General features: G+C 44.0%; 2 protein-coding genes across 2 annotated transcripts; both read right to left on the bottom strand.

Annotated features, from left to right (window-relative positions):
• Positions 1 to 21,799: 21,799 nt before the first annotated feature.
• LOC133908090 (thaumatin-like protein 1) lies at positions 21,800 to 24,127 on the bottom strand. Its single transcript, XM_062350216.1, has 3 exons — positions 23,872 to 24,127; positions 23,081 to 23,771; positions 21,800 to 22,510 (listed from the first exon to the last, which is right to left on the bottom strand). The coding sequence occupies exons 1-3, from the start codon at positions 23,927 to 23,929 to the stop codon at positions 22,135 to 22,137; spliced, it is 1,125 nt and encodes a 374-aa protein (XP_062206200.1). The 5' UTR covers positions 23,930 to 24,127; the 3' UTR covers positions 21,800 to 22,134.
• A 4,905-nt stretch (positions 24,128 to 29,032) lies between these two features.
• On the bottom strand, positions 29,033 to 45,345 carry LOC133907219 (uncharacterized). Its single transcript, XM_062349229.1, has 4 exons — positions 45,148 to 45,345; positions 29,642 to 30,019; positions 29,417 to 29,498; positions 29,033 to 29,332 (listed from the first exon to the last, which is right to left on the bottom strand). The coding sequence occupies exons 1-4, from the start codon at positions 45,343 to 45,345 to the stop codon at positions 29,325 to 29,327; spliced, it is 666 nt and encodes a 221-aa protein (XP_062205213.1). The 3' UTR covers positions 29,033 to 29,324.
• Between the last annotated feature and the right edge of the window lie 26,744 nt (positions 45,346 to 72,089).

Raw genomic sequence — 72,089 nt, 5'->3', positions numbered from 1 at the left:
CCCCGAGGCTTCAGCCTCCCGCTACCCGGGCCATCTTCCTGGAGGCTACTCAGTGAGTCATCAGGCCTCAGGAAAAATCTGCCAAAAGGGAAGAACCAGTTGTACTTTGCCTGCAAGAAAGTGACCGGTATTAAATGACTAGGCTAGTGGACGCTGCTCTGACACCCTAGGTGGTGCGGCGCTGGGCCGCAATTGGCGACCTGCTCGCCCCCTTGAGGGGGCAGGCACCATGACAATTACCATGGTGGATATTTATCTCCCGTCAGGATAGAAGGTAGTCATCCGAGATAAGGCTCAGTAGTTTGGCCGAATCTCGAATATTTGTACATTATGATAACACCAAGCTACGCATGACCCTATAAATAAGAGGCCATGGTCCTCTTGACAGCGAACAGACACAGAACACGTATCACAGCGAACCCGTGATACTCCCCCAAATCGATCCATTTTTTCTACCATCAATATATTTATGGTGTTTCTTTTTCTTAAACTTCGTCTTCAAATTTGAGTCTCTATATATTTTGTTTTGTTCAAGTTATGGTCCATAAATATAATAGTGGTATATGCATATTGTAGAATAGATAAATCAACATTTATTAGATGTAGAACCACTCCACTAAATTGCCCAACATACTTTGCTCTTAATCAATATAGCAAGCATATCTATCCACTATATTAAATAAGATAGGAACAAAGGGTTGTTTAGCCGTAAACCTTTTTTCATCTCAAAAGTAGTGGCCAATGTCGCTATTGACCTTCATGCTAACACTTCCGTAGTGACGAAATTCTCAATCCATTTACACTAGGTGAGTGAAAACCCTTTCATTCACAAGGTTTAATATTGAAAAGACTATTTAACAGTATTATCGACCTTCTCAAAGTCGATCTTTAAAATTATCCTATTTAATTATTTTTTATATATAACACATGGATGTTCCGTGCAGAATTTCCACCCCTTCCCCGAGAACAAGCTGGTAAATTAACTAGAAAAATCCACCAAAGTTATTTACAGGAATCAGTACGTTCACCAAGATTTCGGCCGGTGGGTACCCAGACTAAAAGAAAACAAAAGGCACGTGAAATACCATTTTGGTACCAGTACTGCACAACGTAAGTTGTACGGCGGACTGTACCCAAAGATACAGAGAGCAGTAACTCCACAGTAATTTACGAGAGAGGGACGTCCCCGCGTAAGGACCTGGTAGGGTAGCACAGCGGGTCGTGGCCGAATACAGATATTAATATCGTAATTATGGAAAAAAATTATCTATTATATTAAATACGCTCATGTATAATATACAAATTCGTATTTTTGTCTGGATCCCCGTATTGGGACCTGGGTAGGGCAGTGAATCTGACGGTTCAGGTTCACTGCAAAATTACAGGAAACTTACTGAAAGTGGGTCCGGGGGTAAGCCGACGCAGGGAGTCAAGGTCCCGTGATGACGTTGAACCACCAGGTGGGCAGGGCTCGCGCTCTGGTAACAGTACGATTGGTACCCTACATTAATTGTGCACGAAACATGAATGGGGCCCAACCGTCAGCCAACATGGACCATATCGTTCTCTTTATGCAAAGTGCACAAAAATATAGTACATGTGCGTTTATACGAAAGCTTTGTTGCAATTGTTGTAATGTTTTTTTTCGGGTTACAAGTACTACTCACACGTACGCATCATTACACACATATTACACTTGCACAACCGCGAGTGCACGTCTTAGTCCTATTACGTATGTTCAAATAAACTATTAAAAACACTTATATATGTAAATTATGGACACTAAATTAATCGTATGTACCATCATGCCTCTATCACCTCACCAAGAGATAATTCGTGATGTATTGTTTTGGGTGAATGGATACCAGCAGGCTTACCTTGCAATTTACTTAGGTCGTGATCGACTTGCAGGTAAATTGCAATCCTAGTTGGTAGGATTGTACAACCCTACGATCCCACCTACAACAACATGGATTTTTTAAATAATATTATTTTATTGAGAAATTTTAAAAATATTATTTAAAATAGAAAATTTGTATAAATAGGTGCCAATCGGCACCCCAATTACCAACTAGCCAGCTATCGGCAATCACAGTGCTGACATCCTATTTGGTACACGCGTGGAAGTATGTTGGCACTCCAATTGCTGACAGGTCTTGTGTCCCGCAGACGGTATTCAAAGAGCAAATCGTAACTTTTACATACAATGTCGGATGGAGATGATCTTTTTATTAAAATTGTACATATCAAAGATATCTATAACTTTGTAGTTGAACACTTTTCGATTTGAATCCGTTAAATGCCAAAAAGCGGCTAGAAATTCCAGATCTAGTTTTTCAGATTTAAAATTTATAACAACTTTTTGGGCATTTAAATGGATTCAAATGAAAAAGCATTCAAGTACAAAGTTATAGATATTATTTATAGATATAATTTTCATAAAAATATCATCTCCATCATAAATCATATGAAAACATTATAAAAAAATTTTAAATATCATCTGCGGGACACATAACTTACCGGTAATTGGAGTGCTGACAAGTCCCTAGAGAATTACACGTTGGCTATCTGGTTGCCAATAAGAGACTAATCAGCACTCCAATTGTCAATAAGTAGTTAGTCGGCAATTAGAGTGCTGACTAACACATATTTCTACGACTTTTCTATTTCAAATATTATTTTTACAATTTTTTAATAAAATAATATTATTTCAATCATATCACGAGCCGTATCTAAGTAGGAGTGTGGTATAGAATGTTGGTCATTAGTCATAGATTCTGCAATATCCAGTAAAATTGTGGTAGGATAATGGTAGAACAAGAGTTAATTTTACGAATCCACCATTTTGTTGTCTTAATCATCATAAATCCACTATTTTTCTGGATCATTTCACAAACCTACCAATACTTGCTTCTCACAAACCAACCACTTTTGCGGTTTCGGCCACTGTTCATGAGTACTGTTTATAAAGAGTGGTAGTTTTCTGTTTCTTCAAAAATCAGTGGTCATTTGTTTCTCTAAAAATAGTAGAATTTTTTTACACGTTTTATAATCTATGTGCAACCTATTTTAATTAGATTAAAAAAAACATATGTATAAGTTAAACTAAAATTCTTCAAAAAAGCTATTTTTATAAATTCTAACAATTGTTAGGGCCTCAACTAAAATCCTAAAAATCTAGAAAAATTCACTAATATTCTTATTATGTGATGGAATAATTTCTAAAATTATTTCCAGTCCTTGGTTATATTGTGAAAAAGTGAGTTTCTTTGTAATACTCTATTTATATACAATAATTTTAAAAATACATATAAATGGAGCATTACAAAGAAACTCACTTTTTAACCATATAACATATGGATAGAAACAATTTTAGAAATTATTCCATCACATAATAAGAATATTAGTAAATTTTTCTAGATATTTGAGATTTTATATAAGGCACTAACAATTGTTAGAAGTTATAAAAGTAGCTTTTTGGAGAATTTTAGTTTAAATTCTATACATGCTTTTTGGTGAATCTAATTAAAATGAGTTGCACATAGATTATGGAACACATACGAAAATGTCTAGGATATTTGGAGAAACAGAGGACCAATTATTTTTTAAAACAAAAAACCACAGCGCTCATGAACAGAACCCGTAAACAGTGACTGAAAACACAAAAATAGTGGGTTAGTGAGACACTGCCCTGAGTATTAGTGAGTTTGTGAAATGACTTAGAAAAGTGGTGCGTTTGTGATGATTAAGATGACAAAATGACGAGTCTGTGAAATTAACTCGTAGAACAATGAACATTCTACAATTATGAAAGACCACTAGCTAAGTGTTTTGTTATGCACAATCCCTCAGTCCAAGTTCTTTGGTGAGTCCAAGGTAGTAACCATTTTATATATTCGTTGGTGCCAGTGTAGTTGGGCCATTGGTAGCCCTGCACTCTTCTTTCTTTTTTCTTTTTCCCTTTTTCTCCATGTAAATATTTGTTGAACTTCTTTCTATGAAAAAATCAGTAAGGCTCATGTTATCTTTAAAAAAAATATTTAGATCTTGGCTTTTGAAATAAAAAATATTATAATTATTTATTAATTTTAAATAATTTTTTATACAGTACAAAATGAATTATAAATTGCTACTGTAGTCGTTCGATTGTTCAAATGATAGGGAATTAGAAAAATTATTATATCCTAGAATAGGATAGATATTTATTGATCAAATTTGGTTCCAGAGACAAATAAACAAGCATACCGCTGTTGGAATACACACAAAAGTTGAAAAAATGGATGAATATTGTAGAATCAGGTAGGATCTTAGATTCTATGATTATAGTCATAAAATGGGATCCTATTGGAGCGTCTCCGACCCGATTCAGAATTATGATTTTTGACAACTTGGTTTGAGACTACCAACCAGAGGAAAAAGATATGCACCCCTCGTGGCAATGTGGTGTGCAACTTCTCCCCGGTTCTCTCAATCAGCTACGTACGTACGTACCTTTCATAGTATATATATGAAATCTCGCATGCATCTTCGCCTTTGCACGCTGGGATGCAGGTGTAGTGCGCCCGCTTTCCGTCGGCAGCAGGGGCTAAAAAGGTCGTCATGCATGCATAAAAAGCTAGCAGCATTATTCTGCGGGATCGGTCGGCTGCATCTCGTGTGACTGATCCAAACCAAATGTACGTTTCAACGATATCATTGGACATTGGATGCTATGTGTGTGCCTATGCACATGCATGGTGATGTTGGCATGGATGTGTCATATGCATGTGTGGATACAGATGAAAGTGGCAACGAAGTTGCGTGTTAACCTTCGCGGGCGCGCACATATGTACAAAGAATGTCTAACATGGGAGTAGATTCATTAGATATTTAAAATAATATTATTTTATTGGAAAATTGTAAAAATAATAGTTAAATTCAAAAAATTGTAAGAATAGATATTTGTCTGCACGTGAAATACCGGCAAGAAACCTGTCGGTATTCTACATGCCGACAGGCTACGTGGCAATAGATCGGGGGCCTGTCGGCACGCTAAATACGGACCAAAGGCCTGTCGGCATTCCACGTGCCGATAGGTATTTGGGTAGACACCGACAAGGATGTCGTGATAGCGAATAGCCGACAGGACTGTTGGCAAACGGAATGCTGACAGGCCTATCGGTACTATATTTGCCAACAGCTCGATAACTATCATTTTTAATTGATTTTTATTAATAATTAGGAGAATATCATGTATTTAATGAGACACTACGAGAACTCAATGTAGATCCTATAAAAGAAGTTAAAAGAGTTGTCCAAACGATATCATGGAGTGGTTCATTTTTTGCTAATATTGATTCGATGTAATTTTATTGATATTTTTTTATTTAGTTTATGTAAAATTATGTGAGTAATTTTTTTAGTGAGTAACGTTGGGAGGATACAAAATCTATTTTTTCGAACAATAGTAGTTATGAAGCACAATTATCATAGTACCTGGTATAGAGGTTACATACGCTAGTAAATATTATATGGGACATGAGGTTTATCGTCACTGCACGAATGGACCATAAATATAAAGAAATGACGACAACAAATATTGGCAAGTACGGTACGCCTAAAGACTAACCTAATAGTGTGACACCGTTAAATCTAACATGCCTTAAGGAATGAAAATAAGCTGGGTTACAAAAGTGATCTTTACTGAGTGCACCTAGGAATATTTGTCTTTTTTCAAGGCATCGCCCCCCTCCCCTTGCCTTAGCGCACCGAGCCCTCTCTCACTTCCTTTCCCTCTCTGCTTCGCATGCTTGAGCTATGGAGCGCTCCTTCGTGGCGTTCCTGATGCGCTCCTGCTCATATTTCTTCATCCGTAGTTCCTCCTGATATCGCTCATACTCACATCGTCAGTAAGCTTCCCTCCTCCACCGCATCTCCATGTCCACCCACCGCTTCTGGTGCTCATTTTGTTCCATATCGATCCATTGCTTGAAGTCACAGATAGGTGGAGGAGACTGAACAAAAGAAACAAGAGAGGAGATTAGTAAGAGAGTGCATGATATCATATGGAAAGACCCATATGAGTGATCTATGTCGCTATACCAGGGGCACTCGTATGGTCCCTATCGAAGCTTATCGTACTGGTAGTTGGCATATATGAAGAAGCGTAGATCATAGGTGTAGGAGATATCCTGGGACTCGCGAAGCCTAAAGGGTCACCACAGAAGCATATCGGCGGTTCAACACCTTGTGGGATAAAAATCCCCAAATATTTCTTGAGTGGGCTTGATGGAGCTGAGAAATGAGTGATCTATCTATGGATGAGGGTGGGGTTATTTATAGTGGCTGGGGACTGGTGCATGTACTGAGTGCACGGGCTTGGATGGGGCTGGAGCATAGGATCCCCTATGAAAGCTGGAAAAGTTATGGTATTTATGCTTGGCAGAGATTTTCTATGAAAGTTGTTGCTTAGTGTGGTCATTTTATTTTGCAATAGTTCAAGAAGGAGTTATTGTTGTCTCTGCATAGAAGACAGAGAATCCTATGAAAGCATTGGGCTTAGAAAAAACGTATTGGTAGAATGATAAATTCTGGTCATTTTATTGATGAAAGTAAAGTACATCACATATAATGATCATCGTTAGCATTCATTGTCTATCTATGGCTACAGTACTTAAGTTAATATGCACCGATTTTTACCCTAGTCATACACATTCTATGATAAGTTATAGTGGCATGTAGTACTCCATCGTTAAATGAAGCATGCCTTATGAAAAGATAGATTGTCGGATGCAAGAAAATATCTACTGGGTTGGTGGAAAAGATGGAGACTTCTCATTCAGATATTTCTAGCGGATCTCTTGGAAGTTGCATTCATGGGGTAGGGCTTGCTGCACACGTACCCTTGTGCCATTCCATGTGCCACAGGCCCTGGCACAACCGGTAGGGCGTATACGCTTTGTTGAGGAACCTATATGTTACCGCATGTAGTGAGGTACTTATCCCACCACTCTTCATTGAGCTCTTGTAGCCTCATCTTTGGCTGCTCAACATCTGCATTCGGTTGTGCCATGTTACTATACCAACATCGTCCTTCCCGTCATCTTGAGTTCGGTTGTGCCATGTTACTGTACCAACATCATCTGGTTGTTAGATATTATTTGGAGTTTGGGCTAGAGAGGAAGCTTACAAGGGGGTTTTTTCACATGGCACCAGAGATATACGATCACTAATAAGCATTTTTCTTAGGACATCTAAGCTTGCTGCTAGCTAAAACTGGTCAGTGCCCCTCTTCATGCTTGCGAGAAACTTCTTTGTTTGTTCCTTGACTCCTGTTTCATCCACTTTTTGCTTTATAGCATAGTGATGTTTTTGTATGTTATCCAGGAGGTACAGGGCTTCATGGAGCCCATGTAATCAACTAATTATCTAGTCTGGTAGCATAGAGGAATTGTTTTTGGTCCCTGATAATATCTTTTTTATATGTAGACCATGGTCAAGTTTGGTGAATGTTATTTCCTGAAGCCTTGTTTGTTATTCAGGAATGGGCATTCTGTTCATTTTTAGCAATGCTAAAGATAGTATTGAGTTCTCATAATTGTTTCTAAACTATGCGATGTTGTGATGAAGATTGTATCTACCAACTTTGTTTGACAATTAAGATTTTTGGTCGTGCCGAGGTTTTTTGCTTTCTGTATAGCCAATGCTTGGTTTGCAGCTATTTTTTGGAAGAGATGCTAAACTTACAGGACAAAGGTCAAGGTCAATATTTGTGTTGGCATGTGTACCTTTTTGTTTCTTCGCACAAAGATTTGTTCAGTTTCCAGAGAATGCACGGTAACACCCTAATTTTCAATTTTTGCCAATTTATAAAATTTGCTAGAATTTATTTTGAGATTAAAAAATTTCAAAAGGTTAAATCCTATTTTATAAAAAAGAGATCTAATTTTACATATGAAATATTTTTATATTTTGCATTCATGTTGTTCTTAGGCATATAGGCTCTCCTCTGTTTTATTGGTTTTTATTTGGTGGCTTTGGGTTTGAATTTGAGTGCTTGGTTTAAATTCAAAAGCATTCAGAAATTGAAATCAAATAGAAAAAATGAAAAGATTAAAACCTTATGGGCTTCCATCTCTCTCTCTCTCCCGGCCTGCCTTCAGCCCAACCCGCGCCAACCCCCACGCGAACGCGCCTGGTCGCGTTTCCATTTTCTTTTGTGTCGCTGACAGGTGGACCCCGCGTGTCAAGTCTTCGTCTCCAAAGCGAACTTCGCAGCCACTGCATCGTGCGAATCCAATTTTGCCGCCAATCTAGAGTCCCTGGCCTCCCCGTCTCCCCCGAGCCGCCTATAAATGTGTGCCACCCCTCCCCAATCTGTTTTCATCTAAAGAAGTCGCCTGGTTCCAACCAATTTTGCCGAGAGCTCTTTGCCGCCGCCATTGCGGCCTCTCATAGAATTCAATGATTCCATCGCACCGTTGCAGTTGAGCCACCGCCAAGTCACCAAGAAGCTTCGAACGAGTCCGAAGAAGCTTCCCAGTGCCTCTTCGTCGTCGTTCGTGCGTTGGAGAGCCCCCTCCATCGAGCTCCGAGATTCGCCGCTGCTAGAGCATGTTGCCTGGCCATACCTTCCCCTCTCCAGATCATCTTGTGCCCGAGGTAAGCTCAGCATGCCTCGTCGATGATTTTCCACCGCTCGTCGTCACAATCCAAGGCCAGCGACGAGGTTTCTGCCCTGCTCCAGCGAGTTCGCCGCCGTATTCTCCTTCCACCGGTTGCCCAACTCCTCTAAGCCATCGGATCCAATCCGAATGGTTCAGATTAGATCCTTACATAGCCTTTCAGCCATCAATCACAAACTGCAACGTGTCCACTTTAATCCCAATCAGCATGTCAGCCATGTCAGCTTTGCCACATCATCATCCATGTGAGCAAAGTAGTTGATGTCTCATCCTTGTCACCTTGTCACATCTGCAGAGTCAGCCTAGTCAGCCTTAGATTTTCATATAGGTCCCTGGATAGTTTAAATCTTAATTTTAGGTCCTATCATTTTACAGAAAACTCCCTGGACTTTATAAATTAGATTTTAGCCCTAACTTTTTTTACAGAAAAGTCCCTGGAACTTCAAACCTTCGTATCTTTTTCGTTTTAGCTCCGATTTAAGTGATTCTTATGCTCAAATTTTTCTAAAAACATGATCTATCCAATTATACCAATTTTAGGTGTCAATTCTCATATCTTTGTAGTAGTTTTCCCTTAGTAACATCTAGATCTCTACAACCTTATCTTTCCCCATAACAACATCTGTCAAATTATGTTCTCCTGGTCCAGTCCAATCAAAGATCTCAGTCTACCATTCTATTCCTTTTTGTGTTTGCAACTTAGAGTTTATTTGTTGTTTATTCGATGTTGCTTTTATTTGTCGATAGAATCTGTGATTAGTAGACAACGCTTCACATCTGGTCGAGGGATTTCAAGACCAAGATTTCGGCAACACTGAGCAGTATTGGGTAAAAGGCAAGTACTCCTTGATCATCTTAAGCCTATATTTTTTAAAATGTTTTGTTTTATAAATTGTATGCAGTGTCTGTTAATATGATAGGTAGTCACTTATGTTAGGGTTTACATAGTTTTTCCCTTATCATCTATTGAAGCCTAAGTGGGTTATGGTTGGGTGTCATTCATGGGTAGATTTGCTTAGCCATGCTGTCAAGATGCTAGGAAGTGTCTTATACATGATTAGTGGACATATGCAATAATGATGGTGAACTTGATATAGTAACATGAAAACTTAGGACTTGGGCAAAGAATGGTAGGATGGTAATGGTAAGTGTATTCAATGGTAAATGCGGTGGGCTTGTGGATATGTTCCAGGCAGGTAGTTTCTTTTGGTTAGGTTGGCTGTGATATTTGTTTTCCCTCACCCTTGCTTTACGATGGTTACCTCCCTATTGAGTAGTCTTTGCCCAAGTGTCACATGTAAGGACCGGTTTGTGGAGTGACAACCCAAGAAATACCGTACCAAATATGAGGCCGATATGGGTAAGGCTTAACATATCAATTAGACAGATGGCTGGCATTCGTTGGAGTACCAGGGCCTAATTAATGGACCATACTTTGTAGTGATTCTCCTAGCGGCACACCACTGACGTGTATTAAGTGTCTTGCAAACATGACAACAAGAATATCATGACTCGTGGCTAAAAGTTAGACAACCTCTGCAGAGTGTAAAAATATTATAACAGTCGTGCCCACCGTTATGGGAGACTTGAATCCTCACATGATTAGTTGGTTATGGATGTGAGTTTGGTTATGGTTTTGGTGATACTGGATGGTTGTGTTTAGCAGGGTAGCTAACCCGGGTTTTGGTAAATGGTTGGAATAATTGGGTTATTTACACTAAATAATTGTTTAATGCTTTTGAGTCCAAATATCTTTTCAATTACTCGTATTTATACAAATAAACCCTTGAGTTAGCCTATCTTAGATTCAAGCCTACATATCATTATGAAGGTGATATCCCTAGAGGCAATCATAGAGATGATTGTATCACACGTCTGTGTTCATGTACTACTGAATAATATGTTATTCGAAGAGTGACTATCATTTACATTGATTGGCAAGTATGTGACTTGTTCATGAAATTCTTTGTTTATATCATTGTTGGGGTGATCTCCCGCCCCCCCCCCCCCCCACCCCACTTCGAAGGGACCCGTGAAGTCTACTGGAGATGCCGCGTGATAGCCTGTGGTTTTGTTACAGGGAGCTCATTTGTTAGTGGAAAAGATCGTGGAGCTGTGATTGGTCGAAGGCTGCGGGCGTGCACGCATCTTCAACTTCTCGGACCGGCGAAGACAATGGATTCCTTCGCCTGAAGAGTGAAGCCCGGGTCCGCAGTCTGTATCGTTCGCAGCAGGCGAAGACGCAAGCTGACCCTCGTTGGGGGACGAAGGCAATCCGACGGGCATCCGAGCGAAGGAGGCTTCGACGCCCTTCGGAGAGATGGATCACCTCGATACAGTGGGCCCGATTTCGATCGCCCTACTTCTGTAATTATGCGATTATGCTTATTTGTACCATAATGCCTCCAGATATTCCGAGAATGTAGCAGGTAAGGGGGTAGGATTTGTAAACAGCACCTGTGGCTGCCGGGTATGGGCTATAAATAGAGCCACAGTGCAACCGGAAAGATAATCAAGAAAAATTGTTCCGCCTCCAACACGTGTCGCTCTGAGTGCCCTTCGATATCTCTGTATTCGAAGGCTCTCCCTGTCTGAGAACCCAGTCCCAACAATCATGATGTTATTTTTAGGCGATCCCTGATCGCATATCATTGTGATGATACATAAGACCAGCACATGTATTGATTGATGATCATATTTCATGGATCATAGGTATAGAGATACCAGGTCAATAATGTAGACATTTATGTTAGAGAACATGATGTTGATAGACTCACCTTGAGATACTGTTGAGATTGTTATTTATGATGTGCCATCAGTTATTATCTCAAATGGTGTACCTGCAGGATCCTTAGACCTAAGATAGTCATTGATTCTTAGAATGTGTAGTGGCATACTTTGAGGCTGCCAAACGCTATTCCGTAACTGGGTAGTCATAAAGGTAATTTTCGGGTTTGTCATGAAATATGTCATGGGGTATGAGCGGTCAAGATCGAATTTGCCCCTCCTTGATAATAGGAGAGATATCTCTGGGCCCCTCGAGATAGTTGGATTGAGAAAGTGCATGGCCATGCCAATATGATTAAAGAGTTAATCATGATAAATCTACTATTTGATCGAGTGAATAGTCGGGCTATCATATGGGTGGCATGTATCTTGCCTTAAGCTTGACTGATATCATGAGACGCAAGGATCGGTGCATGTGTATATCAAGTTTTAACCGATATGATCTTTTATGTATACTCGAGAGTCAACATGTCCTGGTAGGGACCGCTATTGATTTCGATTTGGAAAGGGTTTCCGAGTCGTAGTCATTTGTACATGAACCTAATGGGTCACACACTTAATGGGTTGGAACAAAACATGCGAATTGGATTCGTATATGGGTTTTGATTGGATTGTAATCTATGAGAAGTTAGAATCCTAAAGAGCTTCCAATGTGGGAGCCCATTGGCGAGCTCTATATAAGAAGAGGCGTTGGTAGGGCGTGCCAAGGTTGAGCCACTCTAAAACGCTAGCCGCAACCTTCCACACGATCTCTCAAAACTCTAGCCGCACGTGCGATGCTAGCACATCGACGCTCGGCGTTTCTACCTAGTACGTGTGGATACTGTAGAGGCGTTGCTGCTATTGTGGCGCTAATCTTCTTAGCGAGTCGAACGTGAGTTGGTCGAGGAGCACGACCATCTGCTCAGAGTTGGTCAAGGAGCACGACCATCTCTCGGAGTTAGTCGAGGAGCACGACCACCTACTCGGAGTTGGTCGAGGAGTGTGACCACCTGCGTGGGACTAGTCTCGGATCTGATCGAGAAGCTGCTCGAGGAGTTTGACGCGCACGGTGTTGGATCGGTCTACTCTAACTCTTCTTTCACTGCACTGCGCGTCGAGTGGTAACAATCTATGATCTCCTACTAGCATGATTTTCTGGGTGAATACAGTAGAAAATTTTTATTTTAGGCTAGCATAGTCTACCCGTTCCCCGACATATTATTCTCCTATACACTTGTTGAGCGCATCATGTACTTATATTTACTATTTTCCCTATGTCATGTGACATGTATGGTGCTTCTCAGTGAGTGAAGGTGTTGATGACTATCAAGACAAGGTTGTGACGTTCTAGGCGTATGTCTCTCGATCGGTTGCCTGCGGTGTCGTTGGGCACCAATGTTTCTATTCCACTGCAGATATTTACATAGAAGATAATATATGCAATTGTTGTAAGAGTTAACATTTATTTAATAAAAGTATTATTTTTGTTACTTCACTTGTGATGTCCTTATGTGTGTTGAACATCCTAGGTACATATAAGCTGTATCTGGTTTTGTCCATTAAAACCGGGTGTGACATGCACTCATGATAGTTGTTACAGCTGCTGCAGGTATCCTCCATGCATTGTGCCTTGAGCTCCTCCAGAGTAGATGCATTAATTCAATATGGATGGCTTTAATGTCCTTAACACATAAAATCAGCCTAGGTGCTTGTTTTGTTGGAGGATTTGATTTGGCTTTGGTATGAGGTGAGATTTGGTTCTACTTTTTTTTTTTTGTTTCTTTTGGTTAGATTCTTTCATCTGAGATTATGCTGGTGCAATTGATGTATGAATGTATAATTTGTTTTGGGAAACTAATAGGGCTTCAATATGGTATGATTCACCTGAACATGTTGGTTGAATTTGGATTTTGATTCAGCGGTGTGCCAATTACTCCTCCTCTCCCAGCCACCCTGGCTTTATCAGTTGTCTTGCATCAATGCCGCCATGATTCTCCACCAACGTGATAGCTAATTCCAATCGATTTGTGCTATATTCTTTTTCCAGATATGTGTGCTACGTCCCTATTCTTTTAAGTTGTTAGACCATTTCCTATTTATCTTTGCAAAACATCTTTCAAAGGAATTGCCATATATTGTTGGGCCATTTACAGTTGCCTATTTACAAGGGGTTAATATTGAAGATATTGAACTGAATAATTGAACTATAAGATCATCAAAGTATCAATATCATGTATATGCTCTTTGTCCAGTATATCTTAATACATTTACAATCTATGCCGATAAAAATACATATACATGAACTCAGAGTGACTCCTCTGACGGGCAATATAATGGTGTACATGTTCGTGCCAAGCAGCGTGGTTACTACATACTACTATACTCCTTCCTCCAGTATAAATGTTTCTCGGCTTGTGAGTTGGGATGTATATATCCATGACAACATATCTGCCGATCGACAAGCTGACAAGCGCTTGAAGAAATTATCGTAACGTACGTACGAACGTTCCAAGAGGATTTGAGTCCACTGACTACTGATCACAAGTGAAGATGTTCAAACGGTCATATCTACTGGATCGATTCGAGCATGATCTAGGTACAATACGGTTCAAGTCGAGATAGGTCGAGCCGGTACAGCACGAGATCATGAGTCGTGTCTGGATCGAGCGCGCGGTACGACCCAGCTGAGTCGGATCGGCACGAGCACGATCCAGCTAGATACGATCCGATCCGGTACGTATAAGCCGGCTATTTTCTATTTTCTATATTTTTTAATTTTATAGCTATTTTTCTATCTATTTTCTATATATTTTTTAATTTTATATCTATTTTTTATTTTATCAGGCCGCCTGTATGCCGTTGGGTCACTCATGCCTGTCGTGCCCGTCATAGCTGTCGGATCGACCGGATCATCGAACCGCAATCGTGCCTGAACCAATCCGATACAGCATGTTGACCGACAAATCATGCCGTAAACTAAGATGAGATATGCGAATCGACACGATACGATCTGATATAATAGTTAGACTGTTCGAACCATACCGAGTAGCCTATTTAGCCTTCTCTGATCACAAGTAACCCATCGTGGTGTGGCTCCCCACGATTCGTCTCCCTGGCACGCACAACGTGTCGCCTTCAAGGTGGATCCAGAGGATCAGGCTGTTCACCGCTTCGGTTTATTTCACCGTCGGCAACGGAGACCGGACACGGTTCCGGACCGACAACTGGCTCCATGGATGCTCTATCACCACTCGTACGTGCACCTGACCTGACCAACTTGATTGGGCCACGAATCAAGAATCGCGGACGGTGGATCAGACACATCAATTGGGCTCTGTCAGTTCAGGCCCTCATGGAGTACGTTCACCTATGAGATTCAACTAGAGACTGACTCTGAGGATGTCTTCATATGGCGTTGGACGTCGGATGGTCAGTATACGGCCAAGCCAGCGTACCTGATGCTTCACCAGGGTTCTACCCCGTTTCGTGTTTCGTGGCATCAGCTCCTCGATTGCTCTTTAGAAATATAGTTAAAAGATAATAGGATAAAAATAATGAGCTAGTTTAATTTTGTTTTAATTCAAATTAAATTAAATGAAGAATATCACATAAAATAATAAAAATGCATATAAATAGAACATTACAAAATAACTCATTTTTCATTATATAACCTATGGTTAGAAATAATTTTAGAAATTAGTCCATCACATAAGAAGAATATTAGTGAGTTTTTTCAAAAAATTTAAATTTATTTAGGGCACTAACAATTATTACAAGTTATAAAAGTAGTTTTTTTAGAATTTTAATTTAAAATATATAAAAATATTTAGGTGAATCCAATTAAAATGGGTTTGCATATGGATTATGGAACATATATAAAAAGTTTTAAAAATTTTGGAGCAACAGAAGACCATCATTTTGAAGGAGAGTGGAAACACAATTTAATCAACATGGCTACTGTTCATGGCAACGGGAGTTGACTGAGGGCTGACTGTATTCAGCATCTTAGATGCCGAATATGGCACAGTTCATAATTTTTGAAAAATAAAGTATCCAATATATATGTTAAATTTGTAGATACAGTGATATATTATTTATTTCGATAAATATGACTGAGTATGTTATCTACTTTTGGATTTTGTTTCCACGCAATTACAACCCACCCATTGTTGCATGAGTGCCCTATCGCGCCGCGTCGTTGGACGAAGATTATTCATTTCCTTCTCTAATACAAAGATCCACAGTGCTTCCACGTATTCAAGAAAAAGAAGGAAGTAGCTAGAGGAAACAAGTTATTATATTTTTTTGCGATGGAAACAAGTTATTATAGTGCTAACACAGAACTCAATTAAACAATTATGGCCGTTGAGTGAAAGAGAAAGAAGAGCACCGTACCTGAAAATATTTTAGGGACGTATTATCTGTCAGTCAACTGAAATCTAAAGATTACAGTCGATCATTTATACTCGGAACAGATTATCATAGAAGATTTGATCTCCGTCTCTTAAAAGAAGTATCGGTAATATCAAATTTATCATAAGCGGATAACACTCTATCTGTAACATAAGTATATATCGACGGGTTTTTTTTAATATCCATCTGTATCTTATTACATATTACAGACAGTTTTTGTTAATATTCGTTTGTATCTTTACATCACAGACAATTCTTCTTAATGTCCATTAGTGAGGATCTATCCAAATTATATTTGAATTAATCAAATTAAGCTATCGTTTAATAAGATGAGAGATAGTAAACGTCACGTGCTATCCTGCATCTCACCATAGCAATCATAGCCACTAAATAATTAAAACGAATAAAATCCCGACAATCCCGATATGTGTTTTGATAATTCCCAAGTAAATTATTATCCACACATCTCTCTACCAATATGTACATCATAACATCAAGATAATACAAAATCTCAAATGATTACATGTTGACGAATTAAATAAAAGACAAGTATCATCTAGTATAATTATATATGAATCGCAGCGGAATAAACACCTAAAAGCAATCAAAGATCGGTGACGCCATTTGTCTACAAGGCAACCGGTTGGGGTTAGTGGTAGTATAGTAACTACTCATCATCACATCATTCTCGGTGGGGCACAAGTAGACCTTTCCTGTAAAACAATCAACAAAACATGGTTAGTGCGAAGGTACTCACAATCTTATTCGTAGGGGTGTATATATTCCTAACTCTAAAAATAATATATTTAGATGAATTAGCAAGGAATATGCTACAAGGTTAAATCGAATTATGCTAAAGTCAATTTAACTTACGACTTAAACATGTGAGCACCTGCATATCCTAACTCTTGAACTATCCTAGGCTAATCATAACTGACATACGAATATGATTATCTCAATATAGAACATAACCAAACAATCTCATCTCATCCCACACAACCACAAAACTAATTGGAACTCTACATTGACGTCTAATGAACATTAGACTTGCTCATAACCGAGAGCACTTCAATTTAAATTAATTTTACATTCTTTAGGGGAGTACATCTTTAACCACACGACATGAGAAAAACCTTCATACAACCTATCGGTTACAAGCGATGATTTACGTGACAACGTTTCACGTACTCAACCCGAACCTTTGTTCATATGCCCGAGTATGTGGAGGCCACCTAGATCTACTCTCGGAGCAATCTCAAGTGCATGTACAAGCCCTCTCGCTCACATCCCAGGCGTATGAGTCAAATAACATGGCGAATTACGATACTTAGTTCATCCTTATTCTATTTGGATATGTGGTAGTACAGAGAGGTGCTTAAGTCAACAGCGTCAACAGACGGTGATTAAACGATTCAAGCGGTTTATGTCATCTGGGTTCCTCTCCTAACCTACCCTAGCATCGCCCACATCTTATCTCATTCTCACCAACTCTTCATCCCAACATCGTTATTATCATGAAAGTAATTAAGCCTATAGCTCATGAATGATGGAATATTCTACCGCTCGACTTCTACCGATGACTTATGCATTGTTAAGTATTTATATAAATTTTAAGTTAGATATTAACATAGTTATCTCCCAGGTTATAAAGATTGTGATAAACAATAACAATATAGGAATAAATACAACAAAATAGGTTCTACCCGATTCTCTATATTAACTAGCTAAACATACATATACAACACATAGCAATATCTAATAAGTTGACTAATAATTCATTAAAATATAGGATAAATATGCATTGATGCTTACCTTGGTACTCAGAATCACAACACAAGATTAACCGCAATTTCATCTCAAGAAAATCCGTCACTCTCTAGGTCGTCGATCACTAAAAGAGGGAAAGTACATCACAATAAGCATAATGAAATACCATAAAATATATTTTATGATGCATGATCATGAATAGATGTAATACGATATATCATGAAAATATTTTTTCTAGTTATCACATATCATAAGAAGATTAGCAAAATTAGTTTCACCGATTTTAGACCTATAATGAATTAATGAAGCTCTAATATGATTAAATTATCTTAGAAAATTAATTAATTATTTCATGATGGTAGATATTTGTAATAGGTAGAGGGAATTATTATGAAACTAAAAACATTAGTATCATAATTTTTGGAGCTATAAAAAATTTATTAAGAATTTTACAAGTTTCACCGAAATAGTAAACTGTACTAAAATGGTTCTGTTTAAGTTGACCGCTTTCAGATCGCCAATATGGACGATCAAACCACTGGGAGTGACGGTCGGACTATGGAGATGGGTGGTCAGACTCTTGAGGAATGCATCGGTTTGATACCCGGTGGTTAGATCGCAATGCTCGGCCGGTGGCACTTGACGAGCTCGTCAGTGACAATTTCGACGACGCCTTTGGCTAAGGCCGACACCTAAATGCTCTATGTAATTAGGGATCCATTTTATGTGATTTGAGCGACATGCACGGGCCAAAAGCTTAGGCCCTATAGATCGACGTCAATGGATAGGTGGAGCTCGGTTCTATGGCTATAGGAGTTGGGGAATTTGGAGAAAAAGAGGGAAAATGGGTTGAGAAGCTTCACCTTGGTGTGAAGAAGCTTTCTTGTTGGTTGGTCGGCTCCGAGGAAGCCCTGATGTGGAGATCGACTTTAGGGTGCTCTAACCAGACTAGAGGTGGAAGAAAAGCTTGGGGCTTTCTCCGACAAGGGGATACTTAAGGATGAGTTTAGGGACAACGTGAGGAACTCGTGGGTGACTTTCTCCTTCAATCTTTGACTTCTGTTCAGTTTGAGATGGAGGAATGGTGATGGATCACCCCTCTCTAGTCCCTCCTCTCTCGGGTAGGAGAAGGAATGAGCGAGTGATGGAGTGAGAGGTCATTGATTGGGTTTTAAATGGCGTTCTGAGTTCTATTTTTTTCACGTTTCTTCCTATTCTTTTTCTTATCCTTCCTAACTGGTTTGGGGCTTTCTAACCATTTCAAAACAATTTTCCCGCATAAATATATATGGTGGAAACACACATTGATCAATGACATTTTTAAATACTTAAACTAAAAGTAAAATGTATGAAGCATGATGTCATGATGCGCATGCGTGTTTTATGACTAGGTTTGGGTTTTTAGATGTGACATCGTCTATGTCTAATAATACATTACAGACAATTTTTCTTATTGTCTGTCTATGACTTCTAATACACTAAGACGACTACTCATATTACAGATACATCTATTTTAACAATCGCCTCTGAGTAGTTTTTCAGTGATAGATTTTAAGATATAGTATGTAACACTTCGTGTGCTTTAGTTGTTTATATAGTAGTGATTCCTAACCGTCGTATGAGCATCTAAAGGTTAAAAGATCATTTTATTACTCCATCCATCGATTCCTTCTCTCTTCTTCGTGACGACGTTTTGGCTCGCTCCCTTGCACCGCCTCACGTACCTTGTTTCCGGCAGCTCTCGTATCGGCGTTCTCCGTCATGCTAACCTAACGTCTCTTCTCCTCCCGCCTCTGGTACTACCCACCGTTGATCGGAGGAGGCCAGCCTAACTCCCTAGAGCTTCTTCTAAGCCCGTCACAAACGGAACCACGGGGAAGTCCAACCCCACCTATGAACTTCCGTCGATCGAAGCCGAGGAAACGAGATATTTTTAGGGAAAAATGTAAAAACCCCACAAAAGTCACTTGGATTTTGATTCCTCCCCCCCCCCCCCAAAGTTGTTTTGTTGCAAAAAAAAACTCCTAAAAGTTTGACTTTGTTGAAAAAACACCCCAAAAATTCAAAAAAAAAAAACAAAAATCACAAAAAATTCTAAACAAACTAGAGACAATTCTAAGACCTTTTGTGAAATTTATTTTCAAAAATAATATCATTTGCATCATATTTCATGGAGAGGAAGTTTGGAAAAAAAAATGTGCAACTCATTTATTAACTCATGTTATATTAATTTTGTTATGTCTACCATTATTTTTCCTACACAAATAATTATTTAAGTAAACTAATAAAAGTGGTTTCAATAATTTTGGGGGTGTTATGGATTAGTTATGAATTAATCTATCTGCAATACATTTACTTAATCCTGCACGTTACAATAACTATTTCAAGATTTCGTGTATTTTTACAAGATAGAGGATCATGTAAGAAGACTAAAAAAAAATCTGTTTCATGATTTTTGGATTAGTAAATAATTAATTATGCATTTAACTCGAATTAATAAATGAGCTACATGTTTTTCTTTGTTTTTTTCAAACTTACTCTCCATGAAATATGATGCAAAAGATATTATTTTTGAAAACAAATTTCACAAAAGGCTTAGAATTGTCTCTAGTTTTTTAGAATTTTTTATGATTTTTTTAATTTTTTTTTTGAATTTTTGGTGGTGTTTTTTAATAAAATCAAACCTTTGAGAGATTTTTTTGCAACAAAATCATTTTTCGGAGAAAAATCAAATTCCAAGTGATTTTTGGGATTTTTACATTTTTCCCATATTTTTATGTGCCATCAGGGCCATGTGCAGTTCATTTACTACTAATGTATGCATACAGTACAGTCGCAGTAACTCCACTCTGCACCGCAGTGAATCTCGGTCACGTCACCACGCAAGGCCCTCTGGTTGTGGGTCCCGCTATCAGGTCGATACGGCGGGGTCAGATCTGCGTGATGATGGCGTTGCCCCGCCGCCAGATGGGGTTAACAGTGTCGTGTCTCCTGCCCGGATGGACAGTAGAAAGAGGACGTAAAAGGAAGATGCTCTCTGCATGCTGTCTCAAAGCAAATTCTATAGTATTTTAAGACTTATGAGATTTTATATATACTATTTATTTTATGATTTAACGATTAGACTAAAAATAAGAGAGAAAAAATAGATATATGTTATTATAAGAAAGACTATTTTTGTATCAAATTTTATAAAATTTACTTCTGTCTGCCTCTATCTACTTGGATCGTCATATGGTAGTATACCAGGAGAAGGCACACGAGAAAACATCTGCTGTCATTTGACGACGTGTCTGAATCCTTGCATTTTACTACTACAACAAATGCAACCCTAATTCCGGTGGAGGCACGGGAGAACTGAACGTGATTTTCCAAGGTCGCTACCGATTCATGGCCGGAATTGTTCCACTTGCACCGGTGTCTGGTCAGCATGGAATTGCAATCCCTTTTCAGTTTGGGTGGGGAGAGTGAACTCCGACTTCGATGTCTTCAGCTGCTTACCTCTGCTGCAGCAGCGACAAACCCACCTACGGAGATGGCCGTGGTTGAAGAAGAATAATGAGACATGCAAAGTATATCTATGCAGTTTGTTATTTTATCAGAGCTCTATATATAACAGGGATGTACTTATTCACAATTTTAATATAATCCTCACCCTTAGCAAAAAAGAAAAAGCACGGAATTGCAATCCATGTCCATGCCGGCCGGGTACATACGTGAAAGATGACCGGATCCGAGGAGCGCCGGCCGCCATCACCTCCCTCAAAAGCAGTGACTTAGCGGGCCCAACCCTGTCCTTACTGCCTCGATCTCCGTGCCCACGACTCCGTTACATGTACTATACGTAGGGCATAGGTACACGTACAATACGCCGTGTATATTATCTGTTTCGCAGATTTAAAATTTATAGAATAAAATAAACTAATTTAAATAACTATTTTTATTTAAAGATAAGAATAAAATATCTTAACTAAAAATTCTCAAACTTTTTACAGCTCTATCACCAAAAATTTCTAAAGTGAAAAATAACCGGTTCTAATAATTTTAAAACTAAAGCTGTAGCAAACAAATCCTAAATACATTCACTGACTCATCTATATAGTAAACGTAATCGAATCGACCGGTCATGCGAGTAAGCGTGTAACCCGGCAGCCTCGAGCCACGAACAGCCTAAACAACATCACAGCAACAGAGCACAAGAAGGATCGATTTAATCAATCAAATCCCATACATGCATCTCCCCTAAACTACTCCAACCAAAAGCATCTAACCCTGGAATGAACTAATCAACAATCAGTAATCATAATCTACAAAGGCACTACAGACACCAATCATGATGCAACGGTACAGGCTTTTACAGTGTTAATACCATCTCATCTCCCTCCTCCCAGATTGCAAATATTTCTCTCCTAATCCCACCTATCCAATCATATCCCCGTCTAGATTGCAATCCGCTCGCAGTAAATTGTGATCCATCGACCAGCCTTCGAATCCCAGCTTTGTAACAGGAGAATCGCGGCCACTATAGCAGCAGCAGCCGGAAATGGAGGCAGAGCAACGCTGCCACCAATCGAGCAACCAGTTTAGCTGAGCCTACCAGCGGGGCGGCGGACACGTCACCGGTGGCCATGTTGGCGAGCCAAGAAACGCCACCGGCGCCGCTGCTGCCGAGGAGCACGCCACCTTCGTTCCCGCCCTCGACGCCAAGGCCGCCCATCGGCATCGCGTTGTCCGGGGTGGCGTCCGTGAACGTCGTCCCCGGCAGCATGGTCCCCGTGGGCGTCGCCGACGTCGGCGTCGTGCCTGGCACTGCTGTCGTCGCACCCGGCACTGTCGTCGTCGTCCCCGGCATCACCGTCGGCGTCGGCGTCGTGCCCGGCAGGGTCGTCGACTTCTGGCTGCGCTCACGTGACGGACAGAAACAAGATCAGTTCACATGCTCAACACTAAACAAATGCAGGAAAGCGTTGCAAACAAATGGGAAACAATGGCAAAGAAAGCTTGGCATTGAGCTTTTCTTTTCATCTTATCTGCTGCTGGTAAACTAAAGATGAAAAGATCATGCCAAGATCTCATAAATCCAATAGAATTTAATTTGGTTTCTCTTAATCTTAGCCTATTCCCTTTTTAAGCACACAATATAAGTACTAACTTGACGAATGATGACTTATCGAGTAGTTGCTAAACACTTAATTGAAAGTCAGAGTTTCTGACAATCACTCACAAGAGGAGGTAAAGGACAGCAGAGAGAAAGAAAGAAACAAGGCAGCAGGCTGTGTACACAAGCTAGCAGGCAGCGGTAAAAGAGCAGCAGCAGATCAACCCCACTTAACAAGCCAAGAACCAGCATCCAGACCAACTTGGCAGAAAATCAATGCCAAATCTTGGTTCATCTTTCTCTCTCTTCTCTCTGTGAAGAACTTGCAATGCTCATGAACTGTTTGGGCAATGGAGGATAAAGGGTGGACCTTGGGGTGGCGCTGGGGCAGAAGGTGATGGTGTAGTCGGGGCTGCCGCCGCAGGTGAAGGTTGAGGTGGGGTCGTCGAACGCGTAGCTATAGGACCGCGGGCACGCGCTCTTGAACACCTGCGAGTAGGCCGTGGGCTGGCACGCCGCCGGGGACGCGAACGCGCCGCTGCAGCAGTACTCGGGCCGCGCGAATGCGTCGCATGCGCTGCGGCACGCCGCGCCGCCGCCCGCGCGGAGCTCGGCAGGGCACATCGCGTTCAGGTCAGCGGCGCAACCGGCGGCAGCGCACGACGCAGCACCGGAGAAGGGGGCCGACGGCTCCACCAGCACCGGCAGGTTGTAGCCGTCCACGAGGCTAACGTCGTAGAAATCCAGCCCGCCGGTGCCGTCGAGCGTGAACTCGGCCAGCGTTGCCGGCGGCGCGGCGCCGGCGCCCGCGCACTCGGACGCGCCGGAGCCGCAGTCACCCGTGGCGCAGACGAGCCGCCCCGTGGCGCCGTCCTGGGCGCAGCCCGTGCGCGCCCACATGCGGCCGGACCAGCCCGACGGCGCCGGCACCGCGCGCGCCCCGCCCGGCTGGAGCTCGAACCCCGTGGGCTCCAGGGGCGGGCTGCCGGCGTTGGACAGTACCCCCGGCCACACCGTGTCCGTGCACCGGTTCACGAACGTGAACGTCGCCGCCTCCCCTTCTGCAAGAGACACAAATGCATCAGTTTCCTTGCCCGCCATTACTGATCTCGCAAGATCTGGAAGAAGAAAGAAAGCATCAATTTAGCACAAATTTGTTACTTCTCCACAAGACCGAGAACAAGAGCACAAGAACGGTGATGGATCTTGGCAACCCCATTGATGGTTCTTGAGGCAATGCAGTGACGGGTGGTGGGCTGGTGGCTAGCTGCGACTGCAAGCACGAGCAAGAAGCGTGTGCAGTGTCAGAGCAGTGCACCTGTAACGATGGGGTGGTAGTGTGACCGTTCAGTTGACGAGGGAGTGAGGGGAAAAGAGAGAAACAATGACAGGAGCCACAGGGAATCTTTGGGGTAGCACTAAGGCTGTACTTATAGCAGCAAATTACTTTACCTCGCTTTTACCTTTGTTATGATCCCTGTAGACCAGTTTATGGGCAGCCTGGCCCGGTAACAGGTAAGCCCGACCCGGCCCGATAAGCCTGACTAGTGCACAGGTTAGGTTTGGGCTCAACCTTTTAGCGGCAGATTTTTTTGACCGGACTCGGACTTCAGAAATAACCTAAAACTCCAAAAAGATCGAGAAAATCTAGAAAAGTCTAAGCCCGGCCTGAAAAAAAACGTTGTATGATCGGGCTCGAACCAGGTTCAAACTTATATTTTTCCTATCAGGCTTTTCAAAGCCTGGCTTGATCCGACCTTTGAACATGTCTAGATCCATGTTTCCTAGGTAAAAGAGAAAGTATGGGAATGGATCTTTTGACTCTTCTAGTTCTTGGTTGATAGCCTTTTTTATCTAGTAAATTTTTCTATGCAAACTAGTCTCTTGGTGCAAACGAACTTTCTTGACCTTGCGATCCGCATCCAAGGGCACCCAGCAAGCCCAGCATCCCACAACCCACTTTTCGCATATAACCCCCTGCTCCTATTCGTACCGTCGTGACTTTGTCCCCTCCTCCCCACCTAAAATCACATATTCGCGGGTAGGATGATCTCTCGAACCGGCTTGACAGCGTAGATGGATGGTGATCCGGTGACGACCTTGACGAAGACGACCTGGATGACGATGAGCTATACGGCAACGGGCTCAATGGCGACGCCCGGGATGATGGCAGGCTCGATGGCAAGGATGACGACGGGCTTGATGGCTATGGCCTAGACGGCGACGGGCTCGACGGGTGAGGGCTCGACAGAGACAACCTCGATAGGGGACCCAGGACACGGTTGTGCCACTCTGTTAAGCATCGATCGGCCGCGCCCCTTTGTTCTGCGTACACACTACGTCATTGACGAAATCTAGCGACGAACCCGAACACCACCTTGCATTTATGTATTTTCTTTTTTTCGAAAGGACGACAAGAGCATTGCCGATTTTCTTAAAGAAGAAGAGAATTGAACCAGTTTATAAGGGAAACCAGATCCAAAAACCTCACAACTACACGGTTCAGTGAAACCCGTAGACAACCCCGAGATGACAAAACAATCTTGAAACAGAATGGCACCCACACCATAGACGCAAACCCAACAACAGACAACTCTAACCCAACTCAACTCGCGCACTCTCGACCAACTCGGTCGGCGGAGCCCTACTCCCAATACCACCACCACCTCGCCGGCGGAGCCCTGCTCCGACGCCACCACAACATGACTCGATCGACGGAGCCTTGCTCCCATGCCGCACCTCTCTGTCACCATAAGTTGGTAGCGCATCGCTTCGGAGGAGCACGCATTGGAAGAAATCGTTGTCGCGAAGCACCAAATCGGAATGGAGAGCTGCCAAGAAATGAGGACGTAGGGGTTAACCTACAAAAGAACCCGACGGTTCAAGCCAAACCCGACGAAGCTACCATAAAGCCGATGACCATCGTGGCACGAGAAACTGGACCTTCAGAATGATGCCTCCAAGGAGGATGCGACGTCGAGTCGCCGCTGTCGTCCATCCAGTTGCTCGAACAAGATTTTCACCCGGAAGCTCGAGAGGAGGTCGGTGGGTGAACACCGCAAGCGGGGATCCTGAGGGACCCCCTTTGAGATTCGGCCGGGGGGCTGATTCTGGATCTACCTCGTACGTGGATTTAATGCGAATATGTGAGATCTAGGTGAGACGGATGATCGTCGGCTAGTGAGAGTTAATGCTCAAGAGATTTTAGACAGATTTGGGCCGCATAGAGCGTAATACCCTACTCATATGTGTATGCTATTAATGCTCTTAGAATGCCTTTCTCTGGATCTCTGTGTTACAAGGTTTTTTGTCTAAGTCCTGAGCTCCAGTTTTGCTCCTTGCTTCCAGCTTGACTTCTCGAAAAGCTCCTCAGACTTCTCTTCTACCTCTCTAAGACTTGTTCGTCGAGCTCCAGATCTTCAGCTGTGTGCTAGAGCTTCTGACCCCTCTCCCTCTACGGAGTGCACCCCCCCTTTTATCCTGTCGGGGGAGGCTTGGCATGCCCAGAATGGGGGCATGAGTTCCCATGAGCCATAAATAGAAAGCAACCATCATGGGGCTACAGTTTGATGTTACAGGGGTTGAAAAATTGCGTCTCTGGCCGGTCCCATCACCCACTACGCCCAACTTTAGCAGGTGCAGGGTGGCCCACCGGGCAGCCGCCGAAATTGCCCCGCATGCCTGCTCGGTCAGAGCAGATCTGACACAGCAGGGGGGCAGGCGATACGCCTCGAGCCCGGCGGCGATATCTCCAAGCCGTTTCCCTTATGGGCCCCGCAGGGTGACGTGTGATGGGACCCATCGCATTAAATGTCCCCACGCCTTCCTGCCAGGCGGTGGCAAGGACTGACGTACTTAGTACGACAGACGCGGGGGGAGGGGGTGGTTGGAAGTGACAGGCCACACTCCCTCTTAAATGTAGCATCGGGTCTCTTACCAATTGACACCTCACCGTTGAGCTCTTGTGGGGTCCACCGGCAAGGGGCTTCTCAGGTCCTCGGGGACCACTGTTCATGGCCCCGAGCGCCCTCTCCCGGATTTGTCTTTCCTCGGGTCCTCGGGGAACTACGGGTACTCGGGGGACCACTGTTCATGGCCCCGAGCACCCCTCCCGGAATTGGCTCTTCTCGGGTCCTCGGGGAACTACGGGTACTCGGGGACCACTGTTCATGGCCCCGAGCATGCCTCCTGAAACTGGCTCTTCTAGGGTCCTCGGGGAACTACGGGTACTTAGGGACCACTGTTTATGGCCCCGAGCACCTCTCCCGGAACTGGCTCTTCTCGGCCCTCGGGGAGATGGTCCCCGAGGGAAGGCGCCACGTGGCATTCTGCTGTCCTGGCCTCAGGACTCGGGGACCCCCGATTCCTATGTCACCGACAAAGGAATTGGGGAGACACCTTGACAACGCCTCCAAGGAGGAGAACGGTGCCCAAGGACGTCGCCGTCATCGATGCAGCTAAAAACCTGCCAAGGCTTTCGCCAGCAGCTCACCTAGCGCCCCTCGCTCACGGTTAGCCCGTGCAAGAGCCAGGACCAAAACAACAGCAACGCTGCCGCCACGCAACCGCGCCGTCCAACAACCATCCTAGCGTCACAAAAGCTCCCCACGGGCCCAACCTGCAAAAGAGGAGGAGGCCGAGCAAGGGGAGGAGCAATGTAAACGCCAGGAGCCGGACCCGGCACGGTGCCGCCGCTACATCATAGCTGCAACGCCCCACGACCAACCAGTGTCATGAAGCCCCCCACGGGCCCAACCTGCATAAGTGGAGGAGGTCGGGCAAGGGGAGGAGCAAACATAGACGCCAGGTGCCGGGAGCGGCACAGAGCCACCGCCACGGACGCCAGCTGGAGTAGTGGAAGGAGGGGTGGCCCCTGCCAAAGGCAACAGGCCGACTCCACGCAGGTGGCCACAACCAAGGCAGCAACCCACGGGCACACCGCCGCACCACGGCAGCCCACGACGGTGAGCCGCACGATCGCAGTAGCACACGACAGTGAGCGCCACGATGTTACACCACGCATCTCACAACAGCGCCACAGCAGCACGACATGACGCACCACCGACGAACCTGAGCCACCTCATCTTAAAGCAAGGGGGGGGGGGGCAGAAGCAACCCCATGCACCCGGCGGCCCCGGGCGCCACCCAGCACGGTCGCGGCACGACGGACCATCGCACGCCTAGCAGCACCAATCGAAGGATGCTATGGCCAGCACGCAGAGGACAGTGCGCGACGGAAAATAGTGGGGACACGGCATCTAGCACGTGGCGCCCAGCGATGCCAAGCGTGCCCAGAACATGGCGGCTAGTGCAGCAGTGGCAGCAAAAAGCCACTCGAGTGCAGCACAACACCGACGAAGACCCGGGGCACGCGGCCGTGCGGCGTCAAGTCAGCGCAGGTGACACGAACTGGAGCGACTATCGGGGCACCACCAGGGGAGGACGAGACAAGCCCCCACCAGATCCAGCCTCAATGCCAACCGATCCGGTCGGGACAAGCCCGGATTCGGCGAGCCGACAGCAGATTGGCTGGGCACAGCTAAAACACGCTGGAGGGGGGGGGGAGAAGAAGGGGAGGGGAGGGGAGGGGAGGGGAGGGGAGGGGAGGGGAGAGAAGTACGGACGGCGCGCGGAGGACCGACCGTAGTCGATGGCTGCCGCCGCCTGGTCAGCCGCGGCGGCGGCTGCTGAGCGGAGCGTAGGTGGCTCGGGCTTAGGCGGCACGGAGCGGTCGCCCGCCGAGTCGCCCCTGTGGAGCGACACGAGGGTGTTTTTTCTTAGTAACTGTTGTGAAGCTAGTGGGAGAGCTAGTGCCGCGAGGGCATTTATGTATTTTCTCTATTTTCAGACTCGCAGAGAAAGGTTTGCTGCTCTCATGATTTCTCTTTTTGATGTATTTTGAAGCTAGTGGCAACATACAGAGCTACCATAGGATTTCTCTTTTTTTGATGTACTAAGGTACCAACTAGTTATATCAACCTGCTGGATTATGTATATATTTCACAATACGATGTCCAATCTGCTCTATTTCACAATAAAATGTCCAACCTGCTCTATTTACATCAACCTTCTATCAATTATCTATTTCTACTGAATTATGAGAATTCTCAAATTACATCAACTGTCAATTGAACAAGATCTGGCGGTGTTGGCTGTTGTTCTGGATTTAGAGTCACAGTGAATATAGAATACATATCTAGAGACGTTATGTTGTATTGTTCTGGATGTTTGTTCACACAGATGTAGACTCACACAGATGTTCAGACAGAATCTACGTACAGTCACTCAAAATGACGAACACAATTTAAATTGAACACCAATCAGAGTACAACACAATCTATATTGAGTCACTGATATATTGAGCGCAACACAATCTGTACATTCTTTCTTCTCGAGTTTGTGCTAAAGTTTACAAGCCAAATTTACAAACATCTGATACATTCTCTACATTCTTTATGCTTCTGCAGTGTAGCCTTACAAGCCAAATTTACAAGTCAAATTTACAAACATCCTGTACATTCTCTACATTATTTCTGCTTCTGCAGTGTAGCCTTCTTTCAGGGGGCTTGTCTCAGTTTCCTTCTACTGAATTTTCTTGTATCTTCCAGCTCATGTCAGCCACCTTTCATGGAGAATAAGCAGTAAGAGAGGACCAACGAATTCATGTTCCTCACAAGAAGTAGCTCATTGATCTCCAAACCATTACCCTCGGCTATAGAAATTGATTTGTCGTTCATCAGTACAACAAGCTTCACAGACGTATAAAGCCAAGAGCTCCATCCATATTCCTGACAAGAGAATAGAATCAAGAACATCACAAGGACCACTGATGTCAAGAGAACAAAACTGCAATTGTCAAAGCATAAACCTGCAGCCAAGTGTATGGGCAACGAATTCAAAATTGTAAACCATAATCTGGAATCGGCTGTACCTGAGTTCGCCGAAGATGGAGCACCACGCACCGAGCACGTGAACTTGTGGTGGCTGCTGCATCGGTGGAGGGGCCATGCCAGCGGAGGAGGAGGCCGACAGCGGAGCCAGCGAAGGAGGAGGCTAACGGCGCAGACAGCAGAGGTGCTTCACGGCGAAGGAGGCTGACGATGGAGGAGGTCGTCTGGTGGAGGAGGCCGTCGGCGGAGGAGGCCGCGGAGGAGGAGGCTGACGGTAGAGCCCTAGTCAGACGGCCGGGGATTGGGGATTTTGGCTGCTGCTGTGGGCGGGGAAGGAGGGCTTGAGGGGGATGAAGTCTCGACGGTAGGAATGGGAACAGGGGGTTGTGTGAAAAGTGGGCTGCGGGATGGTGGGCTCGCTAGGTGTCATTGGATGCGGATCGCACGGTCGAGAACATTCGTTTGCACATTTGCACCGAGAGAGTCGTTTGCACAGAAATTTTCGCCTTTTTATCTCTGCATTGAGTATTGAAGCTTTGCTGTATTTTCCGTACCACTCGCAGAATTAAAACTTTACTACTCGGGGTGCTCACCGCAATTTATTCTACTAGTGTAGTTTCTTTGAAATTTTCCCGTCAAATGCACTTCTCGAAACAAAAGTGGTGATAACGAAACTTTCCTAGTGGCCAACAGAATTGCGTTCGGAAATTTTTGGTGCTCAAAGTTACAGGTCCAGTGAAATACTCCCTCGAAGTTACAGATCCTGAATACATGTTCGTATAGATTTCTCCCAAAATACACTAAACATAAGTGTATCTTAACTTCAATACAATTGTTTAGCTCATTCTTCTATGTTGATTCCTACTTAATTATACACTAATTAATGTAATACATTTGTCACCCATCTTAACTCTATCAATAATTGATGGCCAATAGAGTCATTGTACCTATTACTTTAATTTTTATGTCCAAGTCCAAATAAACTTATATTTTTTATCAGAGGAAATATAAGTCATCGCTCAGTATTGATCATAGGTAAGATCATTACCATGAAGAATAAATTGATGCTACCAAATCAAATACTCCCTCCGTCTCAAAATAGACGGCATTTTAGGCTCTTTTAAAATATTTAAAATATATGACGTTCTACGATCTCGAGGTAATTTTAATCCATGTTTTTCTGCCTTATCCCTCCATTAAGTAACTTTCTTTTCAATGCAAGATCTATTTCCCATGCAATGAATAGTATTAATAGTGGCAAGATAATAATTTTATTTGTCATCTTAATAGTTGTGTTTAACTCTAAAACATAATCTATTTTGAGATAGAGGGAGTAGTTATAAGCTTGCTTACATCAGATTTGTGCTTATATTAGTAATTTTCGCAATGTCTCTTAATTCTAAGGTTTGCAAATGGGCATTTAAAGTAAAAATTATGTTCATATTGAAATATCAATGATCTTAGCATAGGTTTAGTATGTTTTAGTGATTAATACCAATATAGTCAAGAGGACTAACATGATTAGCTAGTGTGCCAAGATTTAGTCTCATGAATATTGTGTGATGTACTTGGGGTATCAAGCACCTCAAAAGATCATGAAAGTCAGATAAGAGCTTCATGAAGATATAAGTACCTATATTTAGACAAATGATCATAGTATTTGCCGATGATTTATACTCGATTATCGGTAATGTGTAAATGAAAATAGGGATACCTGCGTGTAGTCGTCAAAGTGTATTGCAAAGAGACACATATTTTATATAGGTTCAGGCCTCCGAGTTGGATAATAGCCCTACATCATATCTTCCCTTTATTATTTTTAGAATCACAAAGTACAATGAGGTGTGTAGATAGATCTAACCCTAGGAAGTAGGTGGATATATGTGTATCTACTACTAAAGATTTAGTCAGGTAGGGGATTGCTTCTTACTGTGGATCTTCAATGGATGTTGGTCTTATATCCGATTAGAATTAATGATGGGTTCACGATTTCAGAGATCTAAAGTCGTGAGTTGCTAAGGCTTGTTGGCTTCATTGCTATTATTGTTGTTGGTTTTGCTTTGGCTTGGCCTTGGGCGTACCCCTCTCCCTGCATTATATAGTCGAGGGAACTTAGGGCGTACCTTACTCAGACTCCTTCAAATATATCCTACTCGGATCATTAGTCTTCCGAATATCTAGAAATCCTTCCCAAATAGGGGACAACTTCCTTATCTAGGATGATTAGCTTCCAAGTATGTTATCTCCATATCCTACCACGACAGCTATGTCTAGCCCCGTATCGAGTAAGATACTAACCATCCTCGTGTACCTTTTACAGACATATGATATTTAGGGAATATATAATATTAATCATATATCCTTGTTAGTTATCCCCAACTCTGCTTAGAAGAGGGTCTCTGATTTTCCACTTTAGTCAGGAATTCTATCGAGCTGCATTACTCATAGTCGGGAAACTCTCCAACTACATGGAACATGTCCAATTAGGATAGTCTTTGACAAAATCAAGTTATGATATTTGAACTTTCGTTGGAAACTCCGGAAAATCCTAGGGCTTTCCATCCATATCTGTTGTAACAGATTAGACGCACATGACTTCTGAGGAGAGTTGACATGACTAGACCCCTAGTATACCTCCTTGGAAATTAAATATCATTTATTAGCACACTTAGGCCTCCCACTGTACCATCCATCGTTAATGTTTGAAGGCTCTGTTGCTTTTTCGCAAAATGAATACCAGCAAGGTTGTGAGACTCTATAAATGGAGAGCCCCTGAGTGTTATCTCATAAGCCCATTGTGCGGAACCATCCAAATTGTATTAAGATTAATCATTAGGAGAATCATTTAATAAGATGAGAGGTAGCACACGCCCATCTTTCAACATGCCACGTGCTAACCTATCTCACCATAATGATTGTGACCAATAACGATTAACTAGAATCCAACTCTGGTAGAGCATGTGTTTTATACCCAAGATCGGAACACATGTCATTACAACAAGCTTCATCACATCAAGGAATAATAAAGAGTGCGTAATGTAAATATTTACAAGTCCTTAAGTTATTACAAGTTCAACAATTTACAGAACTGAAAGCTAGGAGAACAAAATACAACAATTTTATCTCCTAGCTAGTTAGAGTTACTACGTGGCGGAAATAAAGTATATAAACAGTAAAAGATAGGTGGCACCATTTGCCCTGAGGCACCACCCAAACCAACATGAGTAGCCCATACTACTCTACCCGTCACCGACATCGACAGGCATGAAGTAACCGTACACTGCTTTTTCCTCACCTAAAAAACTTAACAAAAGCAAGGTGAGTATGAATGTACTTACAAGACTTATTCCATATTAGGTACATATAATAACCCAACTCCAAGAATCATATATTTGGGGATGTGTAGTAAGGAATGAGCCACAAGATCAAATGAATTTATTTGCAAAAGCTATTTGCCGACTCAAGAGTATGAACATCTACACATCTTAACAACTGGTACCCTCCTATCATGAGATCATAACCATAACATATTCATCACCTAATCATACTCCTCTCAACATAACCAACAAAAATCACTTGCCAACATACCACATACATCCCAACATCGAAGCTCTAGGACTGATGCAGATGGACATAAGCATGCTCATAACCGAGATCACAACAATTCAAATTGATCTTACACCCTGCAGTGGGGTGCATCTTTATCCACATGACTCAGGACTATCCTTTTGACCCCTGAGACAACATTTCTCATACCTGGAATTACCCACTTGTATATACCCCTATGGAACCGGGGTTACCGCGAGTGTGTCCCAGACACCTCTAAATCCCCTCCACCTTGCTTCTCCTCATTCTTTTTCTCTTACGCATCATAGGGTTGCAATTAAAGTGCTAGCATGGTGTATGATAATTGGCTCATCCGTACATTTATTGAATATGTGGAAGTACAGAAAATGCTTAAGCCAACGGCAAACAATGGTCGGTGCTTAATCGATGCAGGTGGTCTATGGCATTCAAGCTCCTATCCCGACCCACCCCTAGCACCTCCCAAATCTCGTCTCATTCTCACAACTCATCAACCTCAACTTCATTTCACTGTGAAATAATAATTAAGTCATCTAGCGTGTGAACGATGCTCGAACCACCGCTAGATTTCTACTGATGACCTATGCATTGCTAAGTATCTCAAATAACTTTTAAGTTAAACATTGTTATACCTAGGTTACAAGGATGAGGATTATCAATAATTCAAGGTAGGAACAATGCATCAACATAGGTTCTACCTAGAAATCCTGACATTGATTCGCTAACATGCACATCATATATAAAGTGATAGCTTATCAAATTGGACACCACAAGATCCAAATTAAAAGGTGAAATATGCTTAGATACTTTCCTTATTGCTCCATCGCTTCGCTCATATACAGTTCTAGTTCGATGTCAGCCTCGAGCGCTTGAACCATTGGCACATCACTCTCTAAACAATTTAAGAACGTATCAAATGAACAAACAAATGAATAGAAATGTATGCTTATGATGCATGATCATGAACAAGATGAAATGTGCCATGTTATAAAAGCATTTGTAAAAGAACACCTAAGCAACTGGGTTAACAGAAGTTTGAGCCACGCATGGCACAACCTAAGGTCACATGATACTGAGTAATTAGCAGTCAGACTGGCCCAGGCGACAGTCAGACCGTGGGGGTCGAACAGAGAAGAGAACTGTACTGAGTAGGCCTGACAGTCAGACCGTAGGGTCTGGTGGTTAGATCAGCCCTAGCTGGGCTTGGCCAATGACACCTGGCGGGGGTCATTGGTGAAGGCTTCAGTGATGCCTTCGAACATGAAGGGTACCAAAATACTCTACAAGACTAGGGAAGTGTCTCTTGGGTGATTTGGGCAACATGCGCATGTTGCCCAAATCATTCGGGCGATTTCATTTACTTCCAAGCTCCACCCTAGCCATGGACTTCATCCATGCGGTGAACAAGAGTGGACTTCATCCATGGACTTCACTTATCATAATGAAAAGTTTTCTTATCTAAGTATTAGTGCCTTTGTTCAAGTCAGGTTCCTCCTTATTGAGAATAAAACATTCAATCGAATAGGCCCTTTATCATGACCCCGACTTCAGGTTTCCCTATGCCTCCAATATCAGTCCTTGGATCAAGTAGCTGAAATGCACATAATTCAATATAATAGTATCAAATACATACTTAGAATAAAATAATTATCTGAAAAGGGCGAATGATAGTCTCATGGACTAGGATCCACGATAGGCCATGTAGAAGAGCCCACAACGGAGCAAAGCGAAACAAGCGGAACACAACCTAATGCCATAGGCAACTCAGGTGTGAACGTGACCTTAGACTTCTTCTCTTTAACTTCATCTAGGTTGATGTTGATCTCCATCTCAATAATATGAAATTTGTAAAACTGAGTACGGAAGGTACTCAATAAGTCCTATATTACTTTAAGGGTTTGATAGATGCATAATGGGTAAACCAAGGATAAGACTTTATGATTTATTTTTAAGCGTAAAACAGTTTTATGCAGGTATCCAGTTATAACCTCTTGTAACACCCTGATTTTCAGAATTTACAAATTTTTAAAATTTTCCAAGATTATTGAATAGCTTCAATAGTAGTATAGGTTTAAAACCTATTTTCTTAATCAGTCAATCAATATAGAGTATTATTTTGTGTGTATTGTATGCTGAGTTTTGTTAGGAGTCAGGTAAATGCATTAGAGTTCTTTTTTCTTTTCTTTCTCTTTAGTGTTTTGAGTGAAAAAGATTTTGAAAAGGTTCTTACAAAACTCAGTAATGAATAAGTTAAGGATCTTAATGGTTGGAATTCAAAATCTTTGAATTCATCATCTTTTCAATCCTTGATTATACCTAATCCTTTTCTAGTTCAATTCAAATCTTATCCAAATCCTTGTTTCAAGACAATCTCTCCTCTTTCTCAAATTCTACCCAAATCCAAATTCAAATTCCTTATCTACTCCTATTCTTGTTCAACCTCATTTTTCATTTTTCTTAAATTCACTCCAAACTCAATTCAAATTCAAACCCTATTCAAATTTCTCTGCAAAAGTTTATTTTCTAAATCCTAGATATACCTAAAGTATCTTTGGGCTTAATTTTTCTCAAGTCCTAACCCTTAGCCAAGTCTTCTAGATGGCCCAACAAAGGATCTACGAAATCTGTAAATTTTCGCGGAGTTCTGGATAATCTCATCTTCTCATGATGTTTCAGTGTTCAAAACGGCCTTAAATGCAAATCTTGACAATACCAAAGTTGTAGGTCTCGTCGAGAGCTTCGGTTTGAACCTATGGAAGTCACCTTTTGGATAATGAAGCTAGGAGTTATGACCCCGAAATCAGTGCTGCGCAGAGAAGTTTGAGTTCAAATAGTTTATCCTATGGTGTATTTTTGGAAATCAACATGACATTTTCAGAATTTCCAATGACTACCAAAGTTGTAGATCGTTTTTAGTACTACAATTTAGAATCAAGAAATGTCCAATTTGGAGTCTGGACGATAGAGATATCATCCTCGGAATACAGAGCTATGAAAAAGGAAATCGTAACCGACTCGAACTTGAATCCGATTCGTGTTCGGTTTGGACTCCACCTCAACCAGCCGCCCCTAGTCATATATATATGAGTTGCACGCTCTCTCCTACCCCTATTCCACGCCATCAAACCCTAGAAGTCGTTACTGTCCTATCCGTGCGTCGTCGGAGCACCGCCGTTCACCGTGGCCGCCGTCGTCGCCGTCCGTGATGCGCTACGTCGTCTTCTCCGCGAATCCTCCTTCCTCAACCATCAAAGCAAAGTGAGGACCCCTTCTTATCCTCCCTTACTACTGTTTTAGCATCATACTAAGTCCCTAGCCAAGCTCTAGCCCCGACCAAAGCCCGATCTACACCACCACGTTCGTCACCGTCACGGACAGCCGCGGGACAGCCGCGCTGTAGCTGATTGGCATCAACGTTCCCGACCGACCAGAGGTCAAATCACCAAGTCCTTTCACCGGTGCATGTCCCATGATGTTCCCAACACCCTCACCAACCAGGTCGGCCATTAGAGCAGCCAAACCGTCGAAATCAAGGTTGACATACCCGCTGTCCGGTTTCTGGACGCGTTTTGCGCGCACACCGGATTTTGCATTCACTTTCCCCGTCAATCCGAAAGCCGTATGGATGCACCAACCACGTCACGGCGTGTCCCACGGAGTCTTCTACATTACCCTATGAGCCCATCCCCGTTTGTGCAGCGACACGACCAGGACGCCATTGCTAACCACAGCATGTCGCAGCCATCACCCGTCTCATCTATGCTGATCGTTCTTCCTCTCAGTGGATGATCTACCCAAAAATATGCCGTAGCATTGTGTTCCCGGGATATATGAACATGTTTGTTCAAACGGTTTCTCAAATTTCATATCCAATCTCTGAGAACGCGAGCATCTTCGTTCCTACATCGGTTCGCGGTCACCACCAAACCTAGAAGCAGTCATTGTTGTTTTGCCGCTACCTTGGATAACCCCTTCCAAAACCAACCATACCGCTGAGTTAGTCTTTCCGCGTTTACGCCTTGCTTCCCTCGTTTCACTGAAACACCACTGAAGCCAACATCGATGTTAGTGGCCACGCGCCCGATCGCTGTCTTCGACGAAACCCGAACCACCACCGCTACATAGAGCCATCAATAGTATCCTTAACCTAGAAGCGCAACCTTCGACCTTTTTGATCCATCATACGTGGTCGATACTAGATCTCAGTGTATCCCTTCTTTAATCCAAGATAGTACTTGCATAGTATGCCAAGTCAGCGTCACATCATTCTCCTTAGCCTAGTCAGTGAAGTCCCGTCTGCCCTACACTTCTTGAATCTTGTGCAATGATGTTGTCAAGCCTGACACAGTGATTGTGCGATAAAAACTTTCCCATAGGAAGATAGTTCCGGAACATCAGTATTTCCTTTTTAGTCGAATCCATCTTTCGAAAGCCCGTTCTCTTTTCATCTTAACTCCGATTTAGGCGATTGTTGCGTCTAAATGTTTCTAAAATCTTCCCTATCCAACCATAGTGTTTTAATGATGTTTGGTATGTTATTCTTAGTGTTTTCCTTTGTGTTGTTTGTCGGTAGTTCTCGCGATTAGTCGATAACGTTCTGGAGCAGTTCGAGGGACTTCAAGACCAAGATTTTGAAAACACTGAGCAGCATTGGGTAAAAGGTAAGTGTCCTTGATCATCTTGAACCTATGATTTAAACTGTTTTGTTTTACAAAATTGCATGCACTGTGTGTCAATATGATGGGTAGTCACCTATGTTAGGGTTTTCCCTAGATTTTCTCTTATCATCCCTTGGAACCTAGATGGTTTATGGTTAGGTATTTTTGGTGGGTAGATTGCTTAGCCATGCTTTTAGGGATACTGGGAAGTGTCATAATCTTGACTAATGAACACATACAACAATGGTGGTTAATTTGTTAATGGTGTAGTAACATGGAACCTTAGGCCTTGAGCAAATTGGTTTTGATGGTTGTCATGTCATGATGTTGGTGATAGTGATGATGATTATGTTGTTGGCTTAGTGTTTGCTCAAGTGACCTAAGTAAGGACCGGTTCGTGGAGCGACAACCCAAGAAATACCGTACCAACCACAAGACCTGGTATGGGACAGGCCTAGCCTATTAATTAGTGGATTCCAGTCTTGTGCGTGCCAAACGGAAGAGTGGATGTGTGGGGACGGCAAAGGCCAGAACCATTTGGTTAGTAGTATGAGATGTGTAGTGGAAGGGAAGGGTGAAAACTTTCTAGAGCTACAAGGCACAAAAGGGGGCTTCTGGGTGGTGTGAATGCCACTTTGATGGCGGTGAAACCTAGCGGGCATGCACATACTGGATGAAACTTTGTAACGACTTTGAAGTGACTTTTCGGGCGACACACCACTGGCGTGTGTTTAGTGTCTAGCTAACAAGACAACATGTAAATCACGACTTGTGGGGAAAGCTGAACAACCTCTGCAGAGTGTAAAAAATGTTATAACAGCTGTGCTCACGGTTACATGATTAGTGGATTGTGGTTATGGATTTGGTTATGGTTATGGATTTGGTTGTGGTTATGAGTATGGTTGTGGTTATGGTTCTGGTATAGGGAGTACTAAATGGTTGTGGTTATGGTTCTGGTACAGGGAGTACTAGATGATTATGGTTATGGTACAGGGAGTACTAGATGGTTGTGGTTATGTTTCTGGTACAGGGAGTACTAAATAGTTGTGGTTATGATTTTGGTACAGGGAGTACTAGATGTTTGTGGTTTTGATTATAGTACAGGGAGTACTAGACGTTTATGGTATGCAAGGTGAGGAGCCTTGTATGCTGAGTATTGGACTGTATGGGTTACATTCATTTAATAATTATTTAATGCTTTTTAGTCCAAATATCTTTTCATTACTCGCATTTACGCAAATATACCATATGTTAGCCTATTCTTGATATAAGCCTGCATATCATTATTTTTTTCACACTTACTGAGCGCATCATGTGCTCACACTTGCTATTTTTCCTATACCATACGACATGTGTATTGCTGCTCAGTGAGTGAAGATGTTGAAGACTATCAAGACGAGGTTGTGACGTTCTAGGCGCATGTCTCCCGGTCGGTTGCCTGCGGTGTTGTTGGGCACCCGTGCTTCTATTCCGCTGCAGATATCTTCATAGAAGACAATATTTGTCAATTATTGTAAGAGTTTAACGTTTATTCTATAAAAATATTTCTTTTGTTACTTCACCTGTAACGTCCTTATGTGTGTTGAACATCCTGGGCACACGTAAGCCGCATCTGGTTTTGGCCGTTAAAACTGGGTGTGACACCTCTACTGCTAACTTTAAAAACAGTGTAAACAAGGTATATCTGAGGGGTTTATGGTCCTGGGAGGGGCTACACCTCGCTCTATAGTCCCTATCATTGTGTCTAGTGTACCTCTAGTACCACATACTTCTGATGGATTGATCCAGCAACCTCATCACACGGACATCTAGTCTACACACTCATCAAAACGCACACACCTCTGAATCTAACCAAGTGACGTTAATGCTTTGCATGTTGATGACCACAGGCACGACTATTCAAAAAGTCTTACACTTTGCAGAGGTTGTATAATGTACCCAGGTGATATGCTCAGGCTCCAACCATTGCAATCGGAGGAGCGAATCATACCGAGACACTTCAATCACCTTTCCTGTCGGACTTTTCTATGTGATCCATCAAGTGCTCCAGGTCCGTGTTAGGGATGTCAGGGTACCATTTAGATCTTTGTAAAGAGTCTAGTTCAATAACAGCCTCGCAAGGTACTTGAAGACACTTGGCTCACTGTTGCCTACCAGGCCTCCTAGTATGATGTCAAACTCGGTCAGATAAAGGATAAGTCAAGTCCTGCCCATTCAGGATGTGTGGTTGCACTAGGGTGGCTTAGCATGATAGCCCAAGGTTTGGTGTTTATACGGCCGATGCAGGCATCTTTAATTGGTAATGAATACCACCAAGTAACTCAAGCCCCCCAAGAGCATCCTTCCTAAAAGGAATACCCGCATGAGATAGCCTCCAACTTTCAGAGGACTATCCCGCTTGCCCCCGCCAAAATAATTTTCACCTATTTTACACATCACCCTCCATTTCCCGCATGATTTATCAAGGATTCCACATTCACCAAAGATTCCACATTCACCAAAGATTCATGGTATATGAGTTGAAATGATTATTCAGTGAAGCGACATCTCAGAAGAGATGTATTCCACTAGAAACATGTATCTCACCTTTTTGCCTAAGACTTCCTGGTTGAGGTGGCACTCGCCACTGGTTTTACTTTCAATGCGAGGTCAAGAAGTACCTCAAATACCATAACACCCAGGCAAAGAAGAACCTATGCTGGCACATGAAAGCCCATCGCACGAATGAGATTGAGCCAATCCTCGATAAGATCAAGGATCTGAGGGAGCAAGGATCAACTGCTTTTGATGTGGCACTCGACTTCATCTAGCATTGGATTAGCCCCCTCAAGGCCAAGGACCACCTGGTCTAGGAGTATACCGAATCCTTTGACTTGACTAAGGACACATTGGATGATAAGACATCATCCGAGTATCTTTCGTCTTTATTCTTTGATTATTGTAATTGCTAACATAAATTTTTCATCATACATACAGTTCTCTCAGATGATGTAGTCTTCTTAAGCACTAAATTTCTTTTCTCTAATTAGTACCCAGGGCTATATGAGGATGTCCTATAGGCGTTGTATATTGAGGATTTGTACATGACTTGCCTATTGTTACAATACGGAAAATAGGGATACATGCAAATTCGATGAAGTATATCATGAATAGAGATACAGGGTTATGTAGGTTCATGCCCCCAAGTTTTGTAATAGCCTTATTTCTTGTCTTTCCTTGATTATTCTTGAATTACGTAGTGTAATGTGGATATGGATGAGTCTAATCCTAAGAAATATGCGAATTTTGGTGTGTCTAAGGCTTAAGATCTAATCGACTAGGGGATTTCTTCTGCTATGGATATTCGATATGTCACGGTCTTCTACTCGACTAGTCTTGAGGGATTCACGACTTCGAATATCTGAAGGCGCGACTTGCTTGCGCTTTGGTTGCGATTTGCTATTATGGCCTATGATTGTCTGATTGCTTGATGCCTTTGGATGTATCCCTCTCGCTACCTTATATACTCGGGGGGAACCCAGGGCATGATCCTTCTCAGATATCTTGGACGTGTCATACTCAGATTGTTAGACTCTAATAGATTTAGGAATCCTTCTCGAATAGGGGATAACTTCCATATTCATGATGAGTAGTTTCCAAGTATATCTATTCCATATCTTACTCCATGGCAGCCACAACTAGCCTCGTATCAAGTAAGATGTATTCGATTCTTATATACCTTTTATAGATATTACGAATATATGGAATATATAATATTAATTACATATCCCCATCAGCTAGCCCCCCAACTCTGCTCAAAAGAGGGTCGTTAGTCCTTCGTGACCAGGAACTTCTTCAGGACCCATTCTCCTATTTAGGGAATTCTCCGACTACATGAGTCGAGTTCCCCAAGAACAGTCTTCAACCAACTCGAGTTGTAGCATTGAAAATCCCCAAAGATCTTTGGTTTTCCATCCTTATCCATTGTATTAGAACGGACGTACGTGACTTCTAAGGGGAGTTGATATGATTTGACCCCTAATAATTGTCTTTGGAAATCGAGAATCTTGACTCATCAAACCTATTGTACAATGCCGAGAAATGAAGGGTCGTGCCTATCGTTAGTTGCCTGATGGTTCCTTCACTCTTCACGATGCTCACGAACGTTAGTTTATAATCCTTTAGTCTTCATTTGAGCCAAAAAACCTTTCTTCTTCCTTCAATCTCCTGTACTGATCTTGGGTTCCTTCTTTCCAAATGATTGATGTTAGATCCTATCACGATCTTGGAAATCATCATTGTCTCTTCCGATGATAAGATGTCTTCCTCCTCGAATAGTGACATCCCTTCCTTCAACCAACTCTTCTTGGAGGAAGGGCTGGATAGAGATAAGGTGTACGACGACGAGTGGGACTTGAGTCTTGATGAAGGCGTTGAAGAAGGAGAAGAAGAATTCGAGGAGTTTATCTTTGATAATCTTGCTCGAGGGCAAGGAGCCGATGGTGATGATGTATCCTTGGGGCCACCTTCACCCTTGACCTTTCTTGTTGAGGACATCGACGACAAAGATGAAGATGCCTCCAGCGGTGCCTGGAAGAACCACAGACTTCCCTGAGGAGATAGATCTCTTCCTTTCATCTTTTGTAACGTCATTCCCTTTTCTTCATGCTTCTTAGATTCTCCCGAGTTCAGAACTAGGGTGCCCTCATAGGGCAACAAAGGCCTTTTGATGTGAATCATCTTGAATTGTAGGTGAATTCTTTAAGAAAGAAAACCCTTTATTTGCCTTTTTTAATTCCTCTGAGTTTGAATGGTAAAGGAACTACTCTGCACAAGTTCACTTGTAAACATACAAATACTCTCTTTTTTTGTGTGCATAGATACCTTATAAAAATTTGTCATATTATAAAGATGCACAATTTAGGTGGATAGCAAAAAGAAAACTTAATTAACCATCCCGCGGATAACTCGGATTGGGTTGTATTACTCCAAGTGTTACAAACTCATTGTTTGTGTATACTTAGGGAGGTTTCTTTAGCCTATCATCTAGTCCTTGCAGTCTTAGTTGGTAATATTCTTTGTTAGACTTTCCACTAGTAGGAAAAAATTATAATTTGGCATATCAATTAGGAAGTTAGTAAGGATTAAGTAGTTTGAAAAAGGATCGATTTCATCTAGCCCCCGATTGTGCGACAATTATGACTAACATATTAGTCGTGTAGTCAATGAAAAACTTATCAGGGGAGAAGAAATCGATTTTCCCTAGCTCCCCGACTGTCTGACTATTATGACTAACATATTAATAAGACAGTCAAGGAAAAACTCATTAGGAGTTAAAAATCGACTTCCCCTAGCACTTCACAATTCAGTTGAAGATCCTCCCGGTCAGATAGTCAAAAATCGTAGAAAAGTAATATAATTCAATCGCTCTGAAGGATACTTAAAATGTCAATGTGTCATCAGACTGGTGAAGATCTACCAGACTCGGGAATCAACCATTAAGTGACTCGGGAAAAAAAATCAAATACTAACGTTATTCATTCTTTTAAGTAGGAAAAAAGTTATGTTAGGTATAATTTATTCTAATAGTGCTTATTTTCTTTTGTATGCGTTCTGAAGTTCCTGTGTTCCAAACGGAACAATGATAAATTTGTTTTAGGAAAGACAATGATAATTTTGAAAATCCTTGAAGGTCCCAGCCAACTGCCAGCAACGCCAGCTTGGGCCTCATACCAGAACATTGGGCAGCTGGATGAATGGACTGCACTAGGGAAAGCCCAACTCAATAGTTCTGGGCATATGTTTGTGGTGGCTTGGTTCTAGCATGTTTTTTCCGACAAGCTAAACCGGTCTGCGGTAGTGATGGAGTAAGGCCATCTCTAACAGCTACTTTAAATTTTTATCCTCTAAAACACTATTACAGCATCCGCTATCACTATTACAGTATCTTTTATTTTTTTCATCTCCAGCAGCTACCCTATTTTCTACCTTCTACTCTTCTTTTTCTCTTTCCGGGCCCGCTGTCAGCCTCTATAAACAGTATTGCTACAGTAGTTCCGCAGATTTGCTGATCCATCTTCTACGTTACACCGCAAATCACTGTAGCAACCGGATCTTCGAAATTGCCGATTCCGCTAGAGATGGTCTAATGCTTCAATCCAAACAAGTGGTGGATTATGTTCGGACGTTGGATAACATGATAGTTAATTATCATCTCATTCCACGTATCAAACGCGGAAAATATTTAACCGCATATATCTGCTGGCTCTTTTTAGTGCTGCTTTGAGATTTGTGCAAAAAGTAGGATAGATGTGGAGCGATACGTGGATATTCTTATATCCACTCTACTTTATCTTAATTAACTAATTAGCCATTTTAATTGGTTAATTAAATTAAACTAGAATAGATCTCATACAAGCTCTACCAGCTCATGTAATTACATATACTTCGTAATGATTAATGAGCGTTAAGAATAATTAGCTATGAATTAGTTATAATTTGATGTTATTAGCTATAATTAAGTATTATTGTGGATAATTAGCGATGAATAGTGACATATTAAGTTATAATTAATTGTAATTAGTAAAAATTAGCACTAATTAGAATAATTTGTTGATAATATAATTATAAAATTATCATATTATAAAGAAATTAAGTTATAAATAGATATAGTGCATATCTTTAGTAACTAAACACATTCATATGTGTATCCCATATATCCAATCAAATATTTTTATGTACCGCTTCATACATCAAACTAAACATGCTACTTCTATCATCTCGTCTAGAATCATTCCATCCATCTAAGACGATTCTATCCTATTCAATTTTGTACAACCAACCAAACACTAAGTAAGTTTTGTATGTCTACGATGGCATCTTGAACCATAATATCTTTGATGCGTGTCACGGATGTGGACTGATTGGCCGGACTACGGGCTGGACCAATGGGCCGGTGTTGGCCTACTTGGTAGGGAGAAGGCATTCAAGAACACATAGAACAACTGTCTTCCTCCTCGGCTCCGCTTCGATCCTCTCCCTGCTGCTTCCCTATTCCCATTGCCCTTTCATTCTTCTAGTCTAGCTTAGCTATTTCCCTCAGTGTTTCCTTCCCTGTTGCTTCCCTATTCCCATTGCCCTTCTGTTCTTCTAGTCTAGCTTAGCTATTTCCCTCAGTGTTTACTTCCCTTTCTCTAAATTTATACTCTATAACGTCATTTGGCCTCGACCAGTTATATGGCTCTCGGAGATTGAGTTGATTTGGGTGTCCTGGTGATTGTTTGTGTATTGATTGAGTGGGGGTGGTGACAATTGTTATCAGAGACTTTTCGATCCAGCGGCCTAGACACTCGGATCGATGTGAAGATGGCGATGCAGTTGGCTGAAATTTCTGCAAGCTTGGCGGTGTTGCAGAACTCCACGGTGGCAATTTTGGCATCGACGTGCTCCCTGGCAGCCGCGACGTGGTCTCTGGCATCGCTGGTATCCACGGCCGCTTGGTACTTTGACTCTGCCACCGACATCGTACGTACTCGTGTCCACCACCGCACCTGTGTCCATGACGACTACCGCATCCTCGATCATGATAGTACCAACCCTCTTTAGCGCGACCACCACGGGCTATTCGCGGTTGAGATCCATCTCTGCACCACTCTTCAGCACCGCAACGATCTCGTCCTCCAACAAATCAACGACCACTTCCTTCGTCACACCTTCCTCCACACTTGTGTCCAGTGCGCCATCGACCATCCTAGCATTCAGATCCCAATGTCGACGCCCGCACTTTTTTCAAAAAAAGTGTCATTGACCCAACATTCATTGGAGGCTTTGTGGGAGCCGGGTTCAAGCCCTGGCCGCCGTCTCCTCCCTTGGAGCCTTTACCATTTGCTCTATAGGCAATTCCCATGTCGACGTCCGCACTCAGCATGCCGTCCACCTCCAGGACCTGTCATCGACCCCGACGTTCAGTGCACTGGCCATGACGACCATGACTTTCAGCGTGGCCACGACGACCACGACATTTAGGACACCCTCATTGGTGTTTGGCTCCACTGCAACCACGACCACTCGCCTCCTCAAGCCGACGCCCTCCACCCGACGATGGAATGCCTTAACACCTTCTCCATCGCATCGTGCTTCCACAATGACAACCTTGACAACGCCACCTGGGGCATCGCCTCTACTACTGACCTCGGTTCCGTGCCCCATGTGCGGAATTCCGGCTGCATCCCAACGCTCCGACCGCTCCAGTTTCACCTATGGAATGCACTTTCGCCTGGCACCCATCGGATCATGCTCGGTGACAACCTAGAGCAGGCCAACATGATGAAGTCTGATGCCAACTTCTTCGATTTGCCTATGACTGTGGCTCACAGGTCCACACCGCCATCGTGGCTGCCATGGTTGGGTCATGCAAGGATCAACAGCACTGAACCGGATGATCACTACTGCTGGACTCGGCCGGAGGACATGACGTTCCCTCGCCCTTCCTGTCGATCCCCTTCGCCCTGACCTCGGTGGCGAGATCGCCAAGGCCTGGCGGTTGTCTCCATCATGTTTCGTGACAACACCGCCTACTCCAAGAAGCTTGTCCATGGTGCTGTCACCATGCATAAGTTTTCATGCGACTCGTGCAGCACACACACCACATATTCCAGCAATCGACCGGACATCATGCCCTACTACAACTGCACCATCTACTAGGACGAGTACATGTGACGTGGAGTGCGGCCTGGATGTACTATGCCACTAGCAACAATAGCTGGCTTAGCATCGCCACCGACCCGGGGATACCTAGGAACACTAAGGACTTTACACTCGACCCTGTCAATAACCCTCGCCTGAAGCTGCTGGCATTCCTTGACAAGATCCATGCTGAGGAAAAGAAGTACATTATGCTCATCGACCCTAGTATTGCCGTGAACAACTCATATGTTGTTAACTAGTGTGGCATGGCGCTCAGCGCGGTCATGCAGCACTACGTTGCCGACGGCTTCTACGGCCAGCACTCTATCAAGTTGTGGGTCAACCCCTGCCATGGCGTCTCGATCGTCGGCTTCTACGGCTAGCACTCTATCAACTCGTGGGTCGACCCCTGCCATGGCGTCTCGATCGTCAGCTTCTACGGCTAGCATTCTATCAACTCTTGGGTTGACCCCTGCCATGGCGTCTCGATTGTCAGCTTGCCCATCATCAATCGTACCCTCCTCCACGGCATGCATGGCCAGAGCCAGAGAGCGTCTCTGTTCGGAGCATAGTTCAGTCCAGTCGCCCTACTTGGCCGCGTCGACCTACTGGTCCTTCCTGCATTCCTGCTCATCGATCGTAGAAACTGCTATTTCACCAATCTGAAGCTCAACACTACTCAGGACGCAGTCGTCGATGGCCATACCGTCATGCACCCCAAGTGTTCAACATTGCGCTTCAGCCATGGCATCAATGCTAGCATGCCGGTGGCTGGAGCGCAGGTGTCCAGACCGCCATCATGGCCACCACCTCTTGGAGATGAAATCCTTTCGCTGCTTGGCATGGCTCCGGAACTGCAATGGCCAGAAGCCTTGCCGTTGCTACTGAAAACAATGAACAAGGAAGGGTCTGAACCTCTATCAGAGGGTCAGCTTAGAAATATAGCTGGAGCATATGAGAAGAGACAGACGAGCAGAGATACCATGTGCAAGTTGTTTTTTGTGTGCCGAGCAATATTGGGAGCTTAGCAAGGGCTAGATAATTGATCATGTGATTCATCCTAAAAGGTTTGATCACTTTAGCCTCTTCAGTTAATGGAAATATGCTCCTCTTGCCTTGGTCTAGTGGTAGTGTTAGAAATGGGTTCATGATTTTGCAATGAGATGTCATGTTGCTCAGTTTGCTGTGTGGCAAAAATACTAACCATGTGCTTGCACTTGGGATAGTGGCACTTAAGTACATTTTACATAGCAGCTTGTTGCTAATTGAGCTTTCAGAGGGTATATGTGTAGTGCAAAAGGGCTTTCAAGGTGTCCATGCTTGGAGAGTATGCAGCTGTAGGACCAAGATAGGTGACTAGAGGAGGATGAATAGGCACTTCAACAAATTTTTTCGAAATTGATGGCCTTTCTCTTAGTCTTGAACCTAACACACCTCAAAATCACATGCAGAAGCAAGAGAAATAAGAACAAAATACAAGAACTTCAAAACCACTGCTCCTCTTAGATAAGTGTGAACACTAGGTTTCCGTTAAGACCATATTAAGAGTCATATCGCAAGGAATCAAGCAACTTGACGAAAAACTCTAAAACACAAGAGAACTAGCCGCCGAAAGAAGGGATTCTTCAAGTTGAAGGGTATAGAGGGTTAGGATTGTTCAAGACAAACTCATATGAGATGGTTAACCCTCTAGCAAGAAGAAGAACACCCATTACACGACCCAAAATGACCAGCGCTCTAGGAAAACAAAAATCAACAACAAAACACAAAAAACTTGCACGAAAACAAGAGATCAAAAAGCAAGAGACTAGAAGGAGATGAACTCAAGTATATACAAATGCACTCTTTTCATTAAGCTTAGAGGAAAGCCCTCTTTTGGCAGATTACAAAGTGTTTTTCTCATAAAAGCTCTCACATAAATATAGGTTAAACATTCATCTCTCATATTTAAGCATTCATCTCTCCCTCTCCACACAATACAAATGGAAGGCTCTCAAAACTCTCCAAAAACTCTCAAAGGCTCTAATGTTTCCACCAGCCATACCCCTGTATTTATAGGCCTAGGGGGCTTGCTTAACCCTTAAGCAATCATGTCCCTGAATCGCCCTTTACTTACAATGCACTCCTACCTACTACAGGGGTAGTTTCATCTGAAATTTTCTCCATCCATCGGATGGCTATGGCCCCTTCATGACTTAGCCTTGCCTCTCCGCAAGCTTCGCAAGGATGCCATGTGCACTCTATCCTCCCGTGGTTTTTGCGGCCAAACCGGGAAACTGCCTTGCATGGTTCTTAAAGCGTGACTCACAACCACTTGCATACACCTTATGCAAGCATCTTGATGATGACACGTGTACTCCGTCTTGCGATCTTGACCACTGACAATTCTCGCCTGCTCCCGATTCCTCAGGTCACCTTATCACTTGCACTGACATCCTTTCACTTGACTTTCTCAACACGCCGTCTCCATCCACCTTCACAAACTTTGCTTGAGTTCCACATGAATAGCTAGGATCACCCTTAACTTCACTTGGCTCCCTTGATCGTCCGGCACCAAGCTCCCTTCTTAGCCCCGATCTTCCCGCCATCAGCCGCCAAGTTGCATGCATCACCTACACACCATATGATAAAAAAAATATGTACTTCCAACACCATTTAATTCCATCACAAGTTAGTCGAAATAAAAATCCCTATAGAAATGAAACATCTCCAAAATATTGTGAACACTGGATGATCAAGTGTTCACTCCTCCTGAGCGCCGAACCATCCAGCATGTTCAACTTACCAGACTAGGCTATCTGAAATCCTCTCTGCAAAAAATAGTCCGACGTTTATTCATGCCCAACGCTGGACCATCTGGCATATCCATTCTTGCCAGAACCCGTTTGGCACCCTCTCTGAAAAATTACTATGGCAAAACATCCAGTGTACATATTGCCTAGCGCCAGACCATCCGGCGCATATAAGTCTGCCAAAGACAGTTTGCAACCTTTCTGCAATAAAAGCTTCGACATTCACTGATGCCCAACATCGGACCATCTGGCGTGTACTTTAATTTTTACTTCTTCGTTGAAATGCTCCGGTATGTATTGCATCTGAACACCGAATCATCCGGTGAGTTCATTTTCTTCAACGCCGGATCATCCGCGTGTACAATTTTCTTGGACTCAGAGAAAAATATGCCAACTCTATTTTCTCTGCAACTTTGGTTAGTTATGATCATAATTGCAGCACATAACCATTCCCATGTAATCTCAAAATCATCAAACCTAATCAACACTATTGTCAATCACTAATCACATATAAACCAAGGAATATTACAACTTGGTTTCTCAATCTCCCCCTTGATGAGTGCATTGAAAACATCACAAAGCACAAAGAATTGGTTTGAAGATAATCCAAAAAGCTCATTCAAGTGACAAAAACTCAAGAAAGAGCAAAGGAAGATGTCACTTGGCATAAGAAGATTGCAATGGAAACTCAAATGCTTCCCCCTTGATGAATACATAGGTTCATTATGACATATTTTCTCCCTTTTTCATTTATGCAAGATTCTTTGTGTATAGGATATTTTCTCCCCCTTTGGCAATGCAAACATCAAGGACAAAAGCACTATACAATACATGAACATGCAATCCTAATGAGCTTCACAAGTAGACCACAAAACATTTGCAAGAGCTAAACATTTCAAAGGGCTATGAAGAGTGGAATGAGGAGCTCCCAATTGCACAAATGCTCAAAAAGATACAACTACATAAGAACATGAAGCAAGACAAGCTAAACTAAAGAATTATTGGCTCATTTAGGTTCACATAGCCGAATCATTTTAAATGATATCACCACATAAGTATCAACTCGTGCCGAGGCAATACAAGCAGTAAGAGCTAGCCAACTTCAATCTCAAACTAGACAAACAAGAATTCAGGACAGAAGGCTTTGCAAACACTCACATATGAAACCAATACTTAGTTAGATCAAGTGATTAAAAGAGAGTTGGTCATTTTGGCATATTTTTCATTATTATTCTTTTTATCCACAAGTTTTGTCTTATCTAAGCAAAGTGTCACGCTACTGGGTACGACAAACACATCGATGATTCAAGACAACCTTAATGGATCTCATTTGAGCACAAGAAACTTGATTCTACAAGATTTTTCAATTTTCACAAGGTATCAAGTTTTCACAAGATCAAGTCAAGTAGTGTCTACGCCATAAGGAACATATGTTCCCCTAATGTTCTATCATGAGCTAAACATTTGACAAAGATAGAAAACATAGTGCAATATTCCCCAATCCACTATATTGAACCGAGAAACCTAGAGCAAGATATTCATCAAATTAGCCTTAACATAAGCATTGACTAGGCCAAAGCGATTACGAACATGGTGATCAAGAACGTAGCATTTCATAGTTTACATAATTCATAAGATTGCAAAATTTTAGCTTTAGAAAAGCTAGCTTGCTCAAAATATTTCATGTCAAAGCATCAAGAGGAGCCTAGATTAAATAATTTCTCCGCACAACTAATCAACTTAGTCCAAATCCAAGTCTGGAAACCTAAAAATACTAAAGACATACAAGCCAAAGCTCAACTACTAAGTTTATATTACAAGATGCTATGCAATGCAAATGCAACAAAAATAAGATAGAGTATGTACAGTTGCTACACCCCCTCACACAACGCCATAGGGATGGTAAACTCCAAGCTCTCCCCTCAGAAAAGCAAATTTGGAATCATCGAGAGGCTTGGTAAAGATATCGGCAAGCTAGTTTTGAGTATCTATGTATTTCAGCTCAATGTCTCTATTTTTATTGTGGTCTCTGAAAAAATAAAATCTCACATCTATGTGTTTGGTTCTGTAATATTGGACTGGATTATTAGCTAGGCTTATGGCACTGGTGTTGTCACATAGGAGTGGCACACTCTTAAAGTTTAACCTAAAGTCTCTCAAAGTAGCAACCATCCATAAAATCTAAGAACAATAACTAGCGGCAATAACATATTTAGCTTCAGCAGTTGGCTATGCAACACTACATTGTTTGCGAGAAGACCTACACACAAAAGAAGTACCTACTAAATGACAAGTACCGGAGGTACTCTTTCTGTCAATTTTACAACTAGCAAAATCCACATCCGAAAAACTTTAAAGAAAAAGCGAAGAGGATGCAAAGAACCAAACACCATACTTAAGGGTGTGCTTGAGGTACCTAAGTATGCACTTCACTGCTTGGTGGTGAGACGCCCCTGGTGAAGCTTAGAAGCAGGCACACAAGTAGACAGTGAAGTGGATGTTAGGTCTTGTCGCCATCAGGTACTGGAGGGAGCCAATTATGTTTATGTACTCCCACTAGTCTACTTCCTTGTCATCTTCATCCGGATCAAGCGCGGTCAAGGTAACCATAGGTGTTGCTAGGGTCTTTGCATCACTCATGTCTAACTTCTTCAGCAAATTCTTGGTGTAGCAAGAAAGACTTATGACTATCATACCAAGCCCTAGGTGTCTGCTTAAGCCCATACAAAGCTTTCTGAAGCTTGTATACTCTATGTGGGTATTTAGGGTGCCCGAAATTTGGGGGTTACTTAACATAGATCTCTTCCTCTATAAAACTATTTAGGAAAGCACACTTGATATCCATTTGGCACAACTTGAAACCTTGGAATGCCGCAAATGCTAAGAGGATCATAATAGCTTCTAGTCTAGCTAATGGAGCAAAGGTCTCTCTAAAGTCTATAGCCTCTATTTGAGTGAAATCTTGAGCTACAAGTATAGTCTTGTTTCTCACTACAGACCCATCCTCCACTTGTAAATCTTTGAAAAACCATTTGGTTCCTATGGTGTGAACATTTGGGGGTGGCTCTACAAGGACTCAAACTTAGTTTCTCTCAAATTTTTCTAATTCTTTATGCATGGCATTGACCTAATTTGAATAAAAAAGAGTGTGTCTAATATCATGGGGCTCAAAGGATGCAACACATGCAGAATCAGTAAAATGAGCATGTTGAGTAGATTTAGACCTTGTTACCCTCTCACCAAAGTCACCGATTATCAGTTGCGAGGGATGTCTCCGCTGAATGTGTTGTGGAGCCTCACACTGTGAGATGATATCCCCCTCAACCTCTACAGGTGTAGGCTCGAATGTAGGTAAAGTAGGTGTAGAGGTTGTAGGACCCTCTGTCGGTGTTGAGAAAGTAGGAGCTAGCTCAGAAGAAGGTGTGATGGCAGGAAGTAGTGGATTATCCTCATTATCACTGAGAGTTGGAAGGTCGCTATCTACGAAGATACTTTCACTGTCTTGTTCACCTGCACACTCAAGAACACTGCTAGCACAAGGGGTTGATTCATCAAAGGCCACATCATAGGATTCCATTGTTGTATTAGTTTCAAGATTATAAACCCTGTAAGAATACCATGAAGCGAATAACCCAAGAAGATCCCATTGGAAGAACATGACTCAAACTTGTCAAGATTTTCATGCTTTAGGATGAAGCAACGATATCCAATAACTCTCAAGTGAGAAACTTTTGGTTTCCTCCTAAAACGCAGGTCATAAGAAGTGACATTTAAGATTGAGCACAAGAAAATCTGATTGAAGATGTAGCAAGTGGTGCTAATAGCCTCAACCCAAAACTTTCTAGGAGTCCTATGCTCGTCGAGCATCGTCCTAGCCATCTCCACCAAAATCTGATTCTTCCTTTTAACCATACCATTTTGCTGAGCGTGGAGCAGAAAATCGATGCTTAATGCCATGTTCAAGGTAGAAAGCATCAAAGAGATAGTTTTTGAACTTGGTGCCATTATCACTGCGAACTGCTTTCAATACACCAGGAAGTTCTTTGAACAATCTCAAAGTTAAGCCCTAAAAAGTGTGAGAACACTTTATCCTTGCTCACAAGAAAGAACACCCAAGAGTAACGAGAGAAGTCATTAACAATGATAAGTACATACCATTTCCCACCTACTAAAAAAATCCGGGAAGGACCAACAATGTCCAAGTGTACAAGTTCTTCCGATCGTTCACATCACCAGATTGACTAGTGGATGGGAAGTGACAACCATCTTGCCATGTTGACAAGGAGCACAAACTAGGTTCTTCTTAAACTTGATTTTAGACAATCCTCGGATCAAGCCTAGGGAACTCAAACGGGAAAGCGAATCAAAACTCATGTGCCATAGTCTCCTATGTCACATCTAAAGCTTAGAAGAGGGTTAGGCAATTAAGCATTAAGAACCAAAAGACTCAGAAAAATTAGCTCCAAAAACTATCCCTACTCGAGAAATCCGGCAAATCAAAGCGCCCGAGGAATTAAGAACTCTAGAAGTATTGCACTTGAAGCGCACTTCCATGTCCTCATCTAGCAACTAAGATACAGAAAGCAAATTGTATTCCAGATGCTCCACCAAAGCCACATCCTTGACAATAAAACTCTCACTCACTCCTACCATACATTTGGCCTTCACTCCTCCTTTTCTATCATCCCTGAGTCTACCCATGTCGCTTCATCGGGGTGAGGCTGGAGTCGATAAGCCACTTGTTCTCCCAGCCTCCACCTGCCACCTACATATGAGATGAATAGTAGGTGGATGACTCAGTACTAGGGTTAGATAGAAACCTCTTGGAAATCTAGTACTGGGCCATCTTCCCTGAAGTAGTAAAAATAGGTGCATGCAAATCAACACTAGCTCGCTAAGAGCGAGTACCACAATGAGGAAAACGTGGTCTACAAAATCTCTACGACTTAAAGCCTCTGACACGTGAACCAAGACTATATGAGTCATGGTAAGATCCATGCTGGGCACCACCTCTAATAGGAACCTGAAGTGCGTTGGAACCTCATGAGTAAGAGCGATGAAAATGCTCATTTACACCAAAAGAGAGGTGGTACATGTCCTGAGTACCCCACTCCCACTCATGCCGCTCATCTCTCCTATGGCGAAAGAAAAACCCAACTAGATGACCCTCTCTAGTAGTATGTATAGTGGTAGTGTCTCTCAGGTACTTAACTACCGGTCACTCTAGCCTTTTTCATAGGGGATTTCGTCTTAGGCTGTGGAGCTCTCTTGGGTTGTGGTGTGAATTTCTTCTTAGTGGGTTTTGGTGTGGGTTTCTTCTTGGTGGGTTGTGGTGTGGTATTGAACTTAGATTTCTCAGCCTAAGGGTAGCAAGTGTGGTGAAAATAGTCTTACTATCCCCATTGTAATCCATCCTCTCAAAACCCAACCCCAAAGCTAAACCCATCTTATCTGCACATATTTTGGTCTTTGCCAAAATCAGATTCATTTTGCCATTGCCTTCTAAGCATTTCTCCACAAGAGAAAGGAGATACTCATTCTTGGTCATGAGCTTTTTCACTTGCCCTATAACCCAACTAAGCTTATCCTTAAGGATAATGTAGGCAGAACAGTTTAGCTACACATCCTTAGAGCTCTCAACATCTTCCAATCTAGATTCTAGCTCCTTGAAGTGCTTGTCTTTCATATCAACATCCTTTGCAAGCAAAGGATAATTCTTGTAAGCACCCAAGAGAGTAGAACTAGACTTCACCTCAAGGAGCTTCTTCTCAGCAGCCTCAAGCCGACTGGTGACTTGAGCATGTAAAGTCTGAAGCTTGGTAAGCTCACTCATGACCACAAGGCAACTCTCACACTCTTCATCTTTTGACTAGACTTAAATAGGGCAATCTTAGTTGTCACATACTCATATCTAGACTTGACCTCCTTCACTTCACGAACCACTTTCTTAAGTAACATATCCTAACTAACAAGAGTATCATTCAATGTATCAACCTAAATATAAAGCTGGTCATAGAAAGGGGATACATCAGAAGGATCATGCTCGGGGTCACTGTCGTTGTCGTCCGCAATGAAGCAAAGGTCGGTGAAGTCCTTGTTCTTTCTCTTGTGCTTCACGGTCTGCTCCTCCTCCTCCGAGCTCTCCTCCTCACTTGAGGAGGTGTTGACGTCGCTGAGAGCTGCCACGAAAGCTCGAGATGCCGCATTGGCTGACTTCTTGGCCAACTTATCACTTTTCTTGAAGAAGGGCTTCTTGGACTCTTGTGCTTATCGTGGTCATGATTGCAATCTTCCCTCTTCTTGAGCTTAGGGCAGTCTGCCTTGAAGTGGGTGGTGTGACCACACTCAAAGCAGGCCTAAGGACCACTCATTCTTCAGTCTCAACGGTTGCTGTAGAAATGTGTGAACTTCTTCATAATCAGTACATGATCCTCATCATCAAGAGAATCCACCTGCTCCTCTGTGATGGAGACTAAAGAAGATAAAGCAAAACCACTCGGTGAAGGATTAGCATAAGAAACCAACTCTAGACTGATATCATGTTCTGAGATAGGGGGTTTCCTAGGCCTATCCTTGCCGTCTTGGCGATCTCGGTGGACTTGAGCTTACTAAAGAGTTCATCACAAGTCAATGTGCCATAACTGGATGACTCTTCAATACTCGAGATCTTTATTTTCCATATGCTATGGTCAAGAGTATAGAGAAGCTTGATCGCCCTCTCATGATCGGAGTAGGGAAAAACTCCAGTGGATCTAAGGTTGCTCATAATTCCATCAAATCTAGCAAACATAGCATCCAAAAACTCTCCAGGGCCCTACAGAAACATATGATATTCTTGATTGTATGTGCTTTGGCACCGAGCCTTAATTTGGTTAGTGCCCTCATGAAAGACACTAAGAGTAATCTAAATTTCCCTGGCAGTATGAATGTGCTGAACTCTGTCAAACTCATTACGACTCAAGCTAGTGAACAATATATTTCTAGCATTGTTGTTGGCTTCATATTGTTCGTTCTAGGCTTGAGAAGTGTGAGCAACATGTCGTAGTTGGAATCTACAACTGGGAATCCACACTGTCAGCTTATCAATCCGGGATCGACCTACATCTTTTTTTTTTGTAACCAGCTTTCCATTGCACTTCCTTAGTTTAAGAGATAGGCCTCCATGCATACCTTTCAGTACAAAAAGTCACGTCCATCAAAGAGCGGAATCTTCCCATATCTCTCCATATCGCATACGGATCACAAAGCCGGTTAAGGTCGACTAGTGATCTAACACAGCTCTAATACCAATTGTAGGACTAAGATAGGCGACTAGAGGGGGGAATAGGTGCCTCAACAAATTTCTTTCAAAATTATGGCCTTCTCCTATTCTTGAACCCAATGCACCTTAAAACCACATGTAGAAGCAAGAGATACAAGAACAAAATGCAAGAATTTCAAAACAAACGCTCCTCTTAGATAAGTGTGAACACTAGGTTCTTGTTAAGATCATATTAAGAGTCATAGCGCAAGGAATCAACCAATTTGACGAAAAACTCCTAAACACAAGAGAACTAGCCGTCGGAAGAATGGATTCTTTAAGTTGAAGGATCTAGAGGGTTGGGATGGTTCAAGACTAACTCATATGAGATAATTAACCCTCTAGCAACAAGAAAAACACCCCTTACATAACCCAAAATGAGCAGCTCTCTAGTAAAATGAAAATCAATAAGAAAACACCAAAAACTTGCATGAAAACATGAGATCCAAAAGCAGGAGACTAGAAAGAGACGAACTCAAGCATATGCAAAAGAACTCTCTTCATTAAGCTCAGAGGAACACCCTCTTTCGGTATATTACTAAGTGTTTTTCTCAAAAAAGATCTCACTAAATATAGGCTAAGCATTCATCATTTCCTCTCCACACAATACAAATGGAAGACTCTCAAAACTCTCCAGAAACTGTAACACCCTGATTTTCAGATTTCTCAAATTTCTAAAATTTTCCAAGATTAATGAATATCTTCACCAGTAGAATAGGTTTAAAACCTATTTTCTTAATCAATCAATCAATATAGGTTATTATATTGTGTGCATTGCATACTGAGTTTTGTTAGGAGCCAGGTAAATGCATTAGAGTTCTTTTTCTTTTTCTTTCTCTTTGGTGTTTTGAGTGAAAAAGATTTTGAAAAGGTTTTTACAAAACTCAGTAGTGAATAAGTTAATGATCTTAGTGGTTGAAATTCAAAGTCTTTGAATTCATCATCTATTTAATCCTTGATCATACTTGATCCTTCTTCAGGTCAATTCAATTCTTATCCAAATTCTTGTTTAAGCCAATCTCTCCCCTTTCTCAAATTCTACCCAAATCCAAATTCAAATTCCTTATCTACTCCTATTCTTGTTCAACCTCATTATTTCATTTCTCTTAAATTCACTCCAAACTAAATTCAAATTCAAACCCTATTCAAATTTCCCTGCAAAAGTTTCTTTTCTAAACCCTAGATAAACCTAAAGTATCTTTAGGCTCAATCTTGCTCAAGTCCAAACCCTTAGCCAAGTTATCTAGATGGCCCAACAAAGGATCCACAAAATCTCTAAATTTTCGCGGAGTCCTGGGCAGCCTCATCTTCTCATGAAGTTTCGGAGTTAAAATGGTCTCAAATGCAAATCTTGACAATACCAAAGTTGTAGGTCTCGTTGAGAGCTTCGATTGGAATCTATGGAAGTCCCCTTTTAGATAATGGAGCTAGGAGTTATGGCCCCCGAAATCAGTGCTGCTCAGATAAGTCCGAGTTAAAACAGTTTATCTTGTGGTGCATTTTTGGAAATTAAGATGACTTTTTCAGAAATTCCAATGACCACCAAAGTTGTATATCTTTTAGAGTAATACAATTTAGAATCAAGAAAAATCCAATTTGGAGTCCGGACGATGGAGATATCATCCTCAGAATAGAGAGCTGCGAAAAAGGAAACCGTAACCGACTCGAACTCGAATCCGATTCGTGTTCGGTTTGGACTCCACCTCAACCAGCCGCCCCTAGCCCTATAAATATGAGTTGCAAGCCCTCTTCTACCCCTGTTCCATGCCTCCAATCCCTAGAAGTCACTGCTGCCCTGTCCGTGCACCGCCGTTCGCCGTTCGCCGCCGCCGCCACCGCTCGTGATGCGCTACGTCGTCTTCTCCGTGAATCCACCTCGACCATAAAAGCAAGATGAGGACCACTTATTCTCCTCCCTTACTACTGTTTTAGCATCATACAAAGTCCCTAGCCAAGCCCTAGCCCCAGCCAAAGCCCGATCTACGCCGTCACAGTCGTCGCCGTTGCGGACAGCTGTGGGACAGCCGCGCTACAGCCGATTAGCATCAATGTTCCCGGCCGATCAGAGGTCAAATCAACAAGCCCTTTCACCGGTGTATGTCCCATGATGTTCCCCACGCTCTCACCAACCAGTTCGGCCAGTAGAGCAGCCAAACTATCGAAATCAAGGTTGACATACCCGCTGTCCGGTTTCTGGACGCGTTCTGCGCGTGCACTGGAATTGCATTCGCCTTCCCTGTCAATCCGAAAGCTGTATGGATGCATCAACCACATCACGACGTGTCCCATGGAGTCTTGCACGTGACCCTAGGAGCCCATCCCTGTTTGTGCAGCGATACGAACAGGACGCCATTGCCAACCACAGCATGTTGCAGCCATCACCCGTCTCATCTCTGTTGATCGTTCTTCCTCTCAATGGATGATCTATCCAAAACTATGCCATAACATTGTGTTCCCAGGATATATGAACATCTCTATTTAAACGGTTCCTCAAATTTCATAGCCAATCTCCTGGAACGCAAGCGTCTTTATTCCTGCATTTGTTCGCGGTCACCACCAAACCTAGAAGCAGTCATCGCTGTTTTGCCACTACCTCGAATGACCCCTTCCAAAACCAACCATACCACTGAGTGGATGACGTGCGGTAATGGTAGTGCATCTGATAGGGTAATGCCCAGGTTCAACTAGGGTCATGTGCCAATGACCCTCGCATGCGCCAAAAGAGGCCTGAGCCATAAATGTGACAAGACATGCGTGCAAATAACCAGGGAGCCACCGCAAGATGTCGCTATGTGGGCGCAGATTGACCTGGGCATGGCCACGGGCCCCCCTAGGGGAGTAATTGGGAGTGCTACAAAATGACGCCTGTGACAACTCCGTTTTCCTCCCCTGGCATGCGCAAGAACCTAACTCGGCTATAAAAGCTGAAGGTTCACCTAGGTTATCCTTCGTGCTTCCATCCTCGTAGAGGAAGCCACCTCCTGCCACTTTGCCCTAATCTCCAGTTTGACCGGCTGCTCCAGTCGAGATTACCGATATCTCTAATAATAAAGGGGATGTCTACTGGAATCTCTGGGAGAAGGATATAAACGAGGAGGAGAAGGCGAAAGCAGAGAAGGAGGCATCTTAGGCGGGGAAGAAAACAACCAAGGAGGGGGTAAAGAAGGCCATGGAGGAGTTCTCTTCATCCTCGTCCTTGTCTTCTAACGGCTTGGGGGCCAACTACTGCATCAGCTTCCGCAACATTAGGCCACAGATGAAGTGCATACACTGTTATATGCACTGCTGCTAGGGCTTGTGGTTTCCTTGATGGTCACGTTGTATTTTTCTCCCCCTGTTTTGCTCTATCAGGGTTTGTTTCTTTATTTTTCACTGGCTTGTCAGTGGTTCCTTTGTAAGTATCTTTTGGATGTACAAGTTATTAAGAAGATATCTAAATCGTTGGACCCGCTCACTGTTTTTCCCTTGATCAAAGTGTATGGCAATCCTCTGAATGTGTAGCCTTTCGTATTTTTGTGTGCACCTAAGCCTCCATGCCTCACCTTTCCCGACCCCCCGAGGCAAAGATGATGATTAAGGCTGAGGGAGGTAGTTTGTGACCTCTTTAGCCCTAGCTACCACTAGGTTCCAACATGATATGAACATTCTTCTGTCCGATGTCGTTACAAACTCCATTCCAAATTCATTCTAAATTTCCTAATCAAAGCAATTCATTCAGGGCCGGGCGACAGTTCTGGCCCAAGGAGGCAGTCTGTGGCCCCTTAGCCATGATGAGGGAGGCATCCCATCACCCCATCGGCCCTTAACCGTGGTGAGCCTAAGCAGGCAGGGCCATCCGGAGCACGGCGGTGGCTGTCGAAGGAGACATAGGTGGCTAGGCTGAGGGAGGCAGTCCGCGACACCCTTGGCCCTTAACCGGGTTGAGGCTCCAAAGGCAGGGCCATCTGGAGCTCAGCAGCAGTTGCCAGAGGTAACACTGATGGCTAGGCCGAGGAAGGCACTCCATGACCCCCTCGGCCCTTAACTATGGTGAGGCTCCGGATGACGGGCCATCTGGCGCCCGACGATGACCGCCGGAGGTGACGCTGATGGCTAGGCCGAGGGAGGCACTCCGCAACCCCCCTTGGCTCTTAACTGTGGCAAGGCTCCAAAGGCAGGGCCATCTAGAGCCCAGCGAGGATTACCAGAGGTGACACCGATGGCTAGGTCAAGGAAGGCATTCTGCGACCCCCTCACCCCTTAAACGCGGAGAGGCTACGGAGGCCAGGCCGGAGCTTGACGGCGGCTGTCGGAGGTGACGCTAATGGCTAGGCCGAGGGAGGCACTGACAACACCCTCGACCCTTAACTGTGGTGAGGCTCAGGAGGCAGGGCCATTCGGAGCCCGATAGCAGTTGCCAGAGGTGACCTCGATGGCTAGGCTGAGGGAGGCACTCCATGACCCCTTGGGCCCTTAACTGCGGTGAGGATCAAGAGGCTGGGCCACCCATAGCCCGGTGGCGGCTGCCAGAGGTGACACCGATGGCTAGGCCAAGGGAGGCACTCAGCGACCCCTTCGGACCTTAACCACGGTGAGGCTAATGAGGCCATTCTATTCGGAGCCTAGTGGTGGCTGCCGGAGGTGAGGCCGATAGCTGGGTCAAGGGAGGCAGCCTGTGACCCCTTTGGACTTCAACCACGGTGAGGCTTCGGAGGCAATTCCATCTAGAGCCCGGTGGCGATTGTCGGAGGTGACGTTGATAGCTAGGTCGAGGGATGCACTCCACCACCCCCTCAGCCCTTTCTGGCGATGGTCAAACGCAGGGTGCGTCTTGTACCTTTCATGCAATGTGCTTTGCACAAAACGTTATTCCCTCAACCCCCTTGCACCTTATGGTCATGAGCAGGCGGAGGGCGCGTTCTATCAGTGCCATTGTCATGTATGCCATGAGTGTATAGATGCATGTATGCAAGTATATATGTATGTATGAAATGAAGTAATTTTTGGGTTAATTAATAAGCTGATTTGGTCCTCGACGGTATTGAAGCTATGACCGTTCCATGCCTCTCCAGTATGTAGCAATGCCAGAAGGTCTAGGACCTCGATGGTACTAAGGCTATGGCTGTTCCATGCCTCTCTGGTTTGTAGCAATGTCAGAGGGTCTAAGACCTCGACGGTACTGAGACTATGTGTAGCGAAAATGGCCCTATTAGGCCATGATTGTGATTTTAGTGATTAATGATAACATAGTCAATGTGACTAACATGTTTGTCAAGAATATATGTTAATAGGTCTCATGGATGCAATACATGAAGAAGCCACTGAAGTCGGGACAAAGTTTGATTGAATTGGAAAAAGACTCAGGAAAAATGACTACATCGGATGGTCCGGTGTTCACATAGTTGAACACACCAGAGAATTGTGTCCAAAGGCATTTGACCTCACCGGAAAGTCGGTGCTAAGTGTTTGCTAAACACCGGAGTATTTCTTAGTGACACGTGGGCAAAATGGACACATGTGTTACGCCGGATGGTCCGGTGCTACGGAAATGCACACACAGGACAATGAACAATGCAAAGACAAAGAAGAAACAGAAGACCCCACTAGATAGTCCGGTGATTTATTTGAACACACCAGAGGAAAGCACCAGAGCATTGTTGACAAAGGGGAGAATGCAGTGACCTCACCGGAAGGTCCAGTGCTCTGAAGATGTGTACACCTGAGCATATTTTTCAGAGAGGGTTGCATTTGCTCGACTGGCTGAGGATAACTCACCGGATGGTCCGGTGATAAAGTGATGTGCACCGGGAATACACCGAAGCAATTTATACAAAGAAGAAATTGGCTTGGATGGTTAAGGTATATTCACCGGAATGTCCGGTGATGATATTGCAGTATACACTAGAGTATACGGTGTTCACAGAGATTTGAGTGGGGTTCCAACAGCTAGTTTGTGAGAGTGTACTCACCGGATGATCCGGTGTTAGTACTACTGTTCTCACAGCTTTTTAGAGCCGTTGGGTTAATGGCTAGTGCGCGAGTTTGAGGCTATAAATACCCCTCCACTCAGTCTTTTGAGTATGTTGGAGTCCAGAGAAGTTCATAGACACCTGAAAAGACATCCAAGCCACCAAAGTGCTTAAAGTGATCATCCAAGGCGTTTAAGCACAAGATTATTGAGTGATTAGTGCTTATAGACATAAAGAGTGAGTTGCTAGGTGTTTGCTGCCTAGAGAATGGATCAAGGAGTGATCCAACAGTGTACCTCTTGGTACACCAGCACATTGGAGTCTTGGTGACTTGCTGGCAAGCTTGTTGACCCTCCGACTTGGTGTGGAGCGGTGGCAAGGCGATTGTGTGGGGACGCGGAGACCCTTTCCTTTGTGGCTCAAGCTCCGAAGTGATCACGGCGGCGAGGAACCAGAAGAGAGGCTAGTGGTGAGACCTTGCCTTAGTGTCTTGGTGGCTCATCTGGGTGGAGGCCTTGTCTTTGTGACTTGGTGGCTCAAAGGCTATGACCGGGTGCCGACTGGGAGCATATCCTTTGTGGAGCTCCAACGTGGACTAGGGGTGGTATTCATGCCATCGATACCACGGGAAAAAAATCCTTTTGCCGAGTTTTCTCTCTCTACCTTATTTACGTTTTCCGCATTTACTTACTTGCAATTTACCTTCTTAGATAGGTTGCAAGCGCTTTGATCGGTAGAGTGGACACACTAGATAAACCTAGAGCATATTTAGATAGAAATTGATATAGGTTTATCTTGTGTTGTTTTCGAAACCAAAATAGTTTTAAGTGTCCTAATTCACCCCCCCCTCTTAGGATGTAACCGATCCTTTCACTATTCCTGTTTCATGCCTCTCTATCGTGTAACATTGCCGGAGGGTCTAGGACCTTGATGGTACTGAGGCTATGCCCGTTCCACACTTCTCCGGCATGCAACAAAGCCAGAGGGTCTAGGACCTTGACGGTACTGAGGCTATGCATGTTCCATGTCTCTTCGGCATGTAGCAATATCAAAGGGTCCACACCTCGTATGCACAGAGGCTATGCCTTTAAGAAGCTGACAGGATCATACCTCTCTGACACGTTGGCTAGACCTTAGAAGATACCGGAGGGTTTCTTACCTCTTCGGCACGGAGGCTATTGCCTTCAAGATGTCAGAGGATTTTCTTAAGACATTTCCATGTGTGGAGGTTTTCAAGACATCTCTATTTTGCAGAAGTTTTCAAGACATCTCCGTGTGGCGGAGGTTTACAAAACATCTCCGTGTTTGTAGGGGTTTTTAGGACATCTCCGTGTGGTAGAGGTTTTCAAAATATCTCCGTTTTGCAGAAGTTTTAAGAAATCTTCTTATGGCAGAGGTTTTTTAAACATCTCCGTGTTTGTGGTGGTTTTTGGGACATCTCCATGTGGCAGAGGTTTTCAAAATATCTCTGTTTTGCGGAAGTTTTCAAGACATCTCTGTGTGGTGGAGGTTTTCAAAACAGCTTCATTTTGTGGAAGTTTTCAAAACATCTCCGTGTGGCGAAGGTTTTAAAATGATGTGCGCCATTTGAGCAAAGGTGTGACTTAAGTTTTATTGTCTATTATTTGAACAGAGATATAACTTAAGTTTTACTGTCTACTATTGAACAAAGATATAGCTTAAGTTTTACTCTCTACTGTTGTTACCAAATAGTTATCTGTTGTAGAGGCCCTCAGTAACTAGGCTAACTACTTTCAGAGTATGCTATCCCTTCTGTCTTGAAAATTTATCCAGCTAGTCAAGCTATTGCTAGGTGGTCATGGGCATACCTTTGCCAAAATAAGACCTTCCCAGCAAGGTCGGAGGCCCGGAAGCTCTCGTAGCTCCTAGGTGGGGAAAGAGTTGGTGCAACTCAATCCTCGTCACTAGAGTATTGTATAGTCGGTGGCGGAGTAGGAGGAGGTAGAGCAGGCCGAGTGGGGCTCGGTAAGGTCCGGAGACCTACTCGGTCCTGTTTTACGACCCTTGGACCGCCTATCACCAGTTCTTTCCCCTACCAGGCGTCTCGCCTGCCTCCCGAGGTACTCTGTCTGGAAGGCTATATGGCTTTAGCAATTCTCAATCTTATGGACACGCCCGATGCCGTGTAGGATGCACCAATACCCTCCCTGTGGTACCGAAGCCTTTGGTCAACGTCAAAGGTGTTGGCTGGATCTCTGCGTACCGGAGCCTGTGGTCTCTTCGGAGCCCCCTTCCATTAAGGGAGGTAGAGGAGGCTGCCCAGCAGCCAGATTCTCAAAAGACGCTAGCTCGACAAAGGTGTCATAGGCGCCATCACAAGAGGCGCCGCAAGGGTGGGCCCATGCATGAATGCTCCAGGGCTCGAATGCCCAGAACCACTGAAGGGCGGCCTGGACGGCCGCGGTCTCAGTTGTAACCCCTTGGAGTGCTGCGAGGTCCTCGTTACACCATTGTTGGAGGGCCTTTGTACTGGCCGGGGCCTCAGCGCCAGCCCAGGCTAGGGCCACCGCTGGGTTGGCGGTGGACGGAGTGTCACTGTTCCATCTGAGGGCAGAACTGGTGGGTGTACATAACTTGCATGGTTGTGGTGGTCCTGTGACCCTCACACATGCATGGCCGAGGAGTCGACCACCTGTGCTACGGCCTTGGTGGTCTCTTTTTTTGAGTGGCATTCTACCTCTCTTTGTATTTCTATGTTTGAGTCCCCACGGACTGTGCGACTGTTGGTGCAATAAAATGCCTTCCACGAACAACTGTGGCGAGAGCCTCCTCTAGAGAGGAGACTAAGCTTAGAGAGAAAGTGGAGGGGAAAGAATACCGATATGTTTTATCACGAAGGGATTGGCCCCTTGGCCTAATGACCATAGATCTTTATTTATAGTGTCATTCGGGGTGTAAGTATACAAATAGGTCCTTATAGAGATAGCGATGCAAGTCACTGCCATGCTACAAGGACTTGGGGCTAATTGAATTACACAACTTGGATTTAGACAGAATACATTTACCCCTAACTAGAAGATATTATCTACCATGGCAAATACAGTGGTGTAGGTGACCCAAGAGGGTGTGATACTCGGCAGATTGTCAATTGTGGCACAGCGCCACACTATCCCAAATATCAAGATGGCCACTGCTTGCACCGATATTAAATACTGGTCGCTTCCTTCCATACGGAGGATGGCTCGTGGGCCCCCTCTGGCTGAATTTCCTCCCAGGCTTGATGGCCCACTCCCTAGGCTTTGGAGAGCTTGCCCAGGCTCCAGAAGACTGGGGCTCCAAAGAGCTCCAGAGCCCGGAGACTCGAGAGGCCTTTAGGGACATGAGATTCACAGACATAGACTGACGAGACCAAGGGCGTTGGGGTCCTTAAAGATGGCCCCAACAATCTCTTCTAGAGACCAATAACTTCCCATATCTTGAGAGGCAGTGATCGGATAGGTTCACGGTCTTCGGAAGCTGGACCCCCGCTGGGGATCCAAAGCTAGCCCAAGGGCTCCAGAGGAGTTTTTGATGACGGCCCTTTAATAATGGCTGCAGGCCGAGGTCTTTCCCCTAACATTCAATATCCTAATTGTTTACACTACTACAGAACCCCACAAAATAGCCGCCACCTTCAGTGCCGGTTCAAAGGAACCGGTACTGAAAGTGATATCAGTACTGGTTCTAAAACTCCCGTCCGTGATCGAGGGCCTAGAGTTAAGTACCGGCACTGATACATCAGTGTCGGTTCTAACCACAAATCGGCACTGATAGTGGTGTTTCAGTGCCGGTTCCTCTTTAAACTAGCACTGATAGCATCCTACAGTATATATAGCCCATCTTCTTCCCCGTCTCGACCCAGAACAGAGCCACCGCCGCTGCAACCCAGTGTTACAGCGCCTCCTTGCCATTTTTTTGCGATTCAAGGTTTTTTTTTTGCGTGGGAGCCTTCAAAATTTTGAGGAGTCAATTATTTTAAGGTTAGTGAGATGACCTATATTTCATTTTTGATAGATTATTTGGTAGATTGCTCTAGGGTTGATGATGGATGGTGCTTGTTCCATGGTTATGGATTTACAGATGTAGTTGATATCTAATTTAGGTAAAGTTTGCAACTTTGTCGTTGTTGGATGTATAGAGATGATCTACATTTGATTCTTAGTTGGATTTTAGTTGCTAGATTGCTCTAGTTTTGAATTTAGGTGGTTGTGAGTTGGTGTTGAAATTTGGAATGAGCAAGAGCTCAAATATCCATATAAATTAGACAAAGATCGCAATTTTATCATTGTAGATGATTTAACGAGTAGATTAAAAGTCACATGTAAATAGAGTAGGGTGCCTACATTAAAATCTAGGGACAATTGCAAATTTGCCACTTGTTGAACCATTATTGCCATTGAAAAATTGCAAAAATACCGCTAGAACTGTCATTCGAGTGGCATCCAAAGAATAAAAAATCAGGGAGGTATTTGCAAAATGTCCCTAAAATCTAGCTCTAATTTACTAGTATGTGGATTGCGTATTTTTTTTAAAGTCATGAATTTTAGTAATAATCTAGTGGATTTCCTCTGTTAATTAATCAACGTAGTGAATTTAACATGTACAGTTGATAAAATACTGTGTTGTAGGGATGGCACGTCCACCGACGGGTCGCAATCGTACTCGACAGCCTTTGGAAGGTGGGTCCCCCGACCCGGCCCAAGTACCGAAAGGAGATGGGCCCTCAAATAGGGACCAATCAGGATGCGAGGTAATTCGATGAATATGTTCTAGATTTTGAAATGTTTAATGATTATAAGTCCAATGTGTTTAATTATAATGATTTGCAGATAGACCGGTCATGGATGTACAAGGAACGAGGGCTAGAGTTCATTGTTGGCATCGAGGCTTTTTTGAGGGCTACCGCGGCGTACAATAAGCTAAAAAGGAAGCGTGACGAGCACTATATATGCTGTCCGTGTGTCCACCGCAAGAATGAGAAGCAGTTTTCAAACATAGAGCAGATTCGTGCACACTTGATTCGCAGGGGTTTCAACGCTGGCTACACCCGTTGGACTGAGCATGGTGAACTTTGCAGATGTTGGGCGTGAAGGGCAACCAACAGTCGAAGGAGACAGAGGCAATGATCCGACGGCTAATGAAGACTTTGATATGTCGGTATGTGAAGATACTTTTGTTGAGAATGATGATGGGGACACTTTTGTTGGCAACAATGAAGAAGGCATAGAACAAATGTTGCGCGATGGGGAGGGGGACTTCACCATTGAAAGACAACATCAAAAGTACCAGCGCATGATAGAGGACTCTAAAACACCAGTTTACCCGAACTGTAAAGATGAGCACAGCAAGTTGCATGTGGTGCTGACACTGATGCAAATGAAGGCTAGCAATGGTTGGGCCGATAAGGGTTTCAATGAATTGTTAGAATTCTTGAGGAAATTGTTTCCAGAGGGGAACGTGTTGCCCGAAAACACGTACCATGCCAAGCAGGTTGTCTGCCCGTTGGGATTGGAAGTAGAGAAAATACATGCATGTGGAAACGACTGCATGTTGTTCTGCGGCGAGGATGCAGACTTGGAAGCGTGTCGCGTTTGCAATGCACCACGGTACAAGAAAAACGTTGATGATATCGAGAGCAAAGGCGTGGGGGTGAAGAGAAAGAAGAAAAGACCCCCCGTTAAGGTGGCTTGGTATTTCCCTATAATCCCCCGTTTGAAGCGATTGTTTGCTAACAGAGCGAATGTCGAGCAGATGCGATGGCACGCCGAATAGCGCAAGAAAGATGGAATGCTTAGACACCCTGCTGATGGCATGCAATGGAGGACATTCGATTCGAAATACAAGGAATTCAGAGATGAAGTGAGGAATATAAGGTTCGGGTTGAGCACGGATGGGATGAATCCTTTCGGCAACACGAGAAGACTCATAGCACTTGGCCTGTGACTCTGTATCTACAACCTTCCACCTTGGATGTGCATGAAGCGGAAGTACCTTATGATGCCTCTACTAATTAGTGGGCTGAATCAACCAGGCAACGATATCGATGTGTATCTCAAACCATTGGTGGAAGATCTTCTTGTACTGTGGAAAGATGGTGTACGGGTATGGGATGAGTACAGACGCGAGAATTTCACCTTGCGCGCGATGCTGTTTGTGACGATTTCAGATTGGCCTGCTCTTGGTAACGTATCAGGGCACACTGTAAAAGGGTACAATGGATGTGTTCAGTGCTTGGAGGAAACGGAGGGGCGGTGGCTAAAAAATAGCCGGAAAATGATCTTCATGGGTCACCGTAGGTTCCTCCGTCCGGATCACCCATACCGCAAGAATAAAAGGGCTTTTGACGGGACAATGGAGCTTCATCAAGCTTCGAAGATTCGCAGTGGAGAACAGGTATTTAAGATGGTTAAGACACTTAGAGTTGTACTTGGAAAGGGGCCAGGCAGTACAAAAATGCAGGCTGGGCAAAATGCTCCCATGTGGAAAAAATGTCAATATTTTGGTTGCTGCCTTATTGGAAGTATCTTATGGTCCGACATGCAATCGACGTCATGCACGTGGAGAAGAATGTGTTTGATAGCTTGATTGGTACCTTACTAGACATACCCGACAAAACAAAAGATACACTAAATGCACTGCTGGACCTGGAAGAAATGAACCTCAGGAAGGACCTACACTACATACAATTAGACAATGGCAAAAAGAAACTTCCCACAGCTTGCTACACTATGAGCAAGGAAGAGAAGATCCGCCTGTGTGGTTGCTTGAGTGATGTCAAAGTTCCGATCGGTTACTCCTCCAATATCAGGAGCTTTGTAAACATGAAAGATAACAAGTTAGTTGGCATGAAGTCTCATGATTGTCACGTGATGACGCAGATGCTTCCAGTTGCAATTCGAGGTATTCTGCTGGATAAGGTCTGAGACCCAATCATTAAGCTGTGTTGTTCTTCAACGCAATTTCACAGAAGGTCATTGATCCGAACAAACTGGCAAAGCTGCAAGAAGACGTGGTCCATACTATATGTCAGTTTGAGACTATTTTCCCTTCGACATTTTTTGATATAATGCCCCATCTAATTGTTCACATTGTGGGTGAGATTAAGAGCCTTGGCCCCGTGTTTCTGCATCAGATCTTTTCGAAAGGTTCATGGGGGTTCTGAAGAAATATGTTCGTAACCGAGGTCGTCCGGAAGTTTGCATTGCCCAAGGGTGGAGTACGGAGGAGGTCATTGAGTTTTGCATTGACTATATGAAACTGAACGCGATTGGTATGCCTATATCTCACTATGAGGGGAGGCTAAAGGGGAAAGGGACAATAGGTCATTGTCAGTGTATCAGGAACCAGGGGTCCCTGAGTCCCGAGACCGGGCCGGCCATCCGCCACGCGTCACCATCCCGCGAGGTCCACCCTGCAAGATAAGAAGAAGCTAAGTCCCGGAAGAAGGTGCTCGGGGCCGCCGCCTCTGGTTCCCGAGCACCCCAGTTCCCCAATGATCCGCAGAGTCCAAGTACCGGGAAGGAAGTGCTCGGAAGGGTTCTCGCCTACCCCCGAGTACTGTAGTCCCCCGATGATCCAAACAGCCAAGTGCTCGGGAGAGAGTGCTCGGGGCTGCACGTGGCAGCCCCCGAGGACTCGGTTCCCCGAAGGTCTCCCCCAAGTGCTCGGGAGAGAGTGCTCGGGGCTGCACGTGGCAGCCCCCGAGGACTCGGTTCCCCGAAGGTCTCCCCCAAGTGCTCGGGAGAGAGTGCTCGGGGCTGCACGTGGCAGCCCCCGAGGACTCGGTTCCCCGAAGGTCTCACCCAAGTGCTCGGGAGAGAGTGCTCAGGGCTGCACGTGGCAGCCCCCGAGGACTCGGTCCCCGAAGGTCTCACCGGAGTGCTCGGGGCTGCACGTGGCAGCCCCCGAGGACTCGGTTCCCCGAAGGTTCGCGCAAGATCGTTCGACGACCCGAAGGGTCCCATCGTCGGGGTGTTAGCCAGTCAAAGGCCCAATGCCGCATTAAATAGGCACGCGCGGCCTGACATCCTGATATCCTGACATTCTCAGCTGCCCACGCCCTGGTGTCAGACCCTGCCATGCTCTGGCAGGGGGGCGTGGGTCCATTAAATGCACGGGTCCCGTCCCTTTTCACCCGGGTGCCTCTGGATAACATTGCCAAAATCGAAGCGCTCCGCCTGCCACCCTGCCCTGACAGAAGAACAAGACAGGGTGGGCGCACCGGGCACCTCTGTGGCTGCCCGGTGGGCGCTTTTAATGGCGCCGGAGGACATCCACAGTGGCGGGTGGTCGGATGCACGCCGCAATTTTCCACCGCCCCTGTCACTTCGCCAAGACGGAATGACGATGCTTTTCTCCGTGGCGCCTTGGCATTCGCGCCCCCTCTTTCCCATTCTGGATAAGTCGAGGTCGGCGCGCCTATAAAAGGAAAGGATGGGGAACACATAAAGACAGACCGAAAACAAGGAAAACAAGGCAAGAAAGCCCCGACAACCCTCAAGAAGCACCCGAAGCCCAGATCAAAAGGCGAAGAACATCACAAACAAGCTCAAGCCAAGCTAGAACACGAGAGCCTCAAGCTCTCTGTAGACAGCTCACCCCTGTAACCAGAGACATCCTTGAAGAATTCCCTTCAAGGAGAGATATAACACTCGCACAGGAGTAGGGTGTTACGCCCCCGTGCGGCCCGAACCTGTCTAAACCCCGGTGCATCCATTTTTCTTGCACTAGGTCGATCATCTCCCACCACCAGCCACTGCATTTATCTCCGTTCCCATTTATTTCCCAGACAAGCTCGTTCAGGATCATCCCCCCGGCCGAATCTTTAAAAAGGGGTCTCTCGGGATCCCAGCGACAGGAGTTCATCCTCCGACAGCTGGCGCGCCAGGTAGGGGGGAATATCCCTGGATTTGTTTGTTTCGCTTTTTTCCACAGGAAAAGATGGCTGGTGGGCACCGTCTCCAGCGTTTCGGCTCCACTTCCAGTGACGGAGTGCTGCCCGACGCCAGGGAGAGCCCAGTCGCTGCTGCGTTCCAGCAGCAGCCGCCATCCACGTGCGCGGTTTTTCCCGCTCAAGGGGATCAAGGCGCTCGGTCCATCAGGGCCGCCGCCACCACTGCCGGCGCACTTTCCGACCCCAGCAAGAGGTCGGGACCCTGGCCGCTAGGTCCGTCTCTGGACCGCGTCGGGTGCCACCTCGGCGCAGGCTCACGTTCAGCGAGGCCGGCCCAGGGAGCGCGCTGCTTGCAGCGCATGCTCTCCTCAGGCACCCGCCCGTTCAGGCCACGCCGAACACTCCGGAAGGCCGGTGGATCCAAGATGTCATCGCTTTGGTTGGCACTGCTCGTCGCCAGGTGCAGGCCGGGAGTCCTCGCACCACCTCTCAGCGAGGTGCCGCCAGAGCCGGCTCCTCAACGGGCAACGCCCGCACGGGCCGAGGGGCCTCCAGGCGGAGTGCCGTCCCCCTGGCCGTGCCCGAAGCCCGGGACCTTAGCTTGCGCCTTGATGAGCGGAGGGGCCACGAGGACGCCCAAGTTACTCTC

This window comes from Phragmites australis, chromosome 24 (genome assembly GCF_958298935.1).
Source record: "Phragmites australis chromosome 24, lpPhrAust1.1, whole genome shotgun sequence".
Taxonomy (NCBI): domain Eukaryota; kingdom Viridiplantae; phylum Streptophyta; class Magnoliopsida; order Poales; family Poaceae; genus Phragmites; species Phragmites australis.
Note: the sequence above shows the minus strand (reverse complement) of the source record. Positions and strands in the feature narration are given on the sequence as shown.

Bases quoted from the DNA above. Each gene is read 5' to 3' on its own strand.
- LOC133908090 (XM_062350216.1), bottom strand. From the start codon at position 23,929: ATGGGGTTGCCAAGATCCATCACCGTTCTTGTGCTCTTGTTCTCGGTC. The intron at 23,772-23,871 runs GTAACAAATTTG...TGTCTCTTGCAG, and splicing joins GTTCTCGGTCTTGTGGAGAA to AAGGGGAGGCGGCGACGTTC. The intron at 22,511-23,080 runs GTCCACCCTTTA...ACGTGAGCGCAG, and splicing joins TGCCCCAGCGCCACCCCAAG to CCAGAAGTCGACGACCCTGC.
- LOC133907219 (XM_062349229.1), bottom strand. From the start codon at position 45,345: ATGTCGGTGGCAGAGTCAAAGTACCAAGCGGCCGTGGATACCAGCGAT. The intron at 30,020-45,147 runs GTCTCTGATAAC...AATGACACCTAG, and splicing joins CTAGGCCGCTGGATCGAAAA to CGAGCCCACCATCCCGCAGC. The intron at 29,499-29,641 runs GTACAGCCGATT...TTCTCTTGTCAG, and splicing joins TCCATCTTCGGCGAACTCAG to GAATATGGATGGAGCTCTTG.